This window comes from Electrona antarctica (genome assembly GCF_951216825.1).
Source record: "Electrona antarctica genome assembly, chromosome: 14".
NCBI lineage: Eukaryota > Metazoa > Chordata > Actinopteri > Myctophiformes > Myctophidae > Electrona > Electrona antarctica.
The window spans coordinates 48,925,997-48,998,085 of NC_136795.1; the positions used below are offsets into that span (position 1 = coordinate 48,925,997).

Genomic DNA, 72,089 nt, shown 5'->3' on the forward strand with positions numbered 1-72,089 from the left:
TAAAGTCAAGTCTTGACTAACTTTGTTTTTGTATGTCTTACAGTTAGAAAAACTGTACTTTGTTAACGATTTACATTATTTGCACTTTTATTTTCGTAAAGCAATGTTAGACATGTCCAGATTTTCCGGCTGTCCTCATGAGGACTTTATTTTTGAGAGAACTAACAAGGAAATTAGCGGGTTGAGCCGTGGAGTCGTATTCTTCGGTAACTGGGGTGTTTGGACAGTTATATTCCCAGGGTGGGAGCCATATTATTAGGGACCAAGAAGTCACGCAGTGACTTTGGTCACTTATTAGGGACCAAGAAGTCACGTAGTGTCTTTGGTCACTTATTGTTTTTGTGTTTATTTTTCTTCTTCTTCTTCTTCTTCTCCTTCCGCCAAAAATAGCTGTTCTGACTGAACGGTGCAGTCGGTTTTCGCGAAACGCGGTAATCTGGTAGAGGGCCATGCCAAACGGTGAATATGCGAAGCCCAAGACGATTGGCCAAATGGTGGCGCTATAGCGCTCAATTTAAAATGCTAACTTTGAACGTGCATAGCTCATGAACCGTTTGACCGTTGGCAATGACACTTTGATACCCATATGCGTCTCCTCATGCTGAACAACTTTCTTGTTCTGACTTTTGACCTTTAGATCACCCGCCATTTTGAATTATATGATCAGTACTTCTTCTCCTTCTGCCAAAAATAGCTGTTCTGACTGAACCGTGCAGTCGGTTTTCGCAAAACTTGTCAACATGATAGAGGACCATGCCAAACGGTGACTATGCGAAGCCCATCACGATTGGCCAAATGGTGGCGCTATAGCACTCAATTGATGCAAAATGTGCAAACTTGCAAACTTTGAACGTGCATATCTCATGAACCGTTTGACCGTTGGCAATGACACTTTGATACACATATGTGTCTCCTCATGCCGAACAACTTTCGTGTTCTGACTTTTGACCTCTGACCTTTAGATCACCCGCCATTTTGAATTATATGAAAAACAGTTCAAATGTAACTCCTCCCAGAATCTTTGCTCAAAATGCACGAAAACTTCTACACGTGAACTTTGGACCTATACGGACAAATAATCGTAGCACATTTTTTCTAAGTGAAAAAATTAAGTTTTTATGAACCAATGAAAATTGCTGGTTTGTGAAAATTATTCTTCTGCCTCTAATACACACATATGCTTATGTCACTTTACTATGCGAAGCCCATCACGATTGGCCAAATGGTGGCGCTATAGCACTCAATTGATGCAAAACTTGCAAACTTTGAACGTGCATATCTCATGAACCGTTTGACCGTTGGCAATGACACTTTGATACACATTATGTGTCTCCTCATGCCGAACAACTTTCGTGTTCTGACTTTTGACCTCTGACCTTTAGATCACCCGCCATTTTGAATTATATGAAAAACAGTTCAAATGTAACTCCTCCCAGAATCTTTGCTCAAAATGCACGAAAACTTCTACACGTGAACTTTGGACCTATACGGACAAATAATCGTAGCACATTTTTTCTAAGTGAAAAAATTAAGTTTTTATGAACCAATGAAAATTGCTGGTTTGTGAAAATTATTCTTCTGCCTCTAATACACACATATGCTTATGTCACTTTACTATGCGAAGCCCATCACGATTGGCCAAATGGTGGCGCTATAGCACTCAATTGATGCAAAACTTGCAAACTTTGAACGTGCATATCTCATGAACCGTTTGACCGTTGGCAATGACACTTTGATACACATATGTGTCTCCTCATGCCGAACAACGTTCGTGTTCTGACTTTTGACCTCTGACCTTTAGATCACCCGCCATTTTGAATTATATGAAAAACAGTTCTAATGTAACTCCTCCCAGAATCTTTGCTCAAAATGCACGAAAACTTCTACACGTGAACTTTGGACCTATACGGACAAATAATCGTAGCACATTTTTTCTAAGTGAAAAAATGAAGTTTTTATGAGCCAATGAAAATTGTGCGCGCACGCACACACACACACACACACACACACTAAAGTTTGAGTACTGAACTAACACTGAATGATTTTCCTGTTAACAATGGAGTAACTGATTGTCTCCGTGTAGCTCAGTCAGTCGAGCTCTTGCCCTTGGACCGCAAGGTTGTGTGTTCAAATCCAGCTACTGACAACTCAGCTTGTCAGTCTTATTTGTACATATTGTTGAACGCCCTGTGGGCTATATCAGTGAGATCAATAACTTTAAAGACTGGTGTGATAACACCACAAAAACTAAAGAGATGATCTTCAATCCAAATCCATGGTTATGAACGATTGTCTGCCTAACACACACACGCATGCAGCCACACACGCAGCCACACACGCACGCACGCACACACACACACACACACACACACACACACACACACACACACACATGCCACACACGCACGCCCGCGCACACACACACACGCATGCAGCCACGCATGCCACATGCATGCCACGCACGCGCGCACACACACACACACACACACACACACACACACACACACACACACACACACACTTTAACTGGCGTGAAAACACACTGTAGTAATGGAAAGACATGCCCAAAATGAGGACACACCTTCTTGTTACCAAATCACTGAATGGTTTTACAGTTTACAATGTAGTCACTGATTGTCTCTGTGTAGCTCAGTCACTATAGCTCCCGCCTTCGGTCCACAAGGTTGTGAGTTCAAATCCCGGCACCGACAACTCAGCTCGTCAGTCTCATTTGTGCATGTTGTTCTAATTGCGCATTGTTCTTCTTCTATCTTGGTCCCGCTTTATCGCTGCTTGCAGCTATATTTGTTTGTGTTATTGCTTGCTGGATTGTTTCCTGCAAAAAATAAATAGTTTCTTCTAAGGTGTAAAGATTAAAGTGTTGATGATGATCAATAGCCTATTCCTGGTTCTGATGACATCATAATGACGGTTCCAAGATGGCGGAACGCTAGTTGCACACTCTACTAAGTGTCAGCTTTGCTACGTTTTTATGCTCTTATAACATCCTTTTAAATCATCTTACCTTTTTATCTTTGTATATTTGCAGTGTTATTGGCAGTCGAGTTTAATTGTTAGACTGTTAGTGTTTGTTGAGTTTGTCGGACGGGGTGTTTCCCCCTTGACAACTCACCCCTGGTAGCCAGGTGTGCTAGCCAGGTTGGTAGTCGCTCTGTGTGGGCAGGCAAACGCTGGACTTTTGCGTGGTTTTCAGGCGGTACTAGCCTCCTCTCCACGGCCCGCTGATCTAGCGTGGTTTCCAGACGGATTGTCTCTTCTCCTCGGCAGCGGATCATACAAGGTCTCCAGGCGTCCCTCGCCTCTTCTCCTCGGCAGCGGATCATACGAGGATTCCAGGCGTCCCTCGCCTCTTATCCTCGGCGGAACAGCGGTGGATCATCCTGCGTGGTTTCCAGACGGCACTCGTCTCTTCTCCACAGCAGCGGTCATACGAGGTTTCCAGACGACATTCGCCTCTTCTCCTCGGCCCAGTGGTAGCTTATCCAGCGTTGTTCCACCCCTGGGATGGCTACTTTCTAGCTATTTCTGGCTACTTTCAAGCTACCGCAGCATTGTTGATGCTGTAACTTTACCAGCGCCACTCGGACTTCTACAACGTAAATACATCGTTGGAAGCTGTCAGCGTCCTCCTCTCCTGGTAATTTTGAGACTTTTCATTTATTTTTGTTTCTTGGCTGCGTCTCACGCTTACAAACACGCTTGCATGCACGCACGCACACATTCACACACACGCATACACAACATGTTGTCCAGGGCTGTTTGCTTGGGTTTTGTACTCCTGGCGGGTCTGTTAACTCAAAATAAACCCCTAAATGGCGTGGAACCGGGTCCACAAGTGTCGTCAGGACACCTGGCTGACTTTCTGCCACGGGGACCACAAAAGCTGGACTGCCTGAAAAGAGTCCTCCTGTGCGCTCTAATCATGTTGGACATCATGGCTTTTGGTCGTCAGTATGGTACCCAGTGCAAAGGGTTTCCCTCCTCCACCACTAAAATCCATGTCTCTAAACTGATGCTCAAAAGATTTACAACTAGGCTGTTGATACTTTTGATGTTGTTTATCTCAGGAAATGTGCATATAAATCCAGGCCCTGTTCAGACCCCAGTTAATCTGCCTGTCCTGTCCACGCCTCATCTTCCTGTCTTGCCTACCCCTCAGCTGTAGAAATGGTTTGGGTTTCCTTCATTTTAATGCTAGGAGCTTGGTGCCCAAACGTGACATTCTCAGTACTTGGTTCAGCACTGCCAAACCCGATGTAGTTGCCATTTCAGAGACATGGTTAAAACCAAACACTCTAGACAATGTGCAGGTTCCCAGTTTTAATATGTTTAGAACTGACCGGAAAGGTAGATGTGGGAACCGTGTTAGAGTCTGTTTCAATTCCCAGACAGTTCAAATTTCTAGCTGTGCAGATAATGGTGGCAAATTCCCCGCTCACTATTATCTGTTGTAGTATCAGCCATAGCTGATACCTTGGCAAATCTAACAGATTTAATTGCGAAATATTCCCATACGGAACAGGTAATTTTGGGCGATCTAAATTATGACTGGAATAGTGATAAATCATCTTGCTTTAAGCAACAATGTGATGCCCTGAATTTAACCCAAATTATTCATAGCTCCACTAGACCAGATAGTGATACGTTGATTGACATCATTCTAACAAATGCTGTACATAAATATGTCTCTGTTGGTGTGTTTGCTAATGACCTAAGTGACCATTGTGCCATTGCCTGTGTTAGAAGTACCAAATTGCCTAGATTTAAGGGCCTGACTATTATCAGGCGCTGCTTCAAACACTTCTCGGAGCAAGCTTTTCTCCATGATTTGGCATTCATCGATTGGTCTCGTATCTCTCTTATTCCGTCAGTGGACGATGCTTTTCGTTTATTTCTTGAAAATGTTCTTGCTGTGGTAAACAAACATGCTCCCTTGAAAAAGGTTAGAATTAAGAACAGGTCAAACCCCTGGTTCTCCAGGGATCTGGCCGACTTAATTCATGCCAGAAACAGAAAATGGTCACTTGCTAGAAGGTCAAAGTCCTCGCATGACTGGCTATCTTTTCGTATCCTTCGAAATAAGTGCACAGCTCTCATTAAGAAATTAAAGGCAGAGTATTACTTATCCCTCACTTCTGATGTGTCCGGAAATCACTCATCTTTTGGAAAGCAGTTAAATCTCTCCAGCAGAGGGGAGCAGCTGGTCCCCCGCCAAAGCTGCGGGTTGGGGATTCCATTATAAGTGACAAAAAGTTAATGTCAAATGCTTTTAATTATCATTTCAAAAGAGCTGGGCACATATTTGACACACAAAATGTGTTGATTTTCCCCTATAGTGGTCTCTGATGTTTTCCTTGCCCTGTCATCATTGGACCCAAAAAAGTCCTCGGGTCCGGATGGCCTTGACCATCCGGACCCGTTCGGAGATTAGCCGCAGCAGTTATTGATATTTTCAATCTTTCATTAATTTCTCAAAACTTACCTGTTGAGTGGAAACAAGCTTACGTTTCTCCTCTCCTAAAGGCAGGTGACCCTCTTGATGTAAACAACTATAGGCAATTTCAAATCTCTCTGCCTTAGCAAAGATTCTTGTAGCCCAAGTATCTACACAGGTAAATCACTTTCTTGACATGCATATGATCTTAAACCCCATGCAGTCAGGCTTCAGATCCAAGCACAGCACGGTCACAGCAGGCCTTGCTGTATTGGATGACATCAAGGCTGCTTGGGACAAGTCCTATGTCTGTGCTGCCCTGTTTATTGACTTATGCAAGGCTTTTGCCACCGTGGACCACCCTATTTTGCTTGATACTCTGTCCAATGTAGGCATGGGTCAAAATGCGAACAGCTGGTTTAATGTTACTTGCTGGGTCGGACACAGTGTGTCAAAATAGGCGACATTGTGTCTGATCCTGCAACTTTGGAAAAAGGTGTCCCTCAGGGTTCGATATTACTACTCTTTCTTCTGTATGTGAACAACATCTTTAGTCAATCAAAGCACTCTAGGTATCACATGTATGCAGATGATACGGTTCTGTACACATGTGCGCCGACTCTTGAGGTGGCTGTAGCACATTTGTCCTTTGATTTCGTCTCCCTGCAGCACAAATTAATAAAGAGCAAATTATTGCTAAATGGCACCAAAACTAAAGCTATGTTGTTCACTCCACGAGCTATTTCAGCTCCAATGAGCATCTCCGTGGGTGGAACGCTACAAATACCTTGGCTTTTGGTTGGATAAACACCTTAACTTCAAATTTCATATTGATTCCTTGTGCAAAAAGCTTAAATTCACTTTGGGTTTCTTCTACAGATTGAAGGCTTGTTTTGCTTGTTCAGCTCGTAAAAAACTGGTCATTGGTCTCTTTCTGTCCCAATTGGATTATGGTGATACCATTTACAGGTTTGCCTGCTCCTCAACCTTGACCAAATTGGATCCCTTGTACCATGCTGCATTGAGATTCATAACTAACTCACCTTTCAGAACACATCACTGCACATTGTATGCTGCAGTCGGTTGGTTCTCATTGGCATCTCGCAGGCTTCAGCATTGGCATATTTTCATTTATAAAGCCATTCTGGGTGACCTGCCGTCTTACATTTCATCCAAATTCAACTTGGTCCAAAACGGCCTAAACCTCAGGTCAAATGCTTGGCTGCGGTGTGTAGTACCAGCATTCAAATCCGAGGGGGGTAAAAATTTCTGGCCTTTTTTGGCCCTTGGTCGTGGAATGATCTACAGTCCAGACTAAAATTGGCTTTGAAAGTTCCCTTGAGAAGTTTCAAAAGGATCATCTTTGATGTACAGTCCAACACCTGCACATGTTTGGATATGTACTAGCCTATGTTCATGCCTATTTATTGGTTCAGATCGTGTAGATTGTGTATATGGTGTATTTTTATAGGTACTGTAAGATGTATTCTGGATGTTGTACTTGCTGGTCCAAAATGTAACATTGACGATGTGGTATTGAAGTGTAATTTTATTTCTGCCTCTTGGCCAGTTCCCACTTGTAAAAGAGACGCAGTCTCAATGTGTTTGTACTGGTTAAATAAAGGTTAAATTCATAATGTTGTTCTGTACTGTACATTACTGTAGATTGTTTTTTTCAGGAGCTTAGGTTTTAATCATCAAAAATAAAACAAATAGGGGCAATTCCTCTGAGTTCGTGACCCACATTTTGGGCATCTGGACCCTTCTGAATCAGCTCAAAAAAAGCCAAAGGCCAAATACCAAACAGCACAATTGCAGACTCATGCCCTGAGCCCTCACATACTTAATAGACTAGGAGGGGGGGTAGATGTAAGAGGCTGTAATACTACTTGGCCATTATCATAACTCCGTTACTTCAGTGGAAACTAAATGGAGATGTAGCCCTACCTACTTCAGAGACATTTAGGCTATTCACTCCTGTCCTAGAAATGGAACCATGAGAACGGCGACTGTGGCTCAGGAGGTGGAGCAGGTCGTCCAATGATCCATGGGTCGGCGGTTCGAATCCCGGCTCCTCCTGTCTACATGTCGAAGTGTCCTTGGGCAAGACACTGAACCCCAAATTGCTCCCGATGTGCTGGTTGGTACCTTGCATGGCTTCCGCCGCAATCGGTGTATGAAATGAAGTTGGAACAGCGCAGGTTCAGGAGGGGAGACCACACCAAAAACAATCTCCCTCCGTCACGTCACTACCAATCCGATCAACGCCAACTCCTAATCGCACCTGCTTGATTCTCCTGATAACAACTCCTCCCTTATCTCCACCTCTCTAGTTAATCAAGCACGGTATTTAAACCCAGCCGGGCGCTCCAGCATTCATGCACAGTTTTTCACATGAAAACACTAAAGCATACGTGACGCTCACGAAAACTTAAAAAAAAACCTACCATGTCTATGGACAATGATACCATCACCCTGATGGCCTCCGACGACGACGAATTTTCACCGTCTTCGCCACCTCCTCCTCCCGACCCGCAAACTCTCGTAGCAGCGAGGTCCAGCCGCCTCCCGGCTTCGCTCGCGCGGACACCAGCCGAGCTCCACGTCAGTCCGAGAAGGACGGCGCAGTCCACCCGCCGTCCTCCACCTCCCGACTCCCGCTCCAGAGCCTCCCGCAGTGCGGCTCCTACCCGCAGCTCACGCATGCCACGAGCACAACCACCCAGGTCAGTTACGTCCCCCACCCTATACATGCAAGACTGGACCGTAGCCGGCCTCCAAAGAGCGCTCCGCTCCCGCAATGTCCTCTTTTCCCGGGCCGCCACTAAGCCAGTACTGTTCCAACTGTTTACGTCTGCCATGCTGGTTTCCTCCTCCCCTGCAGGAACGTCGCAAGGCGGTGACGTCAGAGCCGGAGGCTCGGCTGTCCCGCCGACCGACCCGCCCCCCAGAAAAGCCCAAAAGAAAAGGTCCCCTCCCTGTGCTACGGTCCAGTCTCGCCACCACCTCCCTCCCCCTCCCCCTCCCCCCACCACGTCTTCACACAGCCAACCCACTGCCCAACCAACAACCATCTTCACCTACACAGTCCCCTCACCCGCCCTTCCAGCCCCCTCCCCCATGTCCCAAGCATTAAATGCTCTAGCCAGCATGTATGCACAGACTGTCCTCCCTCCCCAGAACCCCCCAGCTCCATCCCACCACCCCCTCCCCTCCGAGCCTTTCCAGCCCACTCTGGCCATTCACGGCCCCCCCCCCCTCCACCATGTCCTCCCAGTCCATTTCAGCCCCCCACGCCCCCCACTTTGCCCCCCTTACCTCCCCTTCCACCACGCCCTTCCAGTACACCACGGCCATTTACGACCCTCCCCTCCCCCCCTCCACCACGCCCTCCCAGTATACTTCGGCCGTCCACGCCCCCCCACTTCGCCCCCCTTCCCCCCCCTCCCACCACGCCCTTCCAGTACACCTCAGCCATGCAAGACCACCCCCTCTACCACGCCCTTCCAGTATACTTCGGCCGTCCACGCCCCCCACTTCGCCCCCCTTCCCCCCCCTCCCACCACGCCCTTCCAGTACACCTCAGCCATGCAAGACCCCCCCCTCTACCACGCCCTTCCAGTATACTTCGGCCGTCCACGCCCCCCACTTCGCCCCCCTTCCCCCCCCTTCCACCACGCCCTTCCAGTACACCTCGGCCATCCAAGACCCTCCCCCCCCCCTCTACCACGCCCTTCCAGTATACTTCGGCCGTTCACGCCCCCCACCCCACCATGCCCCTCCCATCCACTCCGGCCGCCCACACCGTCCACTTCGCCCCCCTTCCCCCCCCTTCCACCACGCCATTCCAGCTCACTTCGGCCACCCACGACCCACCCCCCTCCACCACGCCCTTCCAGTACACCCCGGCCGCCCACGCCGCCCACGCCACCATGCCGTACCAATCTACCATGCCGTACCAACCCACCATGGCCGCCCACTTCGCTCCGGCCGCCCACTTCGCCCCCCCCCCCCCACTTCCTCCACCACGCCGTTCCCCACCACCATGCCGTTCCAACCCACCACGGCCGCCCACTTCGCTCTGGCCGCCCACTTCGGCCCCCCCACTTCCTCCACCACGCCGTTCCCCACCACCATGCCGTTCCAACCCACCACGGCCGCCCACTTCACTCCAGCCGCCCACTTCACCCCCCCCACTTCCTCCACCATGCCGTTTCAACCCACCACGGCCGCCCACTTCGCCCCCCACGCCCTTCCAGCCCATTCCAGGCGCAAACACAGCTCCTGCCCACTTCCAACACCCCTCCTACGCCACCTACCAGCCCCCCCAGCACCCCCCAGCGCCCCAGACTAATTACTCTTTCTCCACAGTGCCCCATACTAATTACTCTTTCTCCACAGCGCCCCAGACTAACTACACTCTCTCCACAGCTCCGCCCGCCCCCACGCCGTCCACCGCCATCGCCGCTAACCCCCTTCCCGTTTCAGCCTCCATCCGCCAGCAGATCCTCCACGGTACGGACATCGACTTAGCAGTTTTAATCAAACCATCCGCTTCCTCCCACCAGGCTAGAACTATCGACTGCGGAGGCGTGTCCATCACCCTCTGCGACCTCCACCCCGCCTCCCCCTCCTCCACCCTCACCCCAACAGAGTTCGTCCTGGCCTTCGCCATTTACCAAAACGTCATTTGCTCCCATTTCCCCCACCGCAGGCAAGAGCTCAACGACTATCTCCAAATAATCATGGACCTCGCCGTCCGCTTTGGCGGCGCACTGTTTTACCAGTACCACCGGCAGTTTGCGGCGGCGGCGGCAGCTCGGCTCCAGCAGTGGAACCACACTACATACTGGGGAGTGCTGGATGTCGAGCTGTACTGCCGGCTCTTCGCCGGCAGGACCGCCGTCGCCTGCACACTCTGCGGCTGCCCCGCCCACCCCACCTCCGCGTGCACTCTCATTGCACCCTCCTCCCGCCCCCCTGCCCCCCCGCAAACCACCTTCCGCCACCCTGCCCCCTACTCCCGCCCGGCCCCCCAACCACTAATGTCCACAGCCACCCGCCCCACCAAGAACAGAACCCAGGCCCCCACCAACTTCCCAGCCTCCTCCCAATCCAGAGACCGTCGAGGCCGCCTGCTCGTATTCATAGGATCCAAAATGGTTTGCAACAATTTCAACGACCAGGGATGCAACGCGTCCACGTGCACCATGTTGCACGTTTGCACCTTCTGTTCCGGAGCCCACTCCCGCTCCACCTGCCCCCACAACCCCACCAAACCGTCGTCCAGCTGACTAGCATTCCACCTGGCCACACCCATCAACATCCCAGCCCTCGCCTCAGAGCTAGCCCCCCACCCAGACCCCTCCTTCGTCCGGTTCTTCATTGACGGCCTCAACTTCGGTTTCCTCCCCGGCCTATTCACGCTCCCAGACGCATCCCACTCCTGCAACAACCTCCAATCCGCCCTCACCGACCCCGACACCGTCGACGCCCTCATAGCCAAAGAAGTCCTCCAGAAGTTCATGATCGGCCCCTTCCCCTCCCCCCCTTCCCCCAACACCGCATCAGCCCCATAGGAATAGCCACACGCAAGTACTCCGGCAAAAAGAGACTCATCATAGACCTCTCCTCTCCCCACGGCTCCTCAGTCCCCAGCATAAACAGCCTCATCCCCAGCTCCGACTTTTCCCTCCACTACTCAACCGTATCCCACGCCATCTCCCTCATCCGCCGTGCCGGTCGAGGCGCCTGGCTAGCCAAAGCCGACATCACATCAGCCTTCAAAGTCCTCCCCCTCCATCCCGACACCTGGCACCTCTTCGGGGTCCAGTGGAGAGAACAGTTCTATTTCGCAGTCCGACTCACGTTTGGCTGCAAAAGCAGCCCCAAGCTGTTTGATAATCTATCAGAACTGCTATGCTGGATCCTGCTCAACAACTACCGCATCCCCTTCCTAGTCCACCTGCTAGACGACTTCCTAACAGTCGACTTCCCCTCCTCCCCCCCCACCCACAGCCTGACCTGCCTAAAAACTGCCTTCGCCACCCTCGGCGTCCCCCTCGCTGAGGACAAGACAGAAGGCCCCACCACAGCCCTCGAGTTCTTAGGCATCAAACTCGACACCCTCACCTTCCAAGCCTCCCTCCCACAAGAGAAGTTAGACAGAATCACACTAATCATAGCCAACTTCGCCGACACCCACTCCTGCACCAAACAACAGCTCCTCCAACTCCTAGGCCACCTCAACTTTGCCACCCGCATCATCCCCCAGGGCCGGTCCTTCATCTCCTACCTCCTCGCACTAGCCTCCTCCGTCCCCGCACTCCACCACCAGGTCAACCTATCCCCCAACTGCAGGATGGAACTGCGTCTCTGGCACACCCTCCTCCAAAACTGGAACGGCATCAGTTTCTTTTATGACGACTTCCACTCCTCACCAGAGGACCTCCAATTATTCACAGACGCCGCCCCCTCCCTAGGCTTCGGGGGCTACTACAACGGCCGGTGGTTTGCCTCGGAATGGCCGGAGGAGATGCTGGACTCCCCATCCAACTCCGGCCTCTCCTCGGCCAGGTTCGAGCTCTACCCCGTCGTGGTCGCGGCTTCCCTTTGGGGATCCGAATGGACCAGCCGCTCCATATTAATCCATTCAGACAACCAAGCCACCGTAGACATAATAAACAAAGGCCGCTCCTCCTCACTCCCCATCATGTCACTCCTCAGGCGTCTCACCTGGATCACTGTCACCCACAATTTCATCATCCGCGCAGCACACATACCCGGCCACCTCAACTCCATCTCTGACTCACTTTCCCGTCTGTCATTTCAGAAGTTCAGGCAATTGGCTCCGGACGCCGACCTCCTCCCCACACCCGTGCCTCCATATTCACAGATGACCTTCCCCTAGAACACCCGCTCCGCCACCTCATCATCCACACGCAACAGACCATCCTCCAGTCCCTCGCCCCTTCCACTCTGTCCTCCTACTGGACCGCCTGGAAGAACTTCAAGCTATTCCACTCCACCTTCACTATCCCCTTCCCGTCACTCGACCTAGCCACCCTCACCTCCTACATCAGCCACTGCCGCTACTCCCGGTCCATGCACTCATCCACCATCCACGTCTACCTGTCTGGCATAAACTTCATCACCAAGCTACTCACCGGCGCCGAGCACCCCTTCCGCCTCCATCCCCACTAGGGTTTAATATTTTCCCGGATTTGGCTCATTTTAATTCCCGGGAATTTGCGGACCTTTTCCCGGGCTCCCGCGGGAATTCCCGTCAGAAAAAAAAGAAAAGAAGTGCCCACCAAAATGCATTTATATGTATAGATACTTCATATGTTCAATAGAATAGTGATATTTTTTGGTTTAAAACGTTTTATTTGAACGAAATATGAACATATAGCCTACAATAAAAGTATTACATTAAAATATTAATAATGTTATAGGCCTACTACGCTATTCAGAAAAAGGGACACAGGAGTTTGCACTAATGTGACTGTCGAAGCACGGGGAAAAAACGACCTCACGTCTTTCACATAGATACCTTAGCCATGGTCTTTCACCCTTTGAGCATGCAGCCATGCAGTGGGTCCCCTTCTCCGCTGCAGAGAATGTGATCATCCCGCTTTGTACTTTATGAAAAGTCCGATTGGGTGTTAAATTAGCCAGCACGTCCAGTGCACAGCACACTGATTATTAGAGAGAGAGAGCGAGAGCGAGAGAGATAGAGAGAGGGAGAGAGGGAGAGAGAGAGAGAGAGAGAGAAAGACGCTGCGTGCTGGTGGTTATTATAAAACAAATTGTAGCCTACTCATCTTTGTTTGTGTTCCGTTTCACGTTATTGCTGCACACATGCAGGCAAAAGCAAAAAGGGGTTTAGAAGTGACAATGTCCATCACAGGGACAGGAAACTCCTCGCTCAGTCGCTCCGTCCGTAATACACACAATTCTCACAGAGTGACTGATTAGGCTAATGATTGACAGGTGCAGCAGCTTTGGGAGCGTGCCTGAAGATGTCTGTCAGACATTCATATTTTGCTAAAGTGTATATAAACTCTGTAGGCCTATCTGATTAATTGCGGGAGGATGCAGGATTCGCGGGGTCCCACTGATTTCATCTTGACCGGCCGGCGGCCGTGCCTGCCCGCCCGCAGGTAGGCTATTTAAATACCGCCCGCGCCGCAAACATTTACATTGGGTCCCGCTGGCTCCAGTTCCCGTTGCAGGCTTGCAGCCCTCGAGTGTAATCCATAATTCCATATAAATATCATCTAACATGTTTGAAAATGATGGGAGGGTTCAGATTGAACATTTGATCACTCATAGATAAGGGGAAAGAACGCGCACTGTGTGAAAACTCCAATAGTGTAATTTCCCTACAAGAAAAAAAAAAAACTCCGGGACAACGGGTCCCGAAGAAATTTCCGGGCGGGAAATTGCGTGCCCTATAACCGGGAGGACCGAAATCCCGGGATCCCGGCATTAAACCCTAATCCCCACGTCGCCCTGCTCCTCAGAGGCATCAAACGCCTCGAACCCCGCAGCCCGCCTAGCCGACAACCCCTCACCGCCGACATCCTCACCGCCTGCATCCACGTCCTCCGCTCCGGCTACTCCAACCCACTCACAGACGCCACCCTCGAATCGCTCTTCCTCCTGGCGTTCTTCGGGTTCCTCAGGTGCTCGGAGTTCACCACGCCCAACTCACGCTTTAACCCTACCCTCCACCCATGTCTGGCCGATCTCTCGGTCCTAGACCCATCAACCATCATCTATACCCTCAGACACAGCAAGACCGACCAATTCGGCCGCTCCGCCCCCATCCGCATCTTCAGACTCAACTCGCCCATACGAGCCACTAGTCCTCCACCTCCCCACCCGCCAGGCCCAAAACGCAGCCCCATCCGACCCGCTATTCACCACGGAAACCGGTTCGGTCGTCACCCGAGCCTGGTTCCATCGCCACCTTCGCCTCATCCTCACCCAGACCGGCTATGCCGCCGACCACTTCTCGGGCCATTCATTTCGCATAGGCGCCGCCACCACCGCCTCCCGAAATGGCGTTCCCGGGTCCATGATCCAGGTCCTCGGAAGATGGACGTCCCAGGCGTACAACACCTACGTCCGTTCCGACCCCCACGACCTCCTCCGAGCCCACCGCGCTCTGGCCACATAGCCCCCAGCACCATCTTTTGGGGCCTCGGTCGCTTCCGATCCAAGAGAAATCATGGGCCCCATAGCCAAAACCCTCAGGGCCCCCACCTCGCCCCCGTTGCCCCCCCTCCCTCTCCTCATCATCCGTCCACTCATCCCCTCCCTCCTCTCTCTCGTCCTCCCCCCGCGGCACCAGCCCGCGCCCCGCCTCACTCGGATCCCCAGCCTCGTCCTCATCCCCCGCCTCGCCCCAGTCACCCTACTGTCGATCCGCACCTGGCCCCCCCTCCCATCCGGCCCCCCGCACACCGACCCCGGGCCCCCCGCCGAGACACGCTCGCCCCCCCAGCCCGACAAGCCCCCCACGGCCCCAACAGCCCAAAAGACCCCCTGACAGCCCAACACACCCCCCCCCCCCCCCCCGCGGCCGCCCCAACAACTAACCCTCTTCCTTCCCCAGCACACCCTACACATGTATAACCTGTCACAATGTTCCCCATGCCATGTCACCAACAAACACAGCCACCTGCATTTACCTGTCTTTTGCAATAAAACTGTTCCAACGAGACTCTTGGTTGATGGTGTGATCTCTACTAGTGAATGGGTGAATGTAATGCGCAATCTATGTAAAGCGCCTTGGATAAAGGCCAGGGACGTGGTGGGCCCATAATTCAGCCCGGGAAGTGGAGTTGCGGAGGCCCTCTAGCCTATTTTATTAATACCAAAAAAAGAACGGCTGGCCCAGACCGGCCTGGACTGGACCGGCCGTTCGGGAGTTGTCCCGAATTTCCCAATGGCCAGCACGTCTCTGATAAAGGCGCTATATAAATGCACCATTTACCATTTACCAAGGTTGGGACTTTAACAGCCAACATGAGTAGTACATTGTGTCTTTCCCCCTGAAACTGGCTAACTATAATGTGGTGACTGTGAACAGCGGGGAATGTCGGTGGTTGAGCTATCTTGTTATGCACTGCTGTGCGCAATTGATTTGTTTGATACTTAAGATAGATGCAAGGAGCCTAGATTAATGTATGTATGAAAGTATGTAGCTATACTATTCTGATAATCATTCATTCTGTGCATTTTTGCTTTTCAGGCTGGGTGTGTAGATCATCACAACTGTATTTCAGCCTTAGGCTACCGGTATGCAATTACTGAGACACCAGACTCTGCTCGTAATCGTGGCTAAACCCAGAGGAAAGCAGAATCCAAGATTGAGAGCTCGTCTATTTCTCTTTGGTTTCTCAAGCCATAAATGAGATCAATGTGATACAAAAAGGAGATCTCAGCTATGGCTCCTGTTTCTCACCATTTTCTGCTGAGAAACATGTCTCAGATGGAACCTCTAATGATCTATACAGGAGATCTCAATAATGGCTCAAATGTTGCTCAATTTAGCATAATTGTTGCGTCTCAAACTTAGCTCAGAGAGAGCTCTCAACATTATCTCATTTAAGTCTCATTTAAGGCTTCTAGATACATCTCAGCTTTGTCTCACAACGACCTCTGTTGATCTGTAAAAGAGATCTCAACATAATCTCGTTTAAGTCTCATTTAAGGCTTCTAGATACATCTCAGCTTTGTCTCACAACAACCTCTGTTGATCTGTAAAAGAGATCTCAACATAATCTCATTTAAATCTCATTTAAGGCTTTAGATACATCTCAGCTTTGTCTCATAACGACCTCTGTTGATCTGTAAAAGAGATCTCAACATAATCTCGTTTAAGTCTCATTTAAGGCTTCTAGATACATCTCAGCTTTGTCTCACAACAACCTCTGTTGATCTGTAAAAGAGATCTCAACATAATCTCATTTAAATCTCATTTAAGGCTTTAGATACATCTCAGCTTTGTCTCACAACGACCTCTGTTGATCTGTAAAAGAGATCTCAACATAATCTCATTTAAATCTCATTTAAGGCTTTAGATAAATCTCAGCTTTGTCTCACAACGACCTCTGTTGATCTGTAAAAGAGATCTCAACATAATCTCGTTTAAGTCTCATTTAAGGCTTCTAGATACATCTCAGCTTTGTCTCACAACAACCTCTGTTGATCTGTAAAAGAGATCTCAACATAATCTCATTTAAATCTCATTTAAGGCTTTAGATACATCTCAGCTTTGTCTCACAACGACCTCTGTTGATCTGTAAAAGAGATCAACATAATCCCATTTAAAACTCAGATTGGCCAGTAATCAATCAGATCAACAATTCTCATATGATCAGCTGATGCAATGATGCATGTTGAATGTGTGCGTATAATGCCTTTGTAATTGTTGAATAGATCACACCATATAGGTTTAACTAATGTGATGCTGTTTAATTGCATTAACTAACTTTTTGGATTAAATGTTTCACAGTTCACACTAGATTAATTTGCTTGCTTTATCATCATGTGGGACCGTTTGACCACGGCTAAATCATTGATTTAAAAAAAAAAGCAGGAAATCATAGCTTAAAATTGACATATTGGTTGTTTGAGAATGGCTTATAGAGTAATGTATTGCAGAAAACAGCGAGTTGAGAAAACAGGCTTGGTTCCAACATTAACTAACTAGATGTTTAAGCATTTCATATTTACATATGATTTCAGCGCCAACATTAATTTCAGACATGCTCTAGCATGTGAATAGCTGCCTGTGCTATTAACTAATTTTGGATAAAAACATAAGAAATTTCTCCTCTCCTGAACAGTTAGTCTTGCTGCCATGACTGTCTCTGTATCAAAAAGACTCAGAAAGTACAAGATACACACATTACATGGAATAACACAAAAATTCAGCTGTGAAGGAATTCAATGGAGCTTTATTGGCATGAGAAAACATTTACATTTCCAAAGCAAGTGTCACAAAATAACAAAACAGTTGAAAATGGGGCAGTATTGTTGGAGTATACCGTTGGAGGGGGTACAGCATTTTGTAAACAGAACTGTCACATTGCATGACAGTTATATTCATGAAGTCAAGTCAGCATTCCAAAGTAAAGAGACTACCAATACAGTGTTTTGCTGTAAATCAGTGGTGCTCAAAGACACCCAATGTTACACATTACAACATGGACCTCCCATTTGGAGATATTCCAGGAACCCCATAAGAGAATGGTACAGCTCTAGCAGTGATTCTCAACCATTTTAATTGCAAGGACCCCCAGTTTACAGACCACGCTTGTGTGTATGACAAAGACACTGGTGACATTGCCAATGCCTATTATGCAAAGATGTGCGTGTCTTTTTCCATGTTCAGGAGCATATGAATGTGACCGACACCCAATGTTACACATTACAGACCACCATTTAATGGCATTGGCATCTCAGGGAACTCAATTCATACTATATAATATAAAGTTAATTTAAGTCTGAGTGTACACATGGAAACAAATGGACCAGCTAAGATAAATGTGGTTCCTAATAACTATCATTTAGCTGGGGACCCCCTGTAATTCCCTTAAGGAGCCCTGGGTGTAGTGTACTCAGACCCCAGTTTGAGAACCAATGCTGTAAATACAGAGACCCCATAAAGCCTGCACACCCCTCTTTTGACTCAGGTGTAAACTAGAAACAAAACAGATACAATTACATAATAGACTTCATATTACATTGAGGTTCCAGTTGAAGCACAGTTTAAGCTTAATTCTCTGACACTCTTCACAAGCTGGACACTGTTTCTATGTGCTCTGAAACAGAAACCTTTTCTAGCTCTGAAGATAAACATGTTTCTGTAGTTTCCCTCAGAATTCTCCAGACTTGGGGTCCTATAGCTCAGAAACACAGATCCATTGCTCGGAAGATACACAGTAATATCAGCTGTCCTATAGCGCTCTAGGCTCTGAAGCGAACAGATTCCATCGCTCTGGGACCGATTTTAATTACCTTCAGAGGGTTCTAGGCTCAGATACACTGATTTCCTAGCTCTGGGACAGCTTTTAATTTCCATTAGTCATCTTCAGAGGGTTCTAGGCTCCGACATACTGATTTCATAGTTCTGAAGATAAACGGTAACATTTTTTTCAAACAGTCCTAGAACCTGAAACAGGTCATTTCCTAGCTCTGTGACAGCTGTTAATTATGTCTTGTTTATCTTCAGAGGGTTCTAGGCGCTGACACTGAATATAACAAATAGAAATTAAAACCTGTCCCAGAGCAGTGAAATCAGAGGGTTCTAGGCTCAGATGATTTAATAGCTCTGCAGATAAACATAAAGTAATAACAGCAGTCCCAGAGGGTTCTGTCTCTGGAAACAAAAAGGATACAATTACATAATAGACTTCATATTACATTGAGGTTCCAGTTGAAGCACAGTTTAAGCTTAATTCTCTGACACTCTTCACAAGCTGGACACTGTTTCTATGTGCTCTGAAACAGAAACCTTTTCTAGCTCTGAAGATAAACATGTTTCTGTAGTTTTCCTCAGAATTCTCCAGACTTGGGGTCCTATAGCTAAGAAACACGGATCCATTGCTCGGAAGATACACAGTAATATCAGCTGTCCTATAGCGCTCTAGGCTCTGAAGCGAACAGATTTCATCGCTCTGGGACCGATTTTAATTACCTTCAGAGGGTTCTAGGCTCAGATACACTGATTTCCTAGCTCTGGGACAGCTTTTAATTTCTATTAGTCATCTTCAGAGGGTTCTAGGCTCCGACATACTGATTTCATAGTTCTGAAGATAAACAGTAAGATTTTTTCAAACAGTCCTAGAATCTGAAACAGGTCATTTCCTAGCTCTGTGACAGCTGTTAATTATGTCTTGTTTATCTTCAGAGGGTTCTAGGCGCTGACACTGAATATAACGAATAGAAATTAAAACCTGTCCCAGAGCAGTGAAATCAGAGGGTTCTAGGCCCAGATGATTTAATAGCTCTGCAGATAAACATACAGTAATAACAGCAGTCCCAGAGGGTTCTGTCTCTTGGTCGACAGTGTGTCCCAATTCATAACAGCACATGGGCACTGGGCAGACACATGGCTGCGAGTGTGGCCTGATGCTTTTTAGAGTTCATAGCTCTTCAAAGCAGACAGTTTGGAAGGCAAGTGCTGCGCAAGCACCGGTCTATGAACAGACTCAAAACACTGTCTAATCCCTCTCTAGTGTGTTCGGGAAATGTGCAGCAAACACAATGCCAGGTATGGAAGACAAATCTATGAACATTACCTTGGCCAAAACATTCTCAAGTGCTAAAACCGTCCTTTTTAGTGGGATTTCAACCAAGCTCACCATGTGAAAACATGTCCCACCGGTTACATTATCTTTCAAAAGATGGGTGCCTTGTCGTGAGTATTCATTCAGAAAAACAAATTGTCTTTGTTTGTAAGAACAGAAAAAATCAATCTGGCCATATTTAACCTGCATGGCATCATGGAATGTCACAGTATTATTGTTTCTTCTTCTGTCTTTCACATACTGCTTTGAGTTGTACACAGTTCTGCCAATCTGTGCTCTTTTGAAAGTTTTTACCAAATTGTGTGATCTGTGACCAAGGCATTTTTCAAAGGCTAACATATCATCTGGTCCAAGAGACTGATCAGTGGATGCACCAATCAGCATCGCTTTGGTGACATGTGCACCACAAATGTCATTACCGGTCATTTTGGCCAACAGTTTAGCAGCTACATTATCTGGGTTAATGGTTGTAGCAATACTTGGGAGACACTGTATGAGCTTAACAGCATTAACCATTTGCATAGGAATGTTCTGAGTCCCATGAATAAGACTAAGTATATATCCATTTTTGTCCTCAAAATGAAAGCAAGAGTGTGTCCACAAAGGCCCAAGAGCCCTGACACTATCTGCTAAGTGCACAAGCAAATGTACATTGGCGGTTAGATATCGCTCTCCATAAAGGTTACCTATCTGTGAACAAAAGTTCCATAGAAGTCTCTCAGCATGATCGATTTGGGCAGGTGTTATTGACTCCATCAAAAGAATGAATATTGCTTCACTAAGAAGCAGGAAATGGTTATAGTACACACCTCCAAGAGTTCCCCAGAACACAACAGGCCCAAAGTACAACAACATAGACCTGTACTCAGAAGCTTTAAAGTACATTCGGTGAGAGAAGATGGAGCGTGGATATCGTACCGAAGCAGGTGGCTTAATTTCACTAATGCGTCTGTCCATTTCATGTACTGACTTGGCCATGCTAAAAGGACGTCTGGAGAATTCTGAGGAAAACCACAGAAACATGAGGAGACGCATGACTCCAAGTAGTACAGAGTGCATGTAATCAATGCCAGTACCAGAGATTACATTATAGCTGTCAAGTTTGCCAAGCCAAGTAGGACCTTTCACCCCATGTACAATTCTTTGTGTGTCATACGCCATCCTGGCATCATTCATGTACCCCTGATGTGTACGCGGAGGGCCTTTTGGGTCGGCTTCTTGATAAGGAAAGGCATGTACATGACCCCTAACGCCAGTCTTTACTGTCTGACCAGGCTGTTCACATTTTAAACATCCAAAATGGCCATTGAACTGTACAGAGTTTAGCACTATTGCTTTTGCTGGTAAATCACAAGTCCCTGCAATGGTCTGGACTTTGCAAATGAAAGGCTCTGGCACTCCAGCAAACTGAACAAGAACACCATCTCTTTCAAGTTTATTGAGAGTTTCACAAAGTGGTTTAAGAAAGGTTAGCATGTCTGGTTTCGAATCCCCAAACCAAAGACCTGCAAAAATCATGTTTTCACGCTTTGTGCGTTCTACAAAACCAAGTTCATTTATGATGCAATAAAACGGCCAAACAGAGAATTTAGAGGACTTGAAGACAGGTACCCCATCCGTGTTCCACATAAAAGAAATGTTTCTCGGATCGCTTAGTGGTCCACCGTTTTTTGTGAAACTCTGATATAGTTCTCCATCATATATTTCCTCTATGTTGTCAAGATGTTTCTTTTGGCGGCTGAACCTGAAATTCAACTTTTCCTCAAAACCTGGCTTGGCAAACAAGGACTTCAACTGTGCTTCAACTGGAACCTCAATGAAATATGAAACCGAACCCTCTGACACAGGCGCATGACAAGCTGGACACTGGGTGTCATTACCAACAGACATAAAACAACTGTTGCAATATTTGTGCAATAGTACGGAGGAAGAAGCTGAGCAATCAAAAAACTCTTTGAATTTCCGCAAATTCATAAGACACTCTGTCTGTAATTCACTTGGACAGTGAATACTAACGAGTGCTATTAAGTCACTTAAAGCTTTTCCTGTGATTTTATGTCTGTTTGCAAATGTCATTATAAGGAGAAGACTTTCAGCAACAGAAAGTGGGGCGTTTCTATAGAGTGGACAATCGCCATTGTTCACTTCCTCTGCTAAGCTCTCTGACTGACTGTCAGACGGATCAAGGCCATTATCAAATGACCACTCATGATCACCAATTCCATCATTAAATGACCACTCATGCTCACCAAATCCCTGGATTTGTTGAGGCATGGAATCTGACTGGTCTAAATTGTCCCAATTAGGGATCTCCCTTGTGCAGTCTTCAGAAAAAAGAAAATGTTCACCAATGGTAAGATCAGTGTCATGATGGCGTTCACTGCAGGGACCTCTCTCTGGACTGGAACTGCTGCTGCTGCAGGGATCAGTGTGTTCACAGGGATCTTGCATCGCTATGCCTATAACACAAAAGAAGTACAGAGTTTCAGCTAGCCATCTACATATATATCCATTCATATGACCACATTTCACCCTCAGCACCCTAATTGACAACCAAATAAAGCTGAGGTCTAATAGACTACAAATCATTGTGTGCATCGATCTATACCTGGTTCAATGTAGGCGTGTGTCCCTCTCTCTGGCCTGTTACTGCTGCTGGGTGAATTGCGTTCACAGTGATCTGGAATCGCTATGCCTGTAACACAAAATACAGAATCATATTGAGTTTCAGCTAGCCATCTACATATCCATTCATATGACCACATTTCACCCTCAGCACCCTAATTGACAACCAAATAAAGCTGAGGTCTAATAGACTACAAATCATTGTGTGCATCGATCTATACCTGGTTCAATGTAGGCGTGTGTCCCTCTCTCTGGCCTGTTACTGCTGCTGGGTGAATTGCGTTCACAGTGATCTGGAATCGCTATGCCTGTAACACAAAATACAGAATCATATTGAGTTTCAGCTAGCCATCTACATATCCATTCATATGACCACATTTCACCCTCAGCACCCTAATTGACAACCAAATAAAGCTGAGGTCTAATAGACTACAAATCATTGTGTGCATCGATCTATACCTGGTTCAATGTAGGCGTGTGTCCCTCTCTCTGGCCTGTTACTGCTGCTGGGTGAATTGCATTCACAGGGATCTTGCATCGCTATATCTATAACACAAAATAAATACAGAATCATATTGAGTTTCAGCTAGCCATCTACATATATCTCCATTCATATGACCACATTTCACCCTCAGCACCTTCATTGACAACCAAATAAAGCTGAGGTCTAATAATTTACAAATCATTGTGTGCATCAATCTATACCTGGTTCAATGTAGGCGTGCGTCCCTCTCTCTGGCCTGTTACTGCTGCTGGGTGAATTGCGTTCACAGGGATGTGGCATCGCTATGCCTGCAACACAAAATAAATAGAGAATCATATTGAGTTTCAGCTAGCCATCTACATATCCATTCATATGACCACATTTCACCCTCAGCACCCTAATTGACAACCAAATAAGACTACAAATCATTGTGTGCATCGATCTATACCTGGTTCAATGTAGGCGTGCGTCCCTCTCTCTAGCCTGTTACTGCTGCTGGGTGAATTTCGTTCGCAGGGATCTGGCATCACCATGCCTGTTAATGTAGAACACAAGGTATATGAAATGGAGGTAAGGTCACCAACGTCATTTTCGCTATCACGCAATTCCAGACGGCAGATTCGTCGCATTATAGGAGCCAAACTGCACCCGGAAGTTCGGCAGAATGCACTGGAGTCAATGAGAGCTCAGAATGACTGACATCTTTTGTAAAGTAATCACTTCTGGCAAATGACAGAAGACATAACAGTGTCTGCTGTGCTGCTTTTCGATGTGTACACTGTAATTTTATAGAGGTATCTAGATAGCAAAAAGTATGTTTCTGAACGTGCCAAGTATCGCAAGACTGTCCACCGTTTCCTGTCTGGCAGCCAAATCTCACGATACCCACTGCCGTTTAAATCCTCAAATAAAGTGATGTGCACTGTGCACACCGAAAAGCAAGTGATTAGAAAACAAACTGATGCGTCTTCTTTTATATGCCTGAACCGATTATATGACACAGGTCTCAATGGTTCATAAATAATATCTTTTATGAGCTGGAGCAAGCTTGCTCCATTCACTGCTTTGTATTCATGTAACATCTGGTGCGAGATTTGGCTCCCATGAAAGTGTCATGGCGCAGGACAGTCACGTGACCATGACACTTCCTTCTCTAAGCTTCCTTGGTAGAACACAGGAAGTGAAAAGCAATCAAGTTTCTGCAGTTAGGTCAGAATTATGTAGGCTGCATACATAACGTATGCATATGTATTGTAAACTATGTGTAACCAGATGGAGTTACCAAGTACTCCCAATTTTAGTATTCACATTGCAGGAGAAAGTACAAAGGGACATCTTTAAAGATTACAAGCTAAGTCCACGCCACCCAATAGTAGATTGCATAGGGGCCTCGACAGACGCCTCAAAAGAGACAGATATAGCTTGCATAAGTAACTGCACTAGTGCTGAGCTCACAACCATGTAAAACTAACCGCCACCAAACTACGTGAAATAGGGCAGTGGCAGAGAAACTAGCTGGGCAAAAGCAGCATAACACTATAACTGACCAGATACCAAATATTCTGCTCTGAAAGGGTGATCTGAGCAGGTGTTGGGCATCATTCACACGTATCAAACGAATGTTCTGTGCTCCATCTGTGATTAATGGCTGCCACAATGCAATTCCAATGGAAGTCACATGGTTTGGCCAAACATTTGTGTTTGATTGCTGCCTCATCAAACAAATGTTTGGTCAAACCATGTGACTCCCTTTGTGGCAGCCATTAATCACAGAATGTTCGTGTTTATGAGGCCTTACACGCACGTGCAGTCCCAATGATTACTGACAGACATGTAAACTGGGAAATAGGTTCCCTCCCCGTTCACAATAAATTTGGGTACCTGTTAGACACTGCTCATCAGGGTCCTGTTGGAAGTCATCAGCTGGTCTCTGCTCTTCTGGTTGATTCTGTTGAAAGGTGAACAATAAAATGACCTTAAGTCAGTAGGTGCAAGCTCATATTGCATCCTCAATTGTGTGAATTATTGTGATACTCAATATCTAGCAAAGCCAAATATGAATGTGGTGAGAAGCCTATACAAATAATGATATTACTTGTAAACACTTTTTTAAACACTCACCAATACAGTTCTTCTTCTGTATCGTTTGGAGGTTTCGAATGTCCCCTTATTTCTCCTCCATCGTGGGTCAGGATCTTGTCTCAACTGGCCTGGTACCGCAGCTGCTCCTGAGTAACAGCAAAAATACAGCTTGATGTTTCACTTTCCAGAATGTATTTCACTCTAGGTGTTATTAAACCCCACAGTATCAAATGTCATATCACATCTTATCATCTTTTCTATATCATTTTGTGTTCAGTAATTATATTTTTTACATCACGGTTTCAAATCGCATTAATGGACTTCATTCCCTCTTATTCAATACCTTAATTGACCCTTAATGTTCAATAATGACCTTTAGCAGTAAGGTATACATTTCACAGTTTATGGCTGCTTGAAACTGTTAACAATTGACATTAAACCTCTGATGCATGCTCGCATGCCCCTGAATGTAGGTTTACAATGTTTTGGTTCCACCACATTGACAACATATATGTAAAGAAAATAACTTTAAAGAGTTAATCAAAAACATAAGTGCATGCATGCATGTCTTACTCTTCATGAACCAAAACAAATGACAATAAAACCCCCATGAATAAAAACTCCCGCGCCTTTTAGAGACAAAATGGCGACACCCATAGACACAGGAGCCCAATCTGAACCGCGGCATTTTGGCACAAAATGGCGTCTCCCTCACACAGTTTCATTTTCAACGTTCAACTTAACTTTAAGATGTCACTCATTTAGACACAAACAAACGCGAAAATATATAGGCTACTTATGAAGCATATAGCTAGTGTTGGTATTGACGTTGGTTTCAACTTTTAGACAACGGCTATACGGCTAAAATCCAAACTTGTACAGGACCGCGGGAACCCTGTCCAACTACAAAAAACACAAGACTCTTCTTTTTTAACCCCTTACCTCGATATCTTTTGTTGGTAGTCGCTGGAAACATCTTTGTTGTTCCCGGATTGTTTTTTGCTTCCAAAAGACACGTATGTGTTTGCTGCGGTGCTCCCTTGTGCTGTGTGGATGTCTGGATGACAGTTTGTTGACTCTTTCTCTCACTAAAAGTTCTCGCTTACGCTTAGCTCAGTACATACGCTTTGTTCTTCTTCTTCTCTCCTTTGTTATGGCGGATGCGGATGGAAACCAACCGGATGTGCATACGCCACCTACTGTACAAGAGTGTAATTTACCATGATTATTCCCCAGCTCCAGTGTTGCCAACCATAAACAATTAAGGCACTTCTGGTTGTCGGATTGAGATATAACCTACATATTATGATTCAGCGCCATTGGTTTAGTGGGGGTAGAAGGAAAATATGATTTTTTTAAACTTTCAAACAGCAATTTGACCCATTTCTAAGTCTTCTAGACATTTAAAACTAACACCATTAGATTTCCCTTACTTGACATAGGGGGGGGGGGGAGTGTATTTAGAGGAATCCTTAAAAAATTTGATTTTTAGTGGCCTCCAACGCGTTAAAATCAATTAAAAATCCAAAATTTGTCCGTTTGTTTTGAGCAGGCAATTTTTTTCTTCTTCTCATCCAGCTGAATCCAATGAACTTGGTCCTGACACTTCTAACTATCAATGGTCACGCCCGTGACCTTTGTATGGTGTCGAGGCCCTTTAAGGCTATAATCGACAGGGAATAACCAATTTTTCTAAAACAAAGGGTGTTTATTCATGTCTGAAGCACAGGGAATCCAATGGAATTGGTTTCAAGTCTCTACGACACTTCTAAATATTTTAGATATTTTTTTAGACACGTTTTTTGGACCCCACAAACACAAATATTTTATTTTTTTTACTAAAACTACTTAGTCTGACTCACTTGTTCATGCTGGATTTAATGGAATTGGTCCCGTTGACAAAAAAAAATGTGTTATTTTTCTAGCCTCTCTAAGGCCTCTAAGTCAAAAACCATTGGATATTAGGGGCCCATCTTTTAGTATGTTATATAGCTTGTCATGACGAACAATCTGATATGTGTCTTCTCCACACACGGTCATGTGGTTCAGAAAACTAGGGTTAGACTTTGATGCGCGATAGCTCCTCCCACAAAGGTCGAAAATGGGCGTGCTTTACATCCACGCATAGCTATCGATGATACGAACGCGCCAATATGTGTCTCCCCGCGCACGGACGTGTGGTTCTCAAAATTAGGGTTAGCATTTCACCATTCAATACACTGTACGGTTTACCATGTCTATATGGCTTGTGGATTACAGGTCAGAGTTGGAGAACTCTTGTTACGGGTGTCGCACGAGAATGGCGGACCTATCGGAGCGTAGATCTTGGAGAGCTGTACGCGCCCATGTGAATTACTTGGCTGACGGACCTATCGTTCCCGAGCTATCGCGCGTTGAAAACTAACCCTAACGCTAGCCAATTAAGAGAACCGTAAGTCCGTGTGCTGGGAAACACATATCAGCGTGTTCAGCTTGTCGTGCTGAGTCCGAAAATGGTCTCACTTTTTCCCAGACGTGTTTCGAGGGCAAGGGACCGATAGGAGGCGTTTACACCCACTTCCTGACATCGTAGAGAGATAAGACCACCACCGTTGGGGGTCCCCAGGGGTCCCCGAACCTTGAGACCCCCAAAAACGCCCCCACGGGGTGTGTGTGTGTGTGTGTGTGTGTGTGTGTGCGCGTGTGTAATAATCCACTCGAGAACAGTTCGCCTGCACCGACTTCAGATTCGACACGTGTTCCACACCACCACAGGGAGTGCAGTTCCCGGTGTCGAGTCGCTCTAACCTACGGTTGTCCAGAACTGACCCAAAAAGGCATCTGCCCGGGCTCTGGACAGCTAGGGCCCCTGCCCTGCATGGGTCCATATATGGAGCTGACATCATAACACTCCATATTTGGGCATGCCTGACACAGAACTACATATCTGTTCTGACATCACAAGTTCACAACCCTCCATTGTTTGGCATGCCTGACACAGAACTCCATATATAGGAAAGGGACACGCTCCATATGGCCAGTACATAATTCATTCCATATGTTGATCTGACCCCACATTCCAAAGCACCAGCGCTCACCAAGCAGTCTGCCGTCACTCAGGCAGATGCGTGCACACATACGTCCTCGCCCTCAGGGCGTCTTACTGGTATATACACTTTATTTAGGCTACATTATGTCATCCAAACCACTGGTTTACAGGGTTTTCCATATAAGCATCTTCACTTATAAACCGTGGTAAAATGTATTGCAAAAGGCAACCACACTAATTTCATCATTCTATTTAATCTATTAATATTGTTTGATCTAGCTCCAATACCCATATAATGCTTTATAGGGTCAAGTAATCTATCTATACTTTGTAGTGATGATGTCTTAATTTGATCATTGATGACAGCCTAACTTCATGGGCCGGAAAAAGTATCTCATTGGGTCTGACTCGGCAATGGGCCCGCCTCTACGATCGTATCTCGAAGGCCATTGGACACTAAACCGGAAACAGCTGATTTATCCAGAGAAAGCGAGAGAAAGGCGCGCGGGGCTCCAGTGACGAACAGCGTTTGTCAGCATAAGAGCAACACGACAAAATGGACAAAAGTAAACCGAACGCCGGAGGGAAAAGGTAAGAATGAAACAAATATAGTTTCAAGGAATATGTGTTCCAAGTAATGTTTAGAACGGCAGAATATAGTTGTAAGTTGAGCGGTATTAGTAGCCTACGTGAATGTAGGGATAGGGAACCCTGAGGAGACCATGCTGCTTGTGCTAGCACATTAGCTAGCAACAGAGAGAACTAACATGCTAACGTTTGCTGGAAGCTAGTTGTATACGCAAGCATATGTTACAGAACAATAATAAAGACGTCCTTTTAAGAAAAAATCGACACTGCTATATGCCAGGGTTTTTCAACTGATTGTGGGCAATGCAGGGACCATCAACCTGACTAAGAATAAATCTGGGACACGGGGAGGACATGGGCTTGGCGTTGGAGCTTGAAATAAATAAATAAAAATGACTTGAATTTGTGGTTTTCAACCCATCTCATATCAAGGTCCATTATTTACTGGGCATTTGTGCCACGGCCCACTATTTGATGAGCTTTAGCCCCTCAGACCCGAAACTAAATAGTATTTTCAATCATTGGATAATATTTGGTCCACAATGCCATGCTGTATTGATGTTGGTATAGGAGTAAGACCCCCAGGGGGTCCTTGAGGGAGTTCCAGGGGCTCCCAGCTAGATGGATAGTTGGGAACCAAATGGACCTCTACACACTTGGAGTTAGGAATGGAACATTGATTTGACTATATTATAAATGTGGGTCCAAGAGATGGAATTGCCATTAAATGAGATCCGTAGCCTAATGCATGTTGGGTTGACATTGGGCCTGGGGGTACATTTTATACAACATTATATCACAAAAGAATGTCTTGTCTGGTTAGGGTGATTATTCACAGACTATCATTGAGAGACACTCTTACTGTGGAGTGTGATTGTCTCACACCTGTGAACATGATGTATGTATGCTGCTGGGAACATTATTGTAAGACAATATTGATGAAGGTTAATCTTCAGAATAAATTGAGTTGCTAAGCAAGGAGCAGTGTGCAACATTTTATTTGTGAAATGGTGTTTATTAATTAAAATGGTGTATCTTTTCAAATGGGGGGTCCGTGGGCTAATTGTCAATTTGAGGTTCGCACAAGAAAGTTTGAGAACCACTGGTGTGGACTATTTGTAAATTAATGCAGATGTTTTAACAAAAACAATATCTAAGGGTCCATGTGTTTACTAGATGTCCATTTAGCTGGGGACCACCTGGAAACCCCTAATAAGGAACGGTCCCCGGACCACTGGTTGAGAACCACCAGTCTAATGCATAGGATACAATGGGTGATTGAATTTACAAAAGGCTGAGAACCAATGTTGGGAAAATTATGTCTGTCTTGTAAAACGTTTCTATAGAGTTGACATCTCTAGCTCTAATACAACTTTAACAATGTAATCTGCATTCACAATGTGCCCCTTACATTTCCTATTCAATGTTCCACAGAATGGTCAATGTGAAAAAGAGGCCACGCAATATTCCTACAAAATTGAAGGACTACGAGGCAACAGGGGGTGAAGAGCTCTGTCAGGATGACGGTAAGCCTGTGTGTTGGAAGTGAAAACATGTGTTAAATATAGCTGTATTCAGTGTTTGGCAAGTTCACTTTCTACAGTTCAGTTCACAAATTTAAAAACGAACGTCTTTAGTTCATCATTAAAAAAAGTGAACTAAAGTTCATGTTTCCAAAAATGAACCATTTAAGTTATTTTTAGTTCATTTTTTCCCAATACGTTGCTGCGAGCTATTTTAAAATGATTGCCACCACATAGAACCACAGACTATATTCCTAATGGGAATAAAGATTGGTCTTTGGTTCTATAAAAACCGTAAAAACACTTTGGCAACATGTTTCTCAGTGCTTTGGGTTGGCATGTGTTCTCATTGTTCTGTGCCTGGCTGTCTGTGGATCAGGATCAGCGCGTCTGGTCTGCGAGTGCACAAGACGCACATCATCATTGCCTCGCTAAACCTTGATTGTAAAAAATAATTTGAATATCACACCACAAATATTGTGTTTCTTTTGTTTTTCTGCTCTTTAGGTTTAAATGTATTCGTCCAGTTTGTAGAGGACGGGGAGACTGCACGTATCCACAGAGCCTGTGACCTACAGACGGATACAATAATTCATTCCTTCAGAGATTTAAAGGCGAAGGATGAGGTCTTGGCCAAATGGCAGGATGGGAAATTCTATAAAGCCAGAGTGCTGTCTGTCTGCCCCAATGCCCCCCCCCCCCCAAAAAAAAAGAAGCCAAGCCTGGACACCGTCAGTCACGCTGCAAGTGTGTACTACAGTACTCCGTCAAAGGTTATTTTAATTTCATTGTGACTTAAATTTAAATTTCAGATTAGTGAGTCAATCTACAAGCACAACGCATTGCATCACAAGGCATTGTGACAAAAAAATAAGGAATGTCTTTGTGGTGTCTCAATCTGCAGCCTTCTGTTCCACCTGGGCACGTACACCTGGTATCCAGCCCACCTCTTCCCGAGAAGGTAACATGCTGTTACCTTCATATATATCATATTTGTTTCATTGTGAGTTTGTTATTGTTTGGGTCTCTATATGTTCAAGCTCAACGCATTGCATCACAATGTATTGTGAGCTAGTAGATGTGTGACACACTCAAATATAAGTAATGTCTTTGTGATCTCTCTGCAGCTTTTAGGTCCACCTGGGCTAGAGCTTAAGATTTCAGCCTGAGCCCGTCGGACCAGACGGGCCGGGCACAATTGGTCACGTACTTGTTTTTAGCGTACCTAAAGGGCCTTGCAAACGTGAAGCGAGGAACGCAGGCGTTGTTGCCTGGAACACAGGTCTCCTCCAGGTCTGTTGAGGGGCGCAACAACACAAGCGTAAAAAAAAAACGAATCCAGGTCTGGTGAGTCGCGGGCGTGTGCACGTAACGAGCACGTGCGCAACAAATTCACGGGACTGCGCTCACGTAAATACGCTTGCGTTGTCGCACCGCGACTTCTCCGAGTAAAATCACAGGTCTCATTGAAAATGAACTATTGGCACGTTTTATCGCTCCCCGTTTGCAAGGCCCTTTATTCCGCAGGTGCAGCATTGTCTCTCGCTGCTGTTGCTGTACAGCAGGGGTGTCCAAACCTTTTCTTTTTTCCGAAGGGGCCATATCAGAAAATATTACACCCACACTTTGAACAAAGCACAAATAACTCAGCCTTTTCAGCCTTATTTCACATTACCAGATGTGCAAGGTAGAAAATGAAATAAAATGGCCTTTCTTTGACCCCTTCAGAATGAGACAAAGAATCCTGACAAATTATACTCTGGGAAACGCAAAGGCTATAAAACTTCAATGTAAAAATCTAGCCGGGTTGTATAAAATGTATACCCAGGCCGCATTTGGCCCGTGGGCTGGACTTTGGACACCCCTACTGTACAGGCTGCTGCACAGCGCTGCTCTGCCCCCCCCACAGCACGTCTGTGTGTGTGACAGCTTGATTTCAGTGCGAGCCCGAGTCAGCCCAACACACAGGACGGGTTTCGTGAAGTTCTTGTTGGGCTTTGGGTTGGGCTCGGGCTGATGTTGAGTGGGGCTCAAATATTTAGGCCTGATTAAAGCTCTAACCTGGGCCACACGTCCACCCGGTCTCTACCAAGGCCTGGACACCTGTTCCTGACATGGTAAAATGCTGTTTTAATTGGATTTCATATTGCTTTTTGTTACAATACAGATTACTTTTTTGGTATATCTTCAAGCTCGCAACGCATTGCATCATTACGCAATGTGTTGTGATGCCTTTTTAAAAAATATGTTTGACAGACTAGAAAATAAGGAATGTCTTTGTATCTGCAGCGTTTTGGCTCACCCGTGCCAGGCATCCATTCTACCCACGCCAGCCCACCTGTTCTTGACGAGGTAAAATGCTGTTTTAATTGGATTTCATATCTGTTACATTTCAGATTACTTTTAAATTGGTCTGTCTTCAAGACTTACAACGCATTGTATCACAACGTATTGCACATCTACGCTGGTAGATGTGCCATTTTTGACAAACTCAAAAATAAGGAATGTATTTGATCTCTCCGCAGGCTCCTGGTCCAGCTGGGCCTTTCGTCCATCCAGGCTCTACACAGGCCAGCGCACCTGGTCCTGTGAAGGTAAAATGCTGTTGGACACAACGCATTGCATCATGATGTATTGTAAGCTAGTAGATGTGCCATGTTTGACAGATTAAAAATATGTAATGTCTTTGTGATGTCTCTGCAGCCTCCTGTTGCATCGGGGCCACATGTCCGACACCCAGTCTCTACCCAGGCCTGCAGGGCACCTGTTCCTGACATGGTAAAATGCTGTTTTAATTGGATTTCATATTTATTTCATTGTGACTGTTACATTACAGATTACTTTTTTGGTATATCTTCAAGCTCACAGCGCATTGCATCAATACACATTCGCATTGTGCACTAGTAGATTTTTGCACTAGCCTTTTTGAAGATGTTTGACAGACTAGAAAATAAGGAATGTCTTATGATGATGTATCTGCAGCTTTTTCGCTCACCTGTGCCAGGCATCCACTCCGTTTCTACCCACGCCAGCCCACCTATTCCTGATGAGGTAAAATGCTGTTTTAAGTGGATTTCATATTTATTGTTACATTTTAGATTACTTTTAAATTAGTCTGTCTTCAAGACTTACAACGCATTGTATCGTGACGTATTGTGAGCTAGCAAGATGTGCCATTTTTGAAGATCCCAGCAAGCCAAATTACGTTATGGTGGCGTTCAGGACTAGGCCAGATCACAGCCCATATGGGGAGGATCTTTGCGTCATATCCAAGATGTCTTCACCAGTTAAATATAACTTATTCTGGGCTAGATCTGACTAGTTATGATATGACTTAAGTTGATCTGGCCTCGATCGGATTCTCTCTGATTCATCCAGGGACGTCCGTCTTAGTGGGCAAAATCTATGTTCGTTGAAATCAGGTGATATTCTGGGCCAGATCTGACTAGTCTTGGTTTGACTTGATTTGGCCCCAAATTCGTCCAGGTCCTGACCGTGCTTGCTGGGATGTTTGACAAACTAGAAAATAAGGAATGTCTTTGATCTCTCCGCAGGCTCCTGGTCCAGCTGGGCCGGTCTCTACACAGGCCAGCGCTCCTGGTCCTGTGAGGGTAAAATGCTGTTGGACACAACGCATTGCATCATGATGTATTGTAAGCTAGTAGATGTGCCATGTTTGACAGATTCAAAATATGTAATGTCTTTGTGATGTCTCTGCAGCCTCCTGTTGCATCGGGGCCACATGTCCGACACCCAGTCTCTACCCAGGCCTGCAGGGCACCTGTTCCTGACATGGTAAAATGCTGTTTTAATTGGATTTCATATTTATTTGTGACTTTGTTACATTACATATTACTTTTTTGGTATATCTTCAAGCTCACAGCGCATTGCATCAATACACATTCGCATTGTGCACTAGTAGATGTGCCTTTTTGTAGATGTTTGACAGATTACTAAAAAAGGAATGTCTTTGTGGTCTCTATAGCTTTTTGGCTCATCTGGCCCACAGGTCCACCCGGTTTCCAACCAGGCCTGGCCCCCTGTTCCTGACATGGTACAATGCTGTTTGAATTGGATTTCATATTTGTTTCATTGTGACTGTTACATTACAAATTACTTGTAATTGTTTTTTCTTCAAGCTTACAATGCATTGCATCATGATGTATTGCAACCTAGTAGATGTGCCGTTTTTGAAGATGTTTGACAGATTACTAAAAAAGGAATGTCTTTGTGGTCTCTATAGCTTTTTGGCTCATCTGGCCCACAGGTCCACCCGGTTTCCAACCAGGCCTGGCCCCCTGTTCCTGACATGGTACAATGCTGTTTGAATTGGATTTCATATTTGTTTCATTGTGACTGTTACATTACAAATTACTTGTAATTGTTTTTTCTTCAAGCTCTCAATGCATTGCATCATGATGTATTGTAAGCTAGAAGATGCACATTATTTTTGTTTAACAGACAAAAAAAATCAGGAATGTCTTTGTGGTCTCTCTGCAGCTTTTGGACCCACCTTGCCCACAAGTCCACCCGGTTTCCAACCAGGGCTGGCCACATGTTCCTGACATGGTAAAGTGCCGTATGAATTTGATTTGATATTTGTTTCATTGTGACTTTGTTAAATTATACATTACTTTTGAATTGGCAGATTAAAATAATAAGGAATGTCTTTTTAGTCTCTGCAGTCAAGCTGGGGCTCTACATATGCAGACTTGGATCAGCCGACTCAACCCACACCTGAAGCATCCTTTCTGCACATGATGACCCATCACACACCATCCCCGCCGTCATCTATTAATGACCTGGAAGGTGTGGTTCCTCAGATAAGTGTCAGCATTCGTATTATGTGCTTCAAATTCAGTATGCAATAGATCGGCTCTATACCTGGCATGAATTGAAATGCGGCTGTTGCCATCTAGCCTGTGTTCCGCGGATCTGAAAATGTCACTTCGCAACTCAGTCTGGGCAGAGTCTGCTTGACTCGTGTTTCATAACATCAACTGTTACGCCAGGGCTCCACCGGACGCGTTGCGTCTCCGTTGCGTGCGTCAAAAAACGCACCGGTTCAATTTGAATGCACGCGTTAATGTCACGCAACGCGGGCAGTGGAGCCACCCTTCATTGATTAAAAAGGGAACATTCCCTGACGGTGACGGAGACGCGACGCTGACGTGCCCGGTGGAGCCCCAGTGTTACGTATCCACGTTGTTGCTGATACGTCATCAGCCAGCGCCACTCTGTCCATGCTTCTCACTGTTGAAAAGAATTGCGCCGTTCGAGACTCTAGTAAAAACCTACAGTAAAAGGTAAACGATTCAGTAGTCCACCGTCAGATTCAGTAGTACAAAAAAAAACCTGACGGCTGTGTGGGCTGAGTTAGTGAATGATAAGGGGACGTTGCAGGGCAACAGCAGTAGCTCGTGGTGCGCATTGATATGATGCCAAACTGGTGTTTTTCCTCAACCTGCACCACAGACCAATCAGAAGCCATGGTTCCATTTCAACCTTTCATATGTCCCGCCTACCTTGGAGAATAGGAGACTGTCCAGAGTCCAGACTGAGTTGTGACATTTTCAGATCCCCGGGAACGCAGTGAATCAGGCTGGAAAGGCTAGTTGCCGTCATGAATTGAAATAAATGTAATTTGACTGCTGGCATCGTTCTATCTTTTTTGTTTTGTTGTACTGTTTGACTGATGTTGTGCTTTCATTCTTTCTAGTTCCTCAGCTAAATCCTGGTGGAGGGTGGCAGCCATGTGATTCCTGCCGGGTTGAGGTCCTCAAACTGAAGGGGCAACTAAAGAAAATGACAGACATCATTTCCAGTATCGGTAAGTCGATTAATTGGCTGTCTTTTTTTGTAATGCCCTGTGAGTTCTCTGTCATCGACCCCTGCTACTGAACAAATCTTCTATAGCAATGGCTGCGATCAGGATATAGTGCTATTTAATACTTATATGTTGGTAAATGGTGCATTTATATAGCACATTTATCCAAGGCGCTTTACATCGTTTACATTACATTCACACACACATTCATACAACTTTGGTGGCGGTAACCATTCAAGGCACCAACCAGCACATCAGGAGTGTGCTCCTGCAGTGTCTTGCTCAAGGACACTTCGACACTAACTCTGGGAAAGCCCGGGTTCGTACTGGCAACCTTGCGGTTACCATCCAGCCACTCTACCCCTGAGCCACCGCTGCCCCTTGGTATTGTCATTGTTTTACAAACTCACTATGTTTTTCCTCTTCATTCAAGGAACGGAGCACCTGCCAGCTCTACATAGGCTTGTAGACTTGGCTGGGGGTGGGGATATGCCGACCGATGTCAGAAGTTCAGGTGTCGGGATGCAGGAGCTCTATCCAGGTATGGTCTCTCAATGTTTTGGTATTTATTTATTTCACAACACTAGATGCTTCACAGTGATGTTTACCATACATTTCACACTACAATAAGAAAATCAATTGTTTCCTATACTATGCTTTGCGATCTGTTATAGCTAGGATGTGAAGTTTTCTTTAGAAGATCTGTTTATTTTTTTCCATTGTACACAGAGCAGAAATGGTCAATGTAGCTGCATTACAAGTACAAAACGTGTGTTTTTAAAATGCAGTTTGTGAAATGTGTTAATTGCTTCACAGGCTGTGGACTGTACCTGTCTTCAGTGGATTTTGCAGCCATTCACCATTCCGCTAAGAAGGACTGTAAAACCCTGTTCCACCATCTGTTTGACAAAGTATTCACGGCTGAAGTATGTGTCAACGCAGTTGTTCTTGGAAAGCATGGTGTGGTTCCAGAAGGAAAACACAGGCTGGACTCCACCAAAGTAGAAGCCATTACAAGTACGTTTTCCACACTGTGTGTCACACACACACACACACACACACACACACACACACTAGGGCTGTAAACGGGTGCGAGAGGCCAGCAAGCCCATGTATTTTTCTAAAGTGGTGTAGATTATTTAATATCCCTTGTCTTGTATGGGTTGTATATGTCTTTTATGGCGTTCATTAACTTAGGCCTTTGGGCCGATTGCTGACACTGTGCCTTAGATAAGCCTCTCTACCATTGGTTACCGTGGCCTCGTGCCTATACCATGGGTTACCTTGGCCTCATGCGTATACCTAAAGCCAACATGGGGAACCTGCATTCAGTGCTGATGGTCTGAGGACCGAAAGTCTGCTCTGTCACTTTATTTTCTGTCACTTTTTACACTTTAATGGCTACACCCAAATTAGCCTTATTTAGCCTTCAATGTGTGATCCCCTTTTTGCTTATGGATATGTGATGTAACTAATGCATTTATGTGGGGAATGTTTCTGGTACATTGTGCAGTTGGTAGTACAGAAATGCAACACTGTATCATGTTGAAGCTATGTTTAAGCTGCAGCTTAACATGATGTTGCAGTGGTGGGTTTAACCTTAGTTGGCCTTGACTGTGGCTATGCTGTGGTCAGTCACTTCTTAATGTAACATTACTTGGGTAAATTATCTTTACTTCTGAGAAGAAACGAAATGGTGGGGGACATGTTGACCGTGCTTGTATAACTAATTTAATCTTCTCTGTCTGCAGACTATGTCTTACGGTGTGCCACCCTGGATGGATGGAAGGGAATATCCAAAGAGGCCATCAAGAAGGCCATGGCAAATAAGTGCCGCTCCCGCCACGTCCAAAACAAAGCTACTGCCAGCCCAACATCGGGCCCTGTGGCTCATCACTGAGTTTATCTGTAGTCTACCAAGCTGTAGATTCTGAACATTTATTTCTTGGCACAAAAAGGGTAAATTAGGGAGGGTGAGGTGAATACAAACAGCAAACATTATTTAACATATTGGTATCAGTATTTATTAAATTGTTATTTACAAAGGAATCGGCCAAGAATTCAGAAGAGCGAGGTGAATTTCCTGGCTGACCGGGTCGGCCCATGGGTCCAGGGGCCGACCCCTGGCCAACCTCGCTCCTTCTGAATTCTTGGCCGATTCCTTTGTAAATAACAATTTAATAAATACTGATACCAATATGTTAAATAATGTTTGCTGTTTGTATTCACCTCGCCCTCCCTCCAAGAATTTCCCGACCCCCAGTTTGAGGGTCTCCCCCTGGCCTCTGACGGTCCCGATCCCCAGTTTGACGGTCCCCCCCTGGCCTCTGACGGTCCCGACCCCCAGTTTGAGGGTCCCCCCCCTGGCCTCTGACGGTCCCGATCCCCAGTTTGACGGTCCCCCCCCCCCCCCTGGCCTCTGACGGTCCCCCCCTGGCCTCTGACGGTATTTGTGTATATTGGTTGCATACCTGTTACTTGCACTTGATAAAAAAATAAAGTTTTATTGAATATCAATATTTGCACGTTTACTGTATCTCATTTACAGGTCAATTATATCTCAAATGAGAGTTATTGGAGATCTCACCTACGTCTCGTTTATGTCTCACTGTAATCTCAACCAAAGCTACTCATTTGTTTATGGCTCCATGAGAATGGGACTCGAGCCAATAGAGAGATCTCGCCTATGTCTCGTTTCTGTCTCACTGTAATCTCAACCAAAGCTACTCAATTGTTTATGGCTCCATGAGAATGTGACTCGAGCCAATAGAGAGATCTCATTTCTGTCTCACTGTAATCTCAACCAAAGCTACTCAATTGTTTATGGCTCCATGAGAATGGGACTCGAGCCAATAGAGAGATCTCATTTCTGTCTCACTGTAATCTCAACTAAAGCTAGTCAGTTGTTGCTTATTTGTGGCTCCATAAGAATCGGACACTAACGAGACTTAAAGTAGCCAATAGAGAGATCTCCTCTACGTCTCATATTTCTCTCACTATAATCTCACTATAATCTCAAATAAAGCTCCCCTTATTGCTCCTAAGGGATTTTAGGAGCAGTAAACGAGACATAAGTGGTCTACAAATGAAACACAAATGAGAAACAAAATGTTTAGCTCCTTTCTGTCTCAGAAGCAATAGATCAGCTTTAAATGAGACATAGATTTTTCCTCTGGGAAGACTCGACTCGACTCGTACTCGACCCCCAAAGACTCTAGACTCGACCCCAAAGGCTCCGGACTTGACTCTGACTCGAACTCCGAGACTCATGGGCATCTCTGAAATGCATAATGTGTTTTTGGAATCTTGACAAATATGGTCATGTTCATATTGTTCTACAAAAAGTTGTTTTAAACATAAAATATAAGAAAAACACAAGCATTTTATATTCCATTCTTTATTGTCAAAGCGGTGATATTTGTATCCATCCATCATTTGCAGAATCGTTAAAGAATAGAGAAAGAAAAAAACAAGTCAGTGAAAACATCCCGTTTAATGTATACATTAAAACATGTATACATTAAACATCCATTAGAAAATCCATTAGTGATTCCTCTGCTTTAGTATCTATGAATTGTGTTACGTGCCACGTGGTGTAGGGTTGCTCTGTATTCCTCCCCTGTCTCTCCGTCATTCTCTGCAGGTTTGAAGTCCCCAGTCACCTAATCTGCCAATCAGCCTGTTACCTGACTCCACCCTCATCTAATCACCACCACCTGCTGCCTATAAAAGGCTCAGCTCCACCTGAGCTCACTCTCTTATATGCAGATGATGGGGCTCTGTGGAAAAGAGGGAGGGATGTACCGTACCTGGTTAGAAAGGTTCAAGATGAAATAAATGAAGTAGAGCAGTGGGGACATAAGTGGGGGTTTAAATTCTCTATAGAGAAAACAAAAACTGTATTTTTTACTAGGAAGAAGATTGAGGAAGGAGTAAGGTTGAAGATGTACGGTGACAATCTAGAAAGAGTGGAAGAATTTCGTTTTTTGGGGGTACATTTTGATGCCAGATTGACATGGGCTGGGCATATTAAGAAGGTCATTGAGAAGTGTAAAAGAATAATAAATGTGATGAGGTGTATCACTGGGACTAAGTGGGGAGCTGATAGGCAGTCAGTTAAAACGCTATATGTTGGGTTGATTCGATCAGTGTTAGATTATGGATGCATTGCCTATGGGTCAGCAGCCAAAACACACTTGGACAAGCTTGACGGAGTTCAAGCGCAAGCACTCCGGATATGCTGTGGGGCTGTCATGACATCTCCCACATGTGCGTTGCAGGTGGAGACGAGGGAAATGCCATTAGGGATTAGGAGAAGACACCTTATGGCAAACTATTGGACACACATTAAGGGGCATGAGAATATTCACCCAGTGAAGGGAGTTCTGCAGCCATGCTGGGAATATGGAAGGACCCAGAATAGTAGCTTTGGGTGGGTGGCCAATGAGCTGGCTCAGGCAATGGGTGTGAATGTGGACAGGTACAGTCCAACAGTGGTGATCCCGGAGGTAGCACCATGGGTGTATGCGACACCAAAAGTGGATTTTCATGTATTAGAGGTTAAAAGGAGGGAAAGGGGTGTAGTAGATTTGGTTGGTGTATTTGACAATTATGTAGAGAGAGAGTATGGCGATCATTTACAGATCTACACAGATGGATCAGTGGACCCAGAGACGGGTAGAACAGGTACAGCCTTTGTGGTTCCTCGAGTGAAATGTGCAATATACAGACGGGCACCGGATAGACTGGGGGTATACACAGTAGAGATGTATGCGATACTGATGGCTTTACAGTGGGTGGAGGAGGCAAGACCAGGAAAGGTGGTGGTGTGCTCAGACTCGAGCTCGGTACTGAAAAGCCTGATGACATTCAGATCAAGGTGCAGAGAAGACCTAATGTACCGAGTGCTTCATGTGCACCATAACCTGACCCAAAAAGGAGTGGGAATACAATTCATGTGGGTACCAGCGCATGTGGGGATTGAGGGAAATGAAACTGTGGATATGTTAGCCAAGGAAGCACTGCTAAGTGAGGAAATAGAGGTGGAAATTTGTATAAGTAAAGCGGAGGCCAAATCAGTGATATGGAAGACGGTGATGGAAGAATGGCAGCAAAGATGGGATGGAGAAGGAAAAGGAAGACATTATTACAACAGTCAAAGTAAAGTGGGTGGAAGTAGAAAGAACAGTAATGGATGTAGAAGAGAGGAAGTGATAATAACACGGCTAAAGATGGGACACAGTGCGTTAAATAAAACACTGAAGGTGATGGGCAAACACCCTACAGGCCTATGTGATTACTGCCAGGAGGAGGAGTCGGTGGTGCATGCCATTATGGACTGCAGACAGCACCAGAGAGAAAGAGAGAGTATGGTGGAAGAGCTGAGGGGAGTGGGAGTTGAAGAAATCACTTTTAATAAGTTAATTGATGCAGCAGAGGATAACACAGGGAGAGGCACGGTGATCAGATTTATTAAAGAAACTGGTTTATGGGATAGACTGTAAGTGAGAAAAGTGAGAGTAACAGAAGGGGGCGGTAATGCAACTATTTGGATGCCAACCGCCATAAAACCCCACGAAGAAGAAGAAGAGCTCACTCTCTCAACCAGTTAATCTCATTTCAGTTTGTTTGTAGTCCTGTCGCTGCATCCTTATATTTTGTCTCCATTTTTTATCCCAGAGCAAACCCTGTCTTTTACTTTATTGTTGTTCTACTACCAATGTAAATTCTGTTGTATATGCCCTGCCTTGGGACAGGTAAGGCAGAGGCCTCTATACACAGGTACCACGTAAGTAGAACCTTGTTAAGCACACTAGGTAAGGGGTGTTTGCCACCACATGCATTTTGAACTAAGTTTTGGTTAGAGTAGTTAGACCGACTAACTCGTAATTAGTAAAACAAAAGCTTGTCTGTCTGTCTGTCTGTCTTTTGTTTCACCTAGCTGCTTCTTTTGTTATTTTGGCAACACCTGTGTGTCTTGGTAGTGGCTTAATTGTTGTTAATTTGTTGTGTGCCTTTGCACACGTTTGTGAATACCTACCTAATTCAAGAGTAAAACACTTTCCACTTTTTTACTCTAAAACTGTGTTGGCTGTTATTTGCAGTTTTGCACCTTTATGCTCAACAGCCTGATTTAACAACTTTGTTACAAACTCATCTCAGATTTCACAGTTGTCATGTGTCAGTCAGATGGCTTCCTTGAAAATAAAATTGTATTTATTATTGTCCAATAACAACTCGTACCCTATATGAATCCTTACATTATATCTTCAGATGTGCATCTAGACCAACACATTTGCCATAAAGTGAAACTACGTTTCCCCCCCTGCATGAGTTCTCATGTGTCTTTTTAGATCACCCTTTTGACTACAGCCTTTGCCACAAACTATACAAGTAAAAGGCTTTTCACCTGTATGAGTCCTCATGTGTAATTTTAGAATGTCCTTTCGACTAAAGCCTTTGCCACAAACTATACAAGTAACAGACTTTTCACCTGTATGACTCATCATGTGTCTTTGTGTATCTCCCATTCGACTGAAGCTTTTGCCACAAACTTTACAAGTAAAGGGCTTTTCACCTGTATGAGTCGTCATGTGTTTTTGTAGATAAGACATTGAATAAGTTCCTTTGCCACACACTGTACAAATAAAAGTCCTTTCCCTTGTATGCGTTCTCATGTGTGATTTTAAAGTACCACTCTGTCTAAAGCATTTGCCACACACTGTACAAATAACCTTTTCTTGTTCACGCTTAAGACTACTGCGGTTTCCACAAATGTGTCTTTTGAGATGATATATTCGAATAAAGCCTTTTCCACACACTGTACATTTACAGGTTTTTTCTCCTGTATGAATCATTGTGTGCCTCATCAGACATCTCTTTTCATTAAACATTTTGCCACAATATGAACAAAGAAAGCTTTTCTTCCCTGTAGAACTCCTCATGGAGGTTGAGTTCAGATCTTGACAGGATTTATCCCTTGTATGAAACATCATGTGTCTTTTTAGATGATACATTTGAATAAAGCCTTTGCCACACACTGTACATATACAGGGTTTTTCCCCTGTATGAATCATTGTGTGCCTCTTCAGAAATGTCTTTTCATGAAACATTTTACCACAATATGTGCACTCAAAACTTTTCTTTCCCCCTGTATGAATCATCATGTGTGTTTTTAGACTAACCTTTAGACTACAGATTTTGCCACACACTGTACAAGTAAAGGGTTTTCCCCCTGTATGTTCCTTCATTTGTGTTTTTATAGTATCAGTACGACTAAACATTTTACAACTAAGGGGCTTTTCCCCTGTATGAATCACTGCATGTCTTTTTAGATGATACATTCGAATAAAGCCTTTGCCACACACTGTACATGTACAGGGTCTTTCTCCTGTATGAATCATTGTGTGTCTCCTCAGACATCGCTTTTGATTAAACCTTTTGCCACAATATGAACAAAGCAGGCCTTTCGTCCCTGTGTGACTCCTCGTGGAGGTAGCTTTCAGGTCTTGAGACATCCTGTTGTCTCCATCCACATTTTGTGCCTCGTCTGATTTCATTGAGTTTAAAGCCGACTGACCTTCCCTGCTATCCTCCCCGTCATCACGGTCTTCAGCATCAGATTCAGAACTGTCTGATTTCAGTGTCTTTAAAGCTGACTGACCTTCCCTGGTCTCCGCCCAGTCATCACTGTCTTCAGCGTCAGATGCAGAAGAGTCTGAAGAGAGGAGCTGGTCTGTTCCACAGTCCTCTACATCAGCTTGTGTTTTCATGTGTTCAGCTGAGCTGCTGAACTCTCTGTTTTCATCATCACCTTCACCTTTCACTTCAGTGTCAGATTCAGAACCATGTGAAGAGAGGAGCTGGTCATCACTAGTTGGTTGTGATGTTTCACAGTCCTCTACATCAGCTTGTGTTTCCATTTGGTCAGTTGAGGTACCGGCTACAGGTTCTGTCTCTCTGTTCTCATCATCATGTACACTCTTTACTTCTAGTAATGTCAATGTTGAACCATCAACCTCCTCTTGTCTCTCTTTAATCTGTGGAGGTTGTGGTTCCTCATGGACCAGACTGGAGCTCCTCTCCTGCTGTTCAGCAGGCACTTCCTCTGTGGAGGTGAGGAAGTCTAGGGGGGGGGAATGATATGAGAAAAAAAGCAGATATTTATTTTCTTAATTGACATTGTCTGTCTCTTTCTTCCATTCGGTTGCCATAGACTTATCGGTTGAGTTCATTTAAAGGTTTCATGATATGCATTTTCAGTTATTTTTTATGACCTCAATTACACCCAAAAAAACCTGATCTTTGAACATTCAGTGGATTTTCTGAAAAAAAGGACAAAATACAAAAGCTTTTCACAATCCCTTTAAAACACAGCAGCTTGAACAAAGTGGTCCATGGAGGATGACACTGGAGTGAATTTTCACTCCTGTCCCATCCCACTCATCAATGTTCTCCCCATCCTTTTTAGTAAGGATAGGCGAAATGGCAAAACACTCGGTCGAGCTGCAACCTCAATCAAGTCACGGAAACATCTATGTCTACAATCCCATTCCCAACTCAAATTGGTTACGTCATCCACATATGTATACATATTGTGTATTTTTGGAGGCCCCCTCGGCCAATCAGGGATTGGCTGATGACGTAACTATGTATGTTTATGTATAAACGGTGGTTGCTGAACCGAGCGTGTCACCAAAATTGACAATCCCTGATTGGCCAAGAGAGTCACCCACATACGCAGCCGAAAACATTACTTGCGCTCTGCTCGTGCAAGTAATAAATATCATGATGATTTTAGCCCCTCCTATATTCAGCTATTGGTGTAGATTTTCACCTTACACAAAAATAAAATTCCCAATGACAATGAATGGAGAATTGCAAATTACTTTATTCGCTCAGGGTTATTTAATCCATTACATTATAGAGCCCATTCGATTTATAAACACGGACCCCTTTTCCGGACGGACCGGAAGTTGTTGTTGATGTGTGTGTAGCAGCTAACAATAGCCACACCACTCTAGAGTCAATCGACAACAACGGGAGACAAGAATAAATCTATCGCGACTAGCGACTGGACCGCCGTCTAACACAGGATATTTTTTCATAATTAGACGGGATGATTTAGATCGCGAGTTATGAACGTTTTAAGATTTTCGTTTTCATCAGCTAAACGAAGAACTTCGTCCTGGGCGATGGGAGTGTTAATGATGATGTATGATGATGTGCCCCTCACTTCACTCGGGTGTGATTTTTGTCCATATTGATCAATAGTCATATTTATATAAATTCAGTTGTCATCTTACATTTTTTAAACATTGTATCATCATGGTTAAAAGATAATAACATAAATTGACAAAATAATTCATGAAGAAGTATATTCATTTTTTATTGGATGATGTACGACGACAAGAGCGCCCCTCACTTCACACGGGCGTGATTTATTATTATTATAATATTTGAGCATTAAATGATGCGTTCCATATTGAAACAATACGGAACGCAGTTTGTTCCGTATTTTCCTAAATGCCCCCTGCACGATCTGTCACACAAACGTCAACACTGAATTTAACAATAATGAACAAAATAAAACAGGACAAAGCTGTTTAAAGAAGTGTCTACTACTAGTACTACAAGTTGTACAACAGCTGATTCTCCACCGCGTCCGGCTCAACAAAGAAAATATCCCTGGCTTGACTGCGTCACGGGAGATTAATATAAAGCAAATTACAAAGTATGTTGGCGTATGTTCTCTGTGGCGCATGGGGAACTGCGCACGCACGGATGCACGCCACGCACCTACACACACGCACACATGCGCACACACACACACACACACACACACCTGCAGCAGTGTGTAGTGTCTCCATCTCTCTTTGGAAGAGGCTGCATATGAACTGTGCGGCTGCACTGACGCGCTCCAACACAAACACTCTGACCCGACAAACATCACCACTTGTGTGTTTCTCCAAAACACACAATATCTCCTCTCCCACCGACGTCATGTGTCCATTTATCTCCAGCCGTACAGACTCCATTTGACTCGTTTTTCCTCCTTTAAGAGACATTTTAACAGCTTTTATGAGACATTTGACCTCCAGTCCTTTGTTGTGAGATCGTCTTCGTTCTCGCGTCAACAGGAAGACGCTAAACGACCTTCTACTTCCTGGTCAACGTGTGTCAAGCATGCGCAATATGATCCAGGGCACTGTTGCCTTAATGCCTTTCGCCCCCTGGTGGAGGAGCTGTGTAACTGTCGCTGATAGATTTAGATAGATTAGAATTAGAGATATTTAGCTGGGGGCAAACTCGTAAGAAATCACCAAGAATTGGCTTTTGTAGGCCTACAGGAACTCTATGGAAAATACAGGATCAACCTCAATCAAATTGCAAAAAACCCAAACTCAGCTGATTTTGTATCTTCATCCTGAATAACAGAACAAAAGTTGCCTGTAATTGTCTGAGGGGAAAGTGTTGAAAATGGCATGTAGCCTACAGTATGGCCACCATGGACATCCAATACAAATATTTTCTACATTTCCTTTTGCTTTTAAGTAGCATGTGACATGTAAAACTATGGTGTTTTCATGATGCTGAATCCATTCCAAGCAATAGTTTTGCATAAAAACACTCCTTGGGCTAATAACGGCCATAGCACATTTGGGCAAGTTGCTTCCTTCCATATGTATTTCCTTTGGCTGTCATGTTGGTTCAGTCCAAGCAAGAACCCCCCCCCCACCCACCCATCCCAAACAGTTTACTTGAATTGCACTTTCATGGGCAATGTAAACTGTAACTGCAAACTGTAAATACTTCAATCAATCAATCAATCAATCAGTCCATTGCAGACGGAGAGCGAACATACTGTGTCAAGTTGTCAACACTAGACCTTCATAGACTTGTGAGCATGCGCACAAGTACACGGTATGGTAGTAGGCTACATGGTCCATAAACGGTCATTGGGGAGCCTAATTACACTGTATTACAGTATTACAGTGTAATACAGTGGGGAATAGCTATTGATTCATTGATTGAATACTTTATTGGCAGAAATGAGTATAAATCAGTATAGGGTACAGTCAAACACATGTCCAAAGACCAAAGTGATCACCGGGAAAAAAAGCACAGAGTGCCGTGCTACGAGCTTGTACCCAGCTAACATTGCCCCGCTAGCTACCGCCTCCCGCTGTCTATTTCACAGCGTAGCACGCCCGGCGTGGCTCGGACTTCCCCCCGCTGTCCTCACGTCATACGATCTCGCTCAGTTAGATTTTCGCTTCTCTTCAGAGTTACAGCCATCTTCACGCTGTCGTGAGGCTTGCGGTGTCAGCTGGTAGCATTATTCTCTCTCTCTCTCTCTCTCTCTCTCTCTCTCTCTCTCTCTCTCAATTCAATGGAGCTTTATTGGCATGAGAATAACATACATTTACATTACATTCAATCATTCCTGATTTCTATAGAAGTGTATAATTGTAAGTCTCTAAACTGGTGGGCCTTATTGTAAACAAGTGTAATGCTTCATCATAGTGTCCACAGTTTTTGTATTGAGTTGTACTTTTGTTTGAATTAAATGTACTCATTCTGCATACTGTTTATAAATCAATACATTGAAACTGGGACTCAACTGATGCAAATTACAGCAATGCTGTTATTCAATTGAGCCATTTACACGTCACATCATAAGTGTTCACTTCGTAAATGTGTGTCAACCCCCATCCTCTGCCAGAGAAATGCCTGCTGCCTCTTAAGGTTACATTATATCCTTGTACTACAAACTTATACATCTTTGGGGTATTCCTGAATCTTAATAATTAAATAATATAATTAGATCATATCGGCCATAACGGCAATTAATTATATCTATATCGGCCAAAATGTCTCATCGGCACATCCCTGATACTTTCAGAGTGAATGTTTTTAACTCAAATCTTTGGGGGGAGAACTGTCAAACATGGGTTTTTCAGAAAACTGTCAGAATTTAGAAAGCATTTTATAGCATTTGTTTTTCCCATTTACTTAGCTTTTACATTGGTTTTAATTTCATTAAATGTATTTCAGTTGTATATTAATTGCATTTCTGTTATATTAAATATGCTAAAGTGTCTTACATTTATTTAAATTGCCTTTGTAAAAACATTTTTAAATAAACAAAACAAAAGGAAGTTCACATTGGTGCTGCATTATTTCATAGGCCAGTGGTCTACTTCAACAGGAGAAATCTACAAGCTCCCAACATGTCACAGCTTTATTATGTTTTTATAAATACGGGGTCGCATATGGGGGGGGGGGGGGGGGGGGTGTCATACGACAGCTCCACGCTGTCCTGCTGCTGCCGTCTGTAGCTGGCGTTCGAGTCGCGGCAGAGTAGCGGGGAGCCAGCTACACGAGCGGCGGCCCGCCCGTGAAACGCTGATCAAGAACGTCGCGGCCACGGCGTGCAGGGACCGCCTCACGCCAGCGTTACGGGTAGGTCTGCTGGGTAGGTCTGCTATCTTTGAAACAGCGTGAAAATGTGGAACAAATCTTTTAATATATATTCTTTCAGAGTGAACATTTTTAACTCATATATTTGCTTCTGGGGGGGGGGGGGGGGGGGGGGTCCCTGGAACAACATATTTGCAGATGGGGGTCAATGGCCAATTCATTACATATATTTTTTGGGGGTCCTTGACATGAAATAGTCTGAGAACCACTGACAAAGAAACATGCTTGACCACTGACAAAGAAACAAGTTTTTCAGAAAACTGTCAGGATTTAGAAGAAGACATTTTGTAGAATCGACCTCAGGTCTAAATGGGTTTTTAATAATCTCCATCAGGGACAACTTCCAGCGGCTGCAGATGGACCTGGCGGAGATGATCGTGTCCAATTATTTTATAAGTCCACAACACTCAGACTTATAAAAGAATTGTCCAGCCAGAACTATCTGTAATGCTTCATTACGTTTGCCCAGAGCAATCTCACCCCATCTGATCGATGTGAGTGACAGTGTTACAAAGCAGGCTAGTTGTCATAGAATAAGCACAGACTCACAGTCATGGAACATACAACTTTCTATTTTAGACTCACTTATTTAGAATGCCAGTATTTAGGCCTACCTTATTTGCATTCATGACTTTGATCATGTTTGAGCTGGGTGCCGTTTCTTTGTATGAGTAAATAAATCAGACCATTATTAAATTAACACCGACACAGAAGAACTGTAAGTCCTTTTAAAAATGTGGACATCCTATGGTTGACTACCAAACAGCACCAGTTGGAAAATCATATTAAACTTAAGTCTGAAGTAATACTATTAGCCATAGTGTCAATGTCAAAAGTTGGAGTGATCTAGAGGTTGAATAAAATGTTAAATATGGTTTCTCTAACTTTTAATTTTGATTTGTTTCTTCCCCTAGTTGGAGAGCCCTCGAGCTCTGCATTCACCGGCAGAAGTGCCTTCAACGTCAACACAGCATTTTCCCCCGGCCATGTCAGCTGACATCCCAGAAAGACCAATTAAGATCAATGTGGGTTGTATTAATTCACATGGTCAAAGTTCTAGACTAGAGTACCTTTTGGCCGTGTTCATGGACAGCAGCATTATGAATTGCAAACTGAATATGTAATTTGTAAACAAAAAGGCTGTATAGGTTGTGCTGGAGTGTCAAGGGATGTTTACACAGCTTTCTGGGAGTAGTAGTAGTTCCTCGAACAGTGTGAAGGTGACGAGGAGCGAGTTCCAAGACTGAGACCAGATTACTCTGGGAGAATCTGGGTGAAAGGGCTCTTAGACCATGGTCTAATGCCAGTGAAGCTGTCAAAGCTTTTAATTTTAGATTGCGTACACGTAATCAACTCTGTTGATGTAGATGTTCTGATGTCCTCTTTCCTCAACTACCTCTCTGCTGGTGAGCGAGCTGCTGTTGAAAAGGTTCCCACTGTCTACCTCGCAAAGACAACCTGGAGGCTGCCATTCAAACAATGGCTCATAAAGACATTAACAAAGAGCCAACATATATAGTAGATTGCTTCTCTAAATCAATTGCTGATTCACAGCTGACACTGACTGAGAAAGAAAGTGTCCTGTGACTGTACGACTCAAAGAGTGCCACCAGCAAAAACGTGTCTCAACTACTCAAACCCACATAGTCTATGAATCACCTGCAATGTTATGTGAAACTGCTGACCAAAGCAAAGCAGAGAAGATCCTTCGCTTCTGCACTGGCTTTAATGTCATATGTGTTGATACGATTAACGTAAGCTTCAATAAGGAATCAGGTCTTGGCAGAAGGCTTGTTGCTCATACGTGTGGACCCGTCCTTGAAGTCCCATGCACATACAGTACAGTTGTTTCCCAGAGTTCCGCACTGAGTTTGACAACATACTTGCAAGCAACTTCTTGGAAATGGACATTGTGTGACATCTACATCTACTCTGTGAGCGTATGGGCATCGCCTGACAAGTACCACCACTACTACTTATTCAGGGAAGTCAATTGAGAACCAGCTCTCTTTTACAATGACGCCCTGATCACACTATAACAAACATTTGAACACAGATACATTACAAGAAAAAATATAATAAAATAAACAATTGAATTGAGATTGAACAAGTACAGCTATGTCAAATTATTCCATACAAGACATTTAAATCAATCAAGTGAAATCAAGTTATTCAGTTTTAAGACTGATTGTAGTCTCTCGAACATCATACCCCTCACTCAGGTGACCCAGCCGGGGTGATCAAGTCCCGACTTACGTCCCAGTAGCTACTGTCGATTCATCACACAATCCTCCGGTCACGTGATAAAAAAAAGGAAAAAAAAGAAAGGCCTCTCCCCCTCACTTCCTGAAAACAGGACGGGAGGGGCGCATTGTCACAAAATGGCGGCGCTGCCCATGCGAGCGTATAACTCCAGTCAACAGTATCACATTGCATAACATCTGATCGTATCCACCTCTGCTCCTGTTTCTCCCTCCCCCTCGCTCCCTCCTGCTTGTTTCAGGGGAGGGAGGGCTCCTGTTTGTTTCAGGGGAGGGGAGGCGTCTTGTGTGCCGTGTACTTGTGTAGTGTCTGTCGGAACTCCGGCTCCATGATGGCCACAGATCTAAAGTCGGTCTCCTTTCCTTCTCCATACTCGAACAAACAAGAAAACTATCACGGATTGTATTGGGACGGTTATTTTTTTATGATGATCATCGCTGCGGTCAGATGGAACAATGCAAATACGAGCTGTTGTGTTACTGGAGGGGCACAGCAAGTCAGCAACACCACCGTCCATCATCTTCATAAAAAATAAACAAAACAGTAGTAACGTAGCCCCGATATGTTCCCTTAGTCCCTATGCTCATTCTTTAGCTCTTACAAAAGCCAATTACCGACGAAGGGTAGATGGGATCAATGTGTACCCTTTTCCTCGTAAAAGTAGACATTCAGGGCTTTCATTCGGTGTATAGTATGTATAGGATATTTTCTGTGTTCATTTTTATAACTGCCTGTCAACGTCTAACATAAAACGGTCCCTAACTAGGCTTTCTGTTCAAGAAGAGCACGTCACTACAAAAGCAGGTGTTACATAAAGGTAAATATCTCCAGAATGGAAGATGGTAAAATCATTTTTTTTAATTGGAGTGGACAAACTAAGCTTTCTTTTGAGGTATGCAGTGTGTTTCGCTATAAGAGAACATTTGCTGTCTGCCTTGGAAAAGGTTGGTCGTCCAATGCTATCAGCGTAGCGTCAGGGCTAATCAGACTGCGGGAGCCGTTCGCGTGCATTGTGTTAATTATTACAGTGGATATGATAATATTGATGTGAGTTGTTGTTTAACATTAGATAATGTAGAATTACAGCATGAAATTATGGACGGAATCTATCCAACGACATTGAAAACGATTGAAATGCCAATTGAATAGTGGGCCTTGACATGAAAAAGGTTGAAAGCCACTGATATAAAGCTTTAGGTACGAACATGTACGTATCTGCCAGATAAAGTCCCTGGAGAGGTGGGTACGAATATGTACGCAAATGGCAAAAAAGGTTAAAGATAACAAGTAAACGATCATTGCTATGTGACATTTTCTTTCATCCCCTCCTACTGTTCTGCAGGCTTGGCTGAAATGAGTGCAGAAACGTTCCATGACCCAAACCATGCCGCCATGGTTTTAGAGGGACTGAATAGGATGCGGCTCGACTCCGCAGCATGTGATGTGGTTTTGTGCTGTGGTGGCATAGAGCTGCCTTGTCATGGGAGGGTCCTGTCTACGTTCAGCACATATTTCAATGTAAATACACACATTTATTGACCATGGCTTTCACGTGAGCCAGACATCATGTGATATAAGAAAAAGTCATGATCACTCAGCCAACCAATCATCTTTTCAACTTTCACAGGACATGTTTAAGCCCCCAGCAAAGATCTCACCTAAAAAGGTCCAACTAACTGGTCTGATTGACCCTCAGATGCTGAACGCATTGATTTATTATGGATACACATCAAAGAACAGCAGAAAATGTGAAGGTAATGTATTTTCATCATGAAACTATTGTGTTTTGATTCGCCTCACTCGGGTGACACGGCAGGGCAATGTGATGCGGGATATTAGGTTGCCTCCGAACATCAGTAAACTATGCCAAATGTAACATGACATAAAATAACTGTTTGGGATTGCTGCTCCAGGCAACACTATTGACATATGATGTGTTTTTACAGACAGGTACCTGGATGATTACAAGGCCCAGCTGTTGGGCCTTGACACCTCAAAATCCATGCAGAAAAATGTGACATCCATGCTTAGCCGCATCATGAGTTTCCTCCAGTACATGGGGCATGGTAGCACAAGGCTCCATGCATGGAAATTAATAGATAACAAGTAAACGGTCATTGCTATATGTGACATTTTCTTTCATCCCCTCCTACTGTTCTGCAGGCTTGGCTGAAAGGAGTGCAGAAATGTTCCATGACCCAAACCATGCCGCCATGGTTTTATAGGGACTGAATAGGATGCGGCTCGACTCCGCAGCATGTGATGTGGTTTTGTGCTTGTGGTGGCATAGAGCTGCCCTGTCATCGGAGGGTCCTGTCTACGTTCAGCACATATTTCAATGTAAATACACACATTTATTGACCATGGCTTTCACGTGAGCCAGACATCATGTGATATAAGAAAAGGCCTAAGTCATGATCACTCAGCCAACCAATCATCTTTTCAACTTTCACAGTTTAAGCCCCCAGCGAAGATCTCACCTAAAAAGGTCCAACTAACTGGTCTGATTGACCCTCAGATGCTGAACGCATTAATTTATTATGGATACACATCAAAGGTATCCATAACAGCAGAAAATGTGAAGGTAATGCATTTTCTTCATGAAACTATTGTGTTTTGAATCCTGCAAATCGTTACACAGTATCTCTATAGTCATGTGTTCAAGACGGATCTGTCCAATATTTCAGATTCCATCATGAACGCAGCGTGCAATTTACGTGAAATCTTTCACAGACATTCCTACAAGGCTGAGGTGTGTGTATATATATAGATATATATCTCTCTCTCTGGCATAAGAAGAAATGTCACCCTTTTCACATTTGCCTATTATAGCGCCACCAGGAGGACACAACCTCACCTACCCTGGTGGAGACCTCTGCCCTGAGCGGCACTTTATCTATAGCAGATTAGTTTATGCATATTCTGAATAACTGCTGCTGTGTAGTATCTGTCTATATGTCTGCCTGTCTGTCTGCCTAGGTGATACACTGATCCTTTTGAGGTCTGTGATTGTATGGCCTGGAAAAATATTCAGGAAAACTGGCAGAAAGTCTTATCGCTGCACTTAAGAAAATATAATTTTATTTCTGAGTGGTGCAACCACTCCAAGGAACGCTGTTGGAGCGCTGTTGTGCCAGAAACAGAGAGGGAGAGAGATAGTGCTGCACTGTTGCCTGCTAATGAGAGACAGAGAGATAGGGTGGGGGGAGGGGAGTTGCACCACTCAGTTCACACTGGTGTTTCTTTTTTTAAGATGCTCATCATGTGCTCTGTGCTTATGGTGAGTTAAAATTGGCAAACGTTTTGCCCCTGGGACTTTTGCCAGTGCTATAAGATGAGGGATAAAGGCTACGGTTGACAAGGATATGGTCTGTAGATCTCAGATATAATAATTGTTATAATTATGCTCATATATATCGACAGCAGTGTGGTCCTTGATCGATTGGTCTGTGTGCTCAATGCTGCTCATGTTCACCTACAGCCCTAACCCTATGATGAATTGAAAAAGGTGGACCCTGTTGGTTGACAAGTGTAATGCTTTATCAGTGTGTCGTCCACAGACGGTAACAGTCTTTGTATTGAGTTGTGCTTTCATGTGAAATGTACCCATTCTGAAAACTGTCAATAAATACTTCAATCTTTCCGAGTGCCGAGTGAGCCTCGATGCCTGAGACCAGGGGTAGATTGCAATCTACCAGTAAAACACTAGGTGGTGGAAAGCCTGGTGAGGCGAGGTTAGTAAAACACAAAGGCTGTGCAGGTTGACCACATGACACGCCCTTAAAAATGTAAAATTTGAATATATGAAACTATTTTTCGCATCTGCCACTTGAATTAAGGTGACTTCTGACTTGACATCAAAAAGGGCAAGTCAGCTGAAAACCTCTGTTTTAAGTAATGTAAAGTATGATGTGAACATGCAGGGACATCATTATTATAGGCTACTAAAATTGTATCCTTCAACTGTTTATGCTCCCAAATGACCCTGACCTTAGAGTATGATATTAACCCCGACGATTCCTAGTAAATACTTTTCAAAAAGTATTACTTAAAGACGTTTACGCCGTGGACAAAGGCAAGCCAACTCTTGTTGTGACAAAACAATGTTTTGGGCAGATCAAATAATTGGTAAGAAGGGGGAAAACCCCCTTTTTTTCGTTTTACTAATTTCTTGATCGGCCCAAAACATTGTGGTTATTGTCATGATTTGTCACAATAGTCGTTCTGAAAGAGGGCGGGACTGCGACGCCAGGTCTATGAAAACGAGCACAAAAGAAGCCACATGAGTATGAGCTTGCAGATCTGCTATCTACTATCAAAAGAAAAAGTTAAATATTTGGAAAATATGAGTTTTTATTTTATTTTTCTCAGATGGTCTGCAGATGAATACATTAACCCATTCCCCCATGCCATGGGTTTACAAACAACTTTTTTACACTATTTACAAACTAGCCCAAAGTCTCTTATAGTATAAATCGGACATGGCAACACCTTTGACTGCAACACGGAAAAGGCTTGGCATTGACTTCGCTACTTCCTTTTGCGTCCTGTCTGGCGAGAGAGTCGCACGTGCAGTAATTTGTGTGGAAAAGAAGAAGAAGAAGACCCAAGATGGCTGAACAAAAAAGGTATCAAATCGTTTATATATTTACATTTATGTATAATGTTGATGGCCGCGGAGACCGGCTGCCATTAACGTAGCCCTGGTCCAGTGCTTACAGCGAGTCCCTCACTGAGACTCGCTGTAAGCACTGGACCAGGGCTACCATTAACGACCGCCGTCGTCCCTAGGTGCGCTGAGGGCCGGGAGAGGGTTAGGTTTAGGTGTGCTTCCCCGGGGGAGGTGAGGGTTTGAGGTAGGTTGTGATGCGGGATATTAGGTTGCCTCCGAACATAAGTAAACTATGCCAAATGGACTGTCCTGTTTGCAATGTAACATGACATAAAATAACTGTTTGGGATTGCTGCTCCAGGCAACACTATTGACATATATGATGTGTTTTTACAGACAAGTACCTGGATGATTACAAGGCCCAGCTGTTGGGCCTTGACACCTCAAAATCCATGCAGAAAAATGTGACATCCATGCTTAGCCGCATCATGAGTTTCCTCCAGTACATGGGGCATGGTAGCACAAGGCTCCATGCATGGAAATTAATAGATAACAAGTAAACGGTCATTGCTATGTGTGACATTTTCTTTCCTCCCCTCCTACTGTTCTGCAGGCTTGGCTGAAATGAGTGCAGATGACCCATCTGCACTCATTGGAGGAAATGAGTGCAGATGGGTCTGGTGGAGGCTTACCGCCGCCTAAGCCCCCGTCCTCACAAGCTCAATTGACTGACTTCTATGTAAACCAAAATTCATTCGCCCCTGTACTAAATAGCCAGCCCCCCCATAGTCCCCCCACTGCCCCCAGTCACAATTTTCTGGAGCCGTCACTGCTTGAAGAAGGATTTAACATCTCTCCAACCAGCCCCGAAACTCCAGTCACTCCAGAAATCAAAGTTGAGGCAGAAATTTCAGAATCTAACTCCAGCTCTCAACCTGGGACTTCAAGGTCAGTATACAATGAGGTTATTGAGGAAAGAGGAATGCTAGTTAGTATAAAGCACAGAATGCTAATGGCTATGATTGTCCATTTGGCTGCATTTGAAATGGTTAACGAACAAAAATATATGCTTCTATGTTTCTTTTAGGCAACATGATATTGGGAGAAAGGTATGTCCTCTCTTCTGTTTCATATGGGGACACTGGGGAGTTTGGGGACAACTGTTTTGTATGTAGGCCTATTTATTTTCTGTAATATTTATTATAATTGTATTATGTTAGTAGTCATAAAAAATAAGACGCTTTTACAATGAGTTAGACCTGTCATGGCTATTTTGTTCACTATTCTGAGGTTTATGGTTTGACTAAGCGAGTTTCAACTGTGATTTACTCTGTAACGGTAGATGGTAAGAACCCAATTTTTTGTTATAATACAGTATACATTCAAGTCTATATTTTGATACATATCATGGGCACAAAGTCATATCAAAACAATGTCCTTGGATGTGTTTTTTATCAAAACTGTTTCTTCACAACAGGTTTTTGAGATACATGCATGAATAGACAAGGTAATGGTAAGACTATGTAAACATGGTATATATCAAATTGTGCGTTAGAATGTCTAATTGTACCCCAAAAAAGAATTGAGTTTATATGATGTTCCAATTCCGAGCTATGGGGACTTTTAGCTGGATAGGTCAGATTGATCATGACTGACCATGCTATTTATAGATGGCAAAATATCTACAGTGGTACATGTGAGAAACTTTTTATTTTATTATAATTGAACTAGACAACTCACCCTTTAAAATGAGATATCGCATGGCTATGTACGCCCAGCAGAAAAAAAGTTATTTAGAAAATAAAACTTCAACCGGGCATAACTTTTTTTGTTGTCCTAGAAACACTACCCAGTGTAAATGCAGGCTCTTTTAAATGGCTTCCAACACAAAAACTAAACATTTTATCAACTCAGTTCATTTTCTTCCTGGAAGCAGACAAGTCAAGCTTTCTCTGAAGGTCTTTCGTTGTCACACATTCACAACAGAGAATTTTCAATAAATCATTCAAAAACGGCATTATGCCATAGAGAAGTCTAAAAACTATATAGAAATCCTTGAAACTCTCAAAGAGTTAACAATAAAGAGAATTTAATGTTTGTTTTGTCACCGTTTGTTTTACGTTATTATTACATCACCTAATCATAGCAACATGAGTTAGAATTCCCTCCTCAATGTTGTCAGATGATAAGAGCGCCCCTCACTTCACACGGGTGTGATTCTGAAGGTCTTTGTGGTGCTACGTTAATGAAATGTATCTAACCTTTCCGCAGGAGGTCTATCGGATCAACTTACCACCGTTACCACAGAACCTCTTGGGCAACTATCGTTATGGGGATGGGATCGTGGGAGATCCCAGACTCTACGAGCTCGTCTATGAGTTTCAACCCGAGGACTACGATGTCTTCCGAGGATTTACATGCCTCATCCTTGAGCGTTTTGAGCCACGTTGAATTCACTTTACACGGCCTGTGTGTGAATTGTTCTGATTTTCTTTCTGTTTCACTTTGAGACAAATGTTCAGTCAAATGGAAATGTATTCCAACACTTATTAAAGCATACAGAATGTTCGCCCAACACTAGAGTTTGTGTGTTTAATGAGGCCATTGATTGTTTGGGGAACAGAGCAGATTGTTATCCCTAATCTTACCATAGTTTGTTCAAAGAAATTACATTTGTGTTGCTCATTTGTGTGATGTCCACCCTGTTACATGTGTTTTAGGCTTAGCCTCAGAAACCCAGACGTGTTATAATCACAATTCAGACAAAATCAAAATCATATGATTGCAGGGAAGAACGGATTGGTAAAACTAAAGTATTCCAAAAAAGGGGTCAAATTACACCGAAATTAAAAGGTATCCTGAACATGTATGATTAAAATGACGTTAAGTGAAAATGCATTTTACAATCTAGGCATTTAGCAGACGCTCTTAATCCAGAGCGATTTACATTAAGCAAGAACAACAACAGCTAAAAACGTAACAGTGGAATATCTATGTAATGAAACTATACTATACTATACTAGCCTGATTATCAGACTAGCTTTCTTGAAGCTTCAGTCTGACATTGTCTCCTGTCTGAGCGATTTCAAGGGGGAGGGGATTAGAATTCCCTCAACCAGTAGCCATTGGTGTTGTTTTTCCCTCCTTCCTCTGTGTGTTGCGCTGCGTGATGACGCTGAAAACGGGACTCGGTGCTGATTGGTTGTTCGTTAGACCCACCCCCACCACCGATTCTCATTGGATAATACATTTTTGTACCGAAGAAATTATAGGTTCACAGTGCAACACCAGACCAAGAGACGCAGTCCACTCAGAGAGTGGGCGGGGTCTTTGGGCTGGATCCAGGCTAATACTATAATATACTATACTATACTATACTATACTATACTAGTGCTGTCTACATACAATGCTATAAGTCTGTATAAAATGCTATCTAAGTTACATAAGTTGAGCCTTTGCATATGCCTGTAAGGTCGTCGGGGCTAGGGCAAGTGCTACGGGCCATGATGGAGTCTGAAGAGGTGGGTTTTCAGACTACGGTGGAAGATTGGGAGTGAGACTGCAGTTCTGATTTTTGGGAAGTGCATTCCATAGTTTGAGCCAGGGTTTGTAGGGTTTGATCATACTTGCAACATATAGGGGAGCCATACATTTGGTTGCTTTGAATGCCAGCATTTTAATAGATATTCATTCATTCATTCATTCATTCATTCATTCATTCAAGTTTTATTTATTCTCGGAAATTACACTGAGTAATTAAACTCATTTTCAGTGTCGTCGAGTAATACAATATCAGTAATACAAGATCAAAAGCATCACAATACATCAGAAGATCATGAAAGGGAAAACAAAAGGTATACAGTATTGACTGTCTTATATTTCTGCACTGTATTTAGCCTACTGTATTGTAGGCTACTGTATTCAGACATGTGAAGCACGTTGGTACAGAGAGTTGTTTTTAAAAGTGCGTCACTACGTTCTCCACATTTGATTTGATATTTGTTTTTATCTCCAGATATGACAACATATTCCCAATGGGGTGTGGCTGTACTTGTCCGCGATATGGACCACTGGGATAATCAAGCTGCCCTCGATGGGACTGTCATCTGTTGGGGGCATAGAGAGTGGATCCACCCAAACGTCCAAATCACGGACCTCATCCAGGAGGTCGACACCCAGTTCAATCGGCCAATCGGATATAGTGTCCCATATGATACGGTGAGGGGAGTTTAAAACTGAACAACACTTGTGTATCATTGATTGTTTGATTGAATACTTTATTAACAGTTTGCAAAAAAGGCACAGGAAAGTCTTCTTTTCCTTTCGGCTTCCTAGGCCTCCTGTCTGGCAGTTCTAATAGCTGAACCTGTGGGCCACATTAAAAAAAATGGCAATGGGCCAGGGGCCGATAAAATGACAACATTAATGATACTTGATAACTTCTCTATTTGATTTGCTTTATGCAGCTGTTGTGTTCAGATTATGTTTGGCATCCACCCACTCGAGGGTGGTAGCGTGGTGTGTGTAAGAAAAGAAGGAAGGCAGGTTGTATCCACTGTTATGGATGTGGAGAGAGAAGTAAACAGACCGGTCTCCTAAATACTTGTCCCTGTGATTTATTTATGCACTAACTTAACAATTGGCGACGAGGATAAAAACGAAAATGGCTGCTCTGCTCGGATTACAACCGCCTGCTGCATTCCTGGAGTGCCCGGGAGAACCGAAAGTAACATTTGAAGCTTGGAAAAAGTTGTTTGATAACTACCTGGTTGCGATCGGAGGATCCAACTTTGCTGCGGAAAGGAAACGAGCTCTGCTAATCCACTGTTTGGGAACAGAAGCACAGAGACTGTACAATACATTGCCGCTTACTGCTGATACATACGATGGGACCGTGCTGGCTTTACCGTGTACCGAGACGACTCGCCCCTTTTCCAACTCGCCCTCGCGAAAAGTGAAGACGGTTCGCCACAGAATTTCGAAAAGTGAAGACGGCTCGCCACAGATTTTCGAAAAGTGATGACGGCTCGCCCCGAGCCGTGGAGAACCCGCCCCCATAGTGTGGACAGCTCGCCCCACAGCGTGGATATCTCGCCCCAACGCACGGATATCTCGCCCCGTGTTTATTTCATGTTTATTTTACCTTATTTATCATATTAGAACATTGTTTGTCAAAGGAGAACATTTAGAACCAGTCAGAACCCGTTTGTTTGTTGTTGGTCAAATTCAAATTATGCATGGATAATGTATATGCACTCATGTTTACATAAGTACAGTACTTGAAATTATATGCACTCATGTTTACATAATGTTATCCAGTAACATTCGTTTTTGCATGTCATGGTATGGAGTTGCTTATTTCATTGTTTAGCTGGGGACCTGGAGCCTGTGAAATCTTTCACAGACTTACAGTGCCACCAACAGGTGGATTTTTGAAAATGACTCAAATCATGAAGGCAATTTACATGGAATCTTTCACAGACTTTCATACTAGTCTACTACTTTATCAATATAAATCAATACAAATATAAATCAATGCAGCATAAATATCAGGTTATTTCAATGTATTTCAAGGATTTACTATAGCCCATAGCATTTACAAACAACAAGTTATTACAAGTTCAATCAATTAATGTAACTATTGAGAGCGTAAGAATCTGGAGGAATCTGGAAGAATCTGGTCTCAGTCCTAAATGGGTTAAAACACTTAAGTTGACACTTTTTATTTTCTATTTCAATGTATTTTTTAGATTTACTATATCCCATAGCTGGCCCCTTTTAGACTTATAGCATAATGTACAGATAATAGCCTACAATACATTTCAATGTATTTCAATGTATTTCAATGTATTTGTAATAGCCTACTCACAGTATTAAGGTGAAACAACAAGTTGTTTACAAGTTGAAATGTATTTCAAAGCTTAGTGTCTGCCTTTGTTTTGAGTGGAGGGTGGAGGGGCTCGTTAGCACGCCCGACTCATATAGGCCTACTGTTAGATGCCAAGACAAGTCAGACTCCCACAACGCTTTGCCGGAGGAGACTTCATCCTCCAAAGAGCTCCAATGAGACGAACCAGCACCGCTGAACCAGCAGTAGTTGCTCCAAAGAGACGGCACCTGCAGCCTGCAGTTGTAGAAGCAGCTTTGATTGAAGCCATTGAACCGCTACCAGCTGACACAGCTGTGGAAGCAGCAGAACCAGCAGTAGTTGCTACCGCTCCAGTTGAACCAGCAGTAGTTGCTCCAGTTGTGATTGAACCAGCACCAGCACTAGCTGACGCAGCTGTGGTCAAAGACATTGGACCTTCTCTCAAATAAATGGTTACATTCCTACAGTTGATCTGTTGTTGTTGTTCTTGTTGTAGTAACGACCCAGCACACTCAAACAAAAGAGGCTGATGACCCCCCTTGGGCCCCCTCCACTCTCACTATAACTAGACACATACCCCCCCCCTCTCTCTGTTTAAAAGTACAGGAAAAATCTCAAAGTACATGTACAAATATAGTACAGGTAAAAATCTCTCTCTCTCTGTTTAAAAGTAGGCTACTATTGTGAATCAGTGGACCATGACAGCTTAAACACAACTCTTCTTTACTTTCAAAACTCAGAGTCAATAATAAGGCAAAGCAACATCATCACACATCATGTTGTATGTCAAGACTGAAGTAGTCGATCCCAGATAATCCCCCCAATCATCACAAACAACACAGGAATATGCAAGAGCGCAGCACAATCTCTCTCTCTCTTTGTTGGGGCGACTTCTCCGGACTTCTGGGCGAATTCTCCGGACTTTTGGGGGCGAATTCTTCGCGCGTTGGGGCGACCGCTCTTCCCGTCAGGGCGACCGCTCTTCCCGTTGAGGCGACCGATCTTCGTCGATCTTAGTTGGAAAAGGGGCGAGCCGTCTCGTATTCAGATCAATGTGGGTTGTATTAATTCACATGGTCAAAGTTCTAGACTAAAGTACCTTTTGGCCGTGTTCATGGACAGCAGCATTATGAATTGCAAACTGAATATGTAATTTGTAAACAAAAAGGCTGTATAGGTTGTGCTGGAGTGTCAAGGGATGTTTACACAGCTTTCTGGGAGTAGTAGTAGTTCCTCGAACAGTGTGAAGGTGACGAGGAGCGAGTTCCAAGACTGAGACCAGATTACTCTGAGGCTGAATGGCAAGCAGTGGGGAGAATCTGGGTGAAAGGGCTCATGGTCCATGGTCTAATGCCAGTGAAGCTGTCAAAGCTTTTAATTTTAGATTGCGTACACGTAATCAACTCTGTTGATGTAGATGTTCTGATGTCCTCTTTCCTCAACTACCTCTCTGCTGGTGAGCGAGCTGCTGTTGAAAAGGTTCCCACTGTCTACCTCGCAAAGACAACCTGGAGGCTGCCATTCAAACAATGGCTCATAAAGACATTATCCAAGAGCCAAAATATATAGTAGATTGCTTCTCTAAATCAATTGCTGATTCACAGCTGACACTGACTGAGAAAGAAAGTGTCCTGTGACTGTACGACTCAAAGAGGGCCACCAGCAAAAACGTGTCTCAACTACTCAAACCCACCCAGTCTATGAATCACCTGCAATAATATGTGAAACTGCTGACCAAAGCAAAGCAGAGAAGATCCTTCGCTTCTGCACTGGCTTTAATGTCATATGTGTTGATACGATTAACGTAAGCTTCAATAAGGAATCAGGTCTTGGCAGAAGGCTTGTTGCTCATACGTGTGGACCCGTCCTTGAAGTCCCATGCACATACAGTACAGTTGTTTCCCAGAGTTCCGCACTGAGTTTGACAACATACTTGCAAGCAACTTCTTGGAAATGGACATTGTGTGACATCTACATCTACTCTGTGAGCGTATGGGCATCACCTGACAAGTACCACCACTACTACTTATTCAGGGAAGTCAATTGAGAACCAGCTCTCTTTTACAATGACGCCCTGATAAAACTGTACATAACAAACATTTGAACACAGATACATTACAAGAAAAAATATAATAAAATAAACAATTCAGATTGAACAAGTACTGTTGTGAATTATCTGCATGCTGTCTGAACGGCAGCCTCTGGTGGACATTCCCCATTCCCTGCATCCATAATGAGACACCTGTTTGCCATCACACCACTCAACTCATTAGCCAATCACAGTTTAGGTGTGCCACATATAAGCAGTCACTCACTCCACAGCCCTCACTCAGTTTCCAGACCTCATCCAAGCCACATACAGAACTAGACTACGTTCATTCATTTGTAGTCGCCTACTGCGGAGAAAGAGATATAGGCCTACAAGCTCACAACGTAGTTCCACTTTGAGTCACATTGATTTATACCTTTATTATTGAGCTGGCCTCGATAGAATTTCAGTCGCCCAGGCCTTGTTGGTAGTAGTAGTCGGTCGCCCACAGAGGCAGCACAGCAGTTTGATTTAGAAAGATACAGTTCTGTGTGAGACTGAGACACAACAATACAAAGAACCATGGTCTCTGGAATGTGGAAATAAATACAAACACCAACCTGAAAAGTCAATGTCAAGTCTTTAATCTGAACATTTCTGGGTGGTCAGCAATCTCACTGAACAACAAACTTTAAATATAAAATAAGTACAGCTATGTCAAATACAAGACATTTAAATCAATCAAGTGAAATCAAGTTATTCAGTTTTAAGACTGATTGTAGTCTCTCGAACATCATACCCCTCACTCAGGTGACCCAGCCGGGGTGATCAAGTCCCGATTTACGTCCCAGTAGCTACCGTCGATTCATCCCACAATCCTCCGGTCACGTGATTAAAAAAAAAAGAAGAAGAAAGGCCTCTCCCCCTCCCTTCCTGAAAACAGGACGGGAGGGGCGCATTGTCACAAAATGGCGGCGCTGCCCATATGCGAGCGTATAACTCCAGTCAACAGTATCACATTGCATAACATCTGATCGGCTCGTATCCACCTCTGCTCCTGTTTCTCCCTCCCCTCTCGCTCCCTCCTGCTTGTTTCAGGGGAGGGAGGGCTCTTGTTTGTTTCAGGGGAGGGGAGGCGTCTTGTGTGCCGTGTACTCGTGTAGTGTCTGTCGGAACATGTTCCGACATGTTCCGGCTCCATGATGGCCACAGATCTAAAGTCGGTCTCCTTTCCTTCTCCATACTCGAACAAACAAGAAAACTATCACGGATTGTATTGGGACGGTTATTTTTTTATGATGATCATCGCTGCGGTCAGATGGAACAATGCAAATACGAGCTGTTGTGTTACTGGAGGGGCACAGCAAGTCAGCAACACCACCGTCCATCATCTTCATAAAAAATAAACAAAACAGTAGTAACGTAGCCCCGATATGTTCCCTTAGTCCCTATGCTCATTCTTTAGCTCTTACAAAAGCCAATTACCGACGAAGGGTAGATGGGATCAATGTGTACCCTTTTCCTCGTAAAAGTAGACATTTGAGGGCTTTCATTCGGTGTATAGTATGTATAGGATATTTTCTGTGTTCATTTTTATAACTGCCTGTCAACGTCTAACATAAAACGGTCCCTAACTAGGCTTTCTGTTCAAGAAGAGCACGTCACTACAAAAGCAGGTGTTACATAAGGTAAATATCTCCAGAATGGAAGATGGTAAAATCATTTTTTTTAATTGGAGTGGACAAACTAAGCTTTCTTTTGAGGTATGCGGTGTGTCTCGCTATAAGAGAACATTTGCTGTCTGCCTTGGAAAAGGTTGGTCGTCCAATGCTATCAGCGTAGCGTCAGGGCTAATCAGACTGCGGGAGCCGTTCGCGTGCATTGTGTTAATTATTACAGTGGATATGATAATATTGATGTGAGTTGTTGTTTAACATTAGATAATGTAGAATTGTTATTTTTATCAACGTTTGCCTGTTATCTCTCCTAATGGTACCAACATCAATACAGCATGAAATTATGGACGGAATCTATCCAACGACATTGAAAACGATTGAAATGCCAATTGAATAGTGGGCCTTGACATGAAAAAGGTTGAAAGCCACCGATATAAAGCTTTAGGTACGAACATGTACGTAGCTGCCAGATAAAGTCCCTGGAGAGGTGGGTACGAATATGTACGCAAATGGCAAAAAAGGTTAAAGATAACAAGTAAACGATCATTGCTATGTGACATTTTCTTTCATCCCCTCCTACTGTTCTGCAGGCTTGGCTGAAATGAGTGCAGAAACGTTCCATGACACAAACCATGCCGCCATGGTTTTAGAGGGACTGAATAGGATGCGGCTCGACTCCACAGCATGTGATGTGGTTTTGTGCTGTGGTGGCATAGAGCTGCCCTGTCATGGGAGGGTCCTGTCTACGTTCAGCACATATTTCAATGTAAATACACACATTTATTGACCATGGCTTTCACGTGAGCCAGACATCATGTGATATAAGAAAAGTCATGATCACTCAGCCAACCAATCATCTTTTCAACTTTCACAGGACATGTTTAAGCCCCCAGCAAAGATCACACCTAAAAAGGTCCAACTAACTGGTCTGATTGACCCTCAGATGCTGAACGCATTAATTTATTATGGATACACATCAAAGAACAGCAGAAAATGTGAAGGTAATGTATTTTCATCATGAAACTATTGTGTTTTGATTTGCCTCACTCGGGTGACACGGCGGGGCAATGTGATGCGGGATATTAGGTTGCCTCCGAACATCAGTAAACTATGCCAAATGTACTGTCCTGTTTGCAATGTAACATGACATGAAATAACTGTTTGGGGTTGCTGCTCCAGGCAACACTATTGACATATGATGTGTTTTTACAGACAGGTACCTGGATGATTACAAGGCCCAGCTGTTGGGCCTTGACACCTCAAAATCCGTGCAGAAAAATGTGACATCCATGCTTAGCCGCATCATGAGTTTCCTCCAGTACATGGGGCATGGTAGCACAAGGCTCCATGCATGGAAATTAATAGATAACAAGTAAACGGTCATTGCTATATGTGACATTTTCTTTCATCCCCTCCTACTGTTCTGCAGGCTTGGCTGAAAGGAGTGCAGAAATGTTCCATGACCCAAACCATGCCGCCATGGTTTTATAGGGACTGAATAGGATGCGGCTCGACTCCGCAGCATGTGATGTGGTTTTGTGCTTGTGGTGGCATAGAGCTGCCCTGTCATCGGAGGGTCCTGTCTACGTTCAGCACATATTTCAATGTAAATACACACATTTATTGACCATGGCTTTCACGTGAGCCAGACATCATGTGATATAAGAAAAGGCCTAAGTCATGATCACTCAGCCAACCAATCATCTTTTCAACTTTCACAGTTTAAGCCCCCAGCGAAGATCTCACCTAAAAAGGTCCAACTAACTGGTCTGATTGACCCTCAGATGCTGAACGCATTAATTTATTATGGATACACATCAAAGGTATCCATAACAGCAGAAAATGTGAAGGTAATGCATTTTCTTCATGAAACTATTGTGTTTTGAATCCTGCAAATCGTTACACAGTATCTCTATAGTCATGTGTTCAAGACGGATCTGTCCAATATTTCAGATTCCATCATGAACGCAGCGTGCAATTTACGTGAAATCTTTCACAGACATTCCTACAAGGCTGAGGTGTGTGTATATATATAGATATATATCTCTCTCTCTGGCATAAGAAGAAATGTCACCCTTTTCACATTTGCCTATTATAGCGCCACCAGGAGGACACAACCTCACCTACCCTGGTGGAGACCTCTGCCCTGAGCGGCACTTTATCTATAGCAGATTAGTTTATGCATATTCTGAATAACTGCTGCTGTGTAGTATCTGTCTATATGTCTGCCTGTCTGTCTGCCTAGGTGATACACTGATCCTTTTGAGGTCTGTGATTGTATGGCCTGGAAAAATATTCAGGAAAACTGGCAGAAAGTCTTATCGCTGCACTTAAGAAAATATAATTTTATTTCTGAGTGGTGCAACCACTCCAAGGAACGCTGTTGGAGCGCTGTTGTGCCAGAAACAGAGAGGGAGAGAGATAGTGCTGCACTGTTGCCTGCTAATGAGAGACAGAGAGATAGGGTGGGGGGAGGGGAGTTGCACCACTCAGTTCACACTGGTGTTTCTTTTTTTAAGATGCTCATCATGTGCTCTGTGCTTATGGTGAGTTAAAATTGGCAAACGTTTTGCCCCTGGGACTTTTGCCAGTGCTATAAGATGAGGGATAAAGGCTACGGTTGACAAGGATATGGTCTGTAGATCTCAGATATAATAATTGTTATAATTATGCTCATATATATCGACAGCAGTGTGGTCCTTGATCGATTGGTCTGTGTGCTCAATGCTGCTCATGTTCACCTACAGCCCTAACCCTATGATGAATTGAAAAAGGTGGACCCTGTTGGTTGACAAGTGTAATGCTTTATCAGTGTGTCGTCCACAGACGGTAACAGTCTTTGTATTGAGTTGTGCTTTCATGTGAAATGTACCCATTCTGAAAACTGTCAATAAATACTTCAATCTTTCCGAGTGCCGAGTGAGCCTCGATGCCTGAGACCAGGGGTAGATTGCAATCTACCAGTAAAACACTAGGTGGTGGAAAGCCTGGTGAGGCGAGGTTAGTAAAACACAAAGGCTGTGCAGGTTGACCACATGATCGACACGCCCTTAAAAATGTAAAATTTTAATATATGAAACTATTTTCCGCATCTGCCACTTGAATTAAGGTGACTTCTGACTTGACATCAAAAAGGGCAAGTCAGCTGAAAACCTCTGTTTTAAGTAATGTAAAGTATGATGTGAACATGCAGGGACATCATTATTATAGGCTACTAAATTGTATCCTTCAACTGTTTATGCTCCCAAATGACCCTGACCTTAGAGTATGATATTAACCCCGACGATTCCTAGTAAATACTTTTCAAAAAGTATTACTTAAAGACGTTTACGCCGTGGACAAATGCAAGCCAACTCTTGTTGTGACAAAACAATGTTTTGGGCAGATCAAATAATTGGTAAGAAGGGGGAAAACCCCCCTTTTTTTCGTTTTACTAATTTCTTGATCGGCCCAAAACATTGTGGTTATTGTCATGATTTGTCACAATAGTCGTTCTGAAAGAGGGCGGGACTGCGACGCCAGGTCTATGAAAACGAGCACAAAAGAAGCCACATGAGTATGAGCTTGCAGATCTGCTATCTACTATCAAAAGAAAAAGTTAAATATTTGGAAAATATGAGTTTTTATTTTATTTTTCTCAGATGGTCTGCAGATGAATACATTAACCCATTCCCCCATGCCATGGGTTTACAAACAACTTTTTTACACTATTTACAAACTAGCCCAAAGTCTCTTATAGTATAAATCGGACATGGCAACACCTTTGACTGCAACACGGAAAAGGCTTGGCATTGACTTCGCTACTTCCTTTTGCGTCCTGTCTGGCGAGAGAGTCGCACGTGCAGTAATTTGTGTGGAAAAGAAGAAGAAGAAGACCCAAGATGGCTGAACAAAAAAGGTATCAAATCGTTTATATATTTACATTTATGTATAATGTTGATGGCCGCGGAGACCGGCTGCCATTAACGTAGCCCTGGTCCAGTGCTTACAGCGAGTCCCTCACTGAGACTCGCTGTAAGCACTGGACCAGGGCTACCATTAACGACCGCCGTCGTCCCTAGGTGCGCTGAGGGCCGGGAGAGGGTTAGGTTTAGGTGTGCTTCCCCGGGGGAGGTGAGGGTTTGAGGTAGGTTGTGATGCGGGATATTAGGTTGCCTCCGAACATAAGTAAACTATGCCAAATGGACTGTCCTGTTTGCAATGTAACATGACATAAAATAACTGTTTGGGATTGCTGCTCCAGGCAACACTATTGACATATATGATGTGTTTTTACAGACAAGTACCTGGATGATTACAAGGCCCAGCTGTTGGGCCTTGACACCTCAAAATCCATGCAGAAAAATGTGACATCCATGCTTAGCCGCATCATGAGTTTCCTCCAGTACATGGGGCATGGTAGCACAAGGCTCCATGCATGGAAATTAATAGATAACAAGTAAACGGTCATTGCTATGTGTGACATTTTCTTTCCTCCCCTCCTACTGTTCTGCAGGCTTGGCTGAAATGAGTGCAGATGACCCATCTGCACTCATTGGAGGAAATGAGTGCAGATGGGTCTGGTGGAGGCTTACCGCCGCCTAAGCCCCCGTCCTCACAAGCTCAATTGACTGACTTCTATGTAAACCAAAATTCATTCGCCCCTGTACTAAATAGCCAGCCCCCCCATAGTCCCCCCACTGCCCCCAGTCACAATTTTCTGGAGCCGTCACTGCTTGAAGAAGGATTTAACATCTCTCCAACCAGCCCCGAAACTCCAGTCACTCCAGAAATCAAAGTTGAGGCAGAAATTTCAGAATCTAACTCCAGCTCTCAACCTGGGACTTCAAGGTCAGTATACAATGAGGTTATTGAGGAAAGAGGAATGCTAGTTAGTATAAAGCACAGAATGCTAATGGCTATGATTGTCCATTTGGCTGCATTTGAAATGGTTAACGAACAAAAATATATGCTTCTATGTTTCTTTTAGGCAACATGATATTGGGAGAAAGGTATGTCCTCTCTTCTGTTTCATATGGGGACACTGGGGAGTTTGGGGACAACTGTTTTGTATGTAGGCCTATTTATTTTCTGTAATATTTATTATAATTGTATTATGTTAGTAGTCATAAAAAATAAGACGCTTTTACAATGAGTTAGACCTGTCATGGCTATTTTGTTCACTATTCTGAGGTTTATGGTTTGACTAAGCGAGTTTCAACTGTGATTTACTCTGTAACGGTAGATGGTAAGAACCCAATTTTTTGTTATAATACAGTATACATTCAAGTCTATATTTTGATACATATCATGGGCACAAAGTCATATCAAAACAATGTCCTTGGATGTGTTTTTTATCAAAACTGTTTCTTCACAACAGGTTTTTGAGATACATGCATGAATAGACAAGGTAATGGTAAGACTATGTAAACATGGTATATATCAAATTGTGCGTTAGAATGTCTAATTGTACCCCAAAAAAGAATTGAGTTTATATGATGTTCCAATTCCGAGCTATGGGGACTTTTAGCTGGATAGGTCAGATTGATCATGACTGACCATGCTATTTATAGATGGCAAAATATCTACAGTGGTACATGTGAGAAACTTTTTATTTTATTATAATTGAACTAGACAACTCACCCTTTAAAATGAGATCGCATGGCTATGTACGCCCAGCAGAAAAAAAGTTATTTAGAAAATAAAACTTCAACCGGGCATAACTTTTTTTGTTGTCCTAGAAACACTACCCAGTGTAAATGCAGGCTCTTTTAAATGGCTTCCAACACAAAAACTAAACATTTTATCAACTCAGTTCATTTTCTTCCTGGAAGCAGACAAGTCAAGCTTTCTCTGAAGGTCTTTCGTTGTCACACATTCACAACAGAGAATTTTCAATAAATCATTCAAAAACGGCATTATGCCATAGAGAAGTCTAAAAACTATATAGAAATCCTTGAAACTCTCAAAGAGTTAACAATAAAGAGAATTTAATGTTTGTTTTGTCACCGTTTGTTTTACGTTATTATTACATCACCTAATCATAGCAACATGAGTTAGAATTCCCTCCTCAATGTTGTCAGATGATAAGAGCTCCCCTCACTTCACACGGGTGTGATTCTGAAGGTCTTTGTGGTGCTACGTTAATGAAATGTATCTAACCTTTCCGCAGGAGGTCTATCGGATCAACTTACCACCGTTACCACAGAACCTCTTGGGCAACTATCGTTATGGGGATGGGATCGTGGGAGATCCCAGACTCTACGAGCTCGTCTATGAGTTTCAACCCGAGGACTACGATGTCTTCCGAGGATTTACATGCCTCATCCTTGAGCGTTTTGAGCCACGTTGAATTCACTTTACACGGCCTGTGTGTGAATTGTTCTGATTTTCTTTCTGTTTCACTTTGAGACAAATGTTCAGTCAAATGGAAATGTATTCCAACACTTATTAAAGCATACAGAATGTTCGCCCAACACTAGAGTTTGTGTGTTTAATGAGGCCATTGATTGTTTGGGGAACAGAGCAGATTGTTATCCCTAATCTTACCATAGTTTGTTCAAAGAAATTACATTTGTGTTGCTCATTTGTGTGATGTCCACCCTGTTACATGTGTTTTAGGCTTAGCCTCAGAAACCCAGACGTGTTATAATCACAATTCAGACAAAATCAAAATCATATGATTGCAGGGAAGAACGGATTGGTAAAACTAAAGTATTCCAAAAAAGGGGTCAAATTACACCGAAATTAAAAGGTATCCTGAACATGTATGATTAAAATGACGTTAAGTGAAAATGCATTTTACAATCTAGGCATTTAGCAGACGCTCTTAATCCAGAGCGATTTACATTAAGCAAGAACAACAACAGCTAAAAACGTAACAGTGGAATATCTATGTAATGAAACTATACTATACTATACTAGCCTGATTATCAGACTAGCTTTCTTGAAGCTTCAGTCTGACATTGTCTCCTGTCTGAGCGATTTCAAGGGGGAGGGGATTAGAATTCCCTCAACCAGTAGCCATTGGTGTTGTTTTTCCCTCCTTCCTCTGTGTGTTGCGCTGCGTGATGACGCTGAAAACGGGACTCGGTGCTGATTGGTTGTTCGTTAGACCCACCCCCACCACCGATTCTCATTGGATAATACATTTTTGTACCGAAGAAATTATAGGTTCACAGTGCAACACCAGACCAAGAGACGCAGTCCACTCAGAGAGTGGGCGGGGTCTTTGGGCTGG

At 44.0% G+C, this 72,089-nt stretch overlaps 2 protein-coding genes across 2 annotated transcripts; both read left to right on the top strand.

Moving 5' to 3' along the window:
• Positions 1-28,460: 28,460 nt before the first annotated feature.
• Positions 28,461-31,281, top strand: LOC306937277 (uncharacterized protein; the record flags this gene model as incomplete). Its single annotated transcript, XM_079520943.1, has 5 exons — positions 28,461-28,592; positions 30,024-30,115; positions 30,620-30,885; positions 31,017-31,073; positions 31,240-31,281. The coding sequence occupies exons 1-5, from the start codon at positions 28,558-28,560 to the stop codon at positions 31,279-31,281; spliced, it is 492 nt and encodes a 163-aa protein (XP_079377069.1). The 5' UTR covers positions 28,461-28,557.
• A 1,047-nt stretch (positions 31,282-32,328) lies between these two features.
• Positions 32,329-37,916, top strand: LOC306936760 (uncharacterized protein). Its single transcript, XM_079520377.1, has 13 exons — positions 32,329-32,464; positions 32,638-32,706; positions 32,816-32,890; positions 33,095-33,163; positions 33,667-33,723; positions 33,833-33,907; positions 34,356-34,424; positions 34,613-34,681; positions 34,789-34,921; positions 35,832-35,942; positions 36,373-36,480; positions 36,756-36,956; positions 37,691-37,916. Exons 1-13 carry the CDS (start codon positions 32,384-32,386, stop codon positions 37,837-37,839), a joined length of 1,266 nt encoding a protein of 421 aa, XP_079376503.1. The 5' UTR covers positions 32,329-32,383; the 3' UTR covers positions 37,840-37,916.
• The last annotated feature ends 34,173 nt before the right edge of the window (positions 37,917-72,089 follow it).

Bases quoted from the DNA above. Each gene is read 5' to 3' on its own strand.
- LOC306936760 (XM_079520377.1), top strand. From the start codon at position 32,384: ATGTCTTTGTATCTGCAGCGTTTTGGCTCACCCGTGCCAGGCATCCAT. The intron at 32,707-32,815 runs GTAAAATGCTGT...ATGTCTCTGCAG, and splicing joins GCGCACCTGGTCCTGTGAAG to CCTCCTGTTGCATCGGGGCC. The intron at 34,425-34,612 runs GTACAATGCTGT...GTCTCTCTGCAG, and splicing joins GGCCCCCTGTTCCTGACATG to CTTTTGGACCCACCTTGCCC.